This window comes from Alexandromys fortis, unplaced genomic scaffold (genome assembly GCF_014885135.2).
Source record: "Alexandromys fortis isolate MF-2015 unplaced genomic scaffold, M_Fortis_MF-2015_v1.1 scaffold_144, whole genome shotgun sequence".
Lineage (NCBI taxonomy): Eukaryota > Metazoa > Chordata > Mammalia > Rodentia > Cricetidae > Alexandromys > Alexandromys fortis.
Genome location: NW_026068021.1, coordinates 3,975,817 through 4,046,438, shown reverse-complemented (window position 1 = coordinate 4,046,438; position 70,622 = coordinate 3,975,817). Strand labels below are relative to the sequence as shown.

Sequence of the window (70,622 nt, the reverse complement as noted above, 5' to 3'; positions counted from 1 at the left end):
ACACACAGAGACAGAACCCCAAGAGCCTAAAGTGTCAGCCACGATCAGTTTGAAGTGTTCTAAAGCCCAGATCTCAGCCCCCAGTGTGGAAAAGGGGTGTAGGGGCTTGCGGTCTGAGTCCAATCCTGACTCTTCCCTATACTAAAGGGACTAAAGCCAGATCTGGTCTCCAGTCCAAAAATGTTTCCTCCACACACAGTTTCACAACACCAGCCCTACAGAGCCCCAGGTAGCAGTTGGAGCCATAGCAGGCGTGTTTAGACTTAACGGCCCCCATTCTAAGCCTCATGCCAAGGTGGTGCAGATACTTTACGTGTGTTTGTGCACGAGCACATGTCTATGCAGGCTCATGTGCATGCATGTATACATGCATGTGGGGGCCAGAGATCAACACTGGGTGACTCATCACTGAAACTGGAGCTCATGGATTGGTTGTTTGGCCAACAGTCCTGTGTGAGCTTCCTGCCACCTCATCCCCAACACTAGGAATGCAAGCATGGGCTACTGCGCCTCGCTTTTTCACATGGGTTTTGTGGGGATCAAACTCAGGTCCTCACGCCATCTCCCAAGCCCCCCCTTTTTTTGTTTTCCAACTGTAGCCAGCTGGCTTCAGTGTCAAGCAGGCTTTTCTGAATTTCAGAGTATTTTTCCCTAGCAAGCTCAGCCTACTAGCCCCCGAAATAAGACACTGCTCAGTGCCCCTCCCTGAGGCCCCCTGGAATCCAAGGTATGTAGCCCTGGTAGGGGTTCCAAGGGTCCTGATACCCCATAAACAGCCACAAAGCCTTCTGGCAGGGAGGCAAGACCCCACCTGCCTGCTGGAGCAGTGGCCACTTGTGTGAGGAAAGCATAGGGGTCCTCGGAGGGTGGGCAGCCTCTCTGTTCAGCTGGTCTGGAGCCTTTAGGGCAAGGGAGACTTCAGAGTTTGACCAGAGCATCGCTAGCCCCCTGCCTGTCACTTTTACTTAAAGTGAATTGAAGAAAGACAAAAGACAGCTTCCATTCCCCTGATGTCAACCTGGGACCACTAACAAATTCCCTCTCCAGCCCCTCTCCCAGAAAACAAGCCCTCACAGCCTCCTGTGACTCCATTAAGACTGGGGCTGAGACCTACACTCCTCTCTGGCTAGCCAGACCTGCCAGCATCTGAGCTGCTCCATGAGGAAGGAGCCCAAGAAATCCCATCGGGAGAGGCTCCTGCCTCCCCAGTGTCAGGGCTGTCTAGCCAAAGGTCAGGAGTGGCTGAATTTAACAGGCGTAGACCTGAGACACAAGAACTAGGAGAAGCCCCCAGAAGGCCAGAGCAGGACACGTAGGCCATGCTTGGGGGCATGGTGATTTCATCCTTGTCCCTGACCTGGAGGCCTGGATGTATAAGGTAGATGGAGGCAATTCACTCAGGCCACAGAGGTCCCCTGAGCGTCCTGGGTCAGTTAAGCCATTGAACATGGGCCAAGAGGGAGCCAAACGTCAGATGCCCAGTGGACCTCTACTTCTCACACCCTGCTGGGTTTCTCCTTGGCAGAGACCCCACCCCTTTGGGAATCTGCTGTCTTCTTGCCCCCTTCTGATACTCAGATCCTGCTCTGTCTCTACCGTGGTCCCAGAGATTAAAGTGAGGAACCACATGTACAGCTGTAATCTATTCTAACTAATCTAAATTAAAACGGGAAACTCTAAACAGCCAGGAAATCCGTGATCAAGCCTCTTGTGGATTTCTGGAGAGCTAGACCTGGTTTAAAGCTCTATCTGTGAAATCCAGAAAATAGAGCCAACCTAGTCACCCCCAGCCCACTGGTGAGGGGAGGAATGGGTGATGATAGTGCATGCCATGAACTATCGCTCCGTCCTGGAAAGAAGGAGCCTGTGGTGTGCTGGAGAAGAAATGCAGGTTTGAAAACAAAGCAAAGAGTAAAACATTATTTTATGCACAAAGAAAAAGGAAAAATGCCCACAAGGCACTGGGGAATGTGAGCCGGCAGATTGCTCGCCTAATATTCATGAAAGCCCTGAGTTTGAGCCCCAGCACCACAGGAACTGGGTGTGGTGGTTCACGCTCACAATGCCAGCACTCAAAAGGTGGAGGCAGGAGGATCGGGAGTCTAAGGTCAGGGCAGGATTCGGCCAAGGAACTTGCTGTGTAAGTTCCAGGACCCGAGTCTGAATGCCGACACCGTAGAAAAAAGCTGGGCATGGCTGCACACACCTGTTACTCTAGTGCTGTTGGGGGTGGGGCCAGGAAAATTGCAGGGCATGTTGGCTGTCAGCCTAGCTCCAGTTTCAGTGACAGACCGTGTCCCAAGGGAATAAGATGTAGAATGAGAGAGCAAAACATATGACATTCTCCTCCTCTCTCTGAGCGTGTGAGCACTGGCTCTCACACTCACATGCATGCATGCATATATGCACACACACACACACAAATTCTAGGTCATTCCATCTAGACAGTGAAATTTGAGCTCAGTCTAGGCTACATGAGACCCTATCTCCAAAAACAAACAGAAAATAAAATAAACTAATCTAAATTAGACACACATTAGGGACGCCCCCTTGGTGGTTCAGAGTTGTGAACTTGGGAGATGCAGTAAAGTATGGGAGAACAACGGAGGACCACCAGCTTACCCTCCTGCACCTAGCACTGCTGTTTACATGCTCTGAAACCTGCCAAAGTGTATGCATTAAGCATGTGCAGAAATCAATGGTTAGGAGCACTGTCTGCTCTTCCAGAGAACTCAGGTTCCCAGCGCCCACATGGTGACTCGCAATGGTGGACTCACAACAGCCTGTAACTACAGTTCCAGGGAATCTGATACCCCGTACACACTTCTGGCTTTGTGGGCACCAGGCACACATGTGGTGTGCATATATCTATATCTATATCTATATCTATATCTATATATCTATATCTATACCTATACCTATACCTATATCTATATCTATCATATCTATATATGTATGTGTATATATATGTACATATATATAAATATTTTTAAAGTATATGCTGATCCCTGTGCATTAGTTTCAAGTCAACAAGTCTGCTTTTAAAAGGGACGTGATCCTGGGATAAGGAGTAGACATAGGAAAAATGACCACAGTCCTCATCGCCACCGCTCAGGAAGGGTAAACAAACAAACAGAGGCCAAAAGGTGTGGATGCTGAGGGTGGGACATTTACACAGCTCTGTGTGGTGATAACACTTCTCTGCACAGGAGCTGGGAACTGTTTTGGTGCCTTGAGCACTCGCCAAGCAGGTGTGAAGAAGTGAGTTCGGGTACACAGCAACCAAGTAAATACCAGGCGGGTGTGGCAGCCTGCCTGTAATCCCAGCATCCCAGAAGAGAAGAACCGCTAGCCTGCCTAGCCAAGTACACAAGCTGTGAGACCAGCTGAGAACCCCCGCCTCAAGAATCAGGTTCCAGCTTACACACACACACATGCACACACACACACACACACACACAGAGTGCAAAGTAACCGACCTTCCATAACTGTGTAGAGCACGCAGTCTATGGCTTCGGCTGAAAGGCACCGAGACCTCCGTCCCTAGGATTGTTTGTCAGGCACTTGTCACCCTGTCCCTGCAGAACTAGAGGACATCCAGGAGCCAGTTCTTTCCTTCCATCTCAAACTCGGCTCATCGGGTTTGGGCTGGAGTTGAGTCATCTCACTGGCCCGCAAGGAAAATGTATTTGAAAAAAAAATAAGTCAGCAATGAAAGCCTCGAAAGCACTGGGCAGGTGTTCTATAATTTCCACATAAAAAGAAAACAAAACCCTTTTGTTGGCCAAAGAAAAGGAAGAGGGGTTAAATAAACGCATAATAAAAAGGAGCAAGCATTTTTAAATTTTATTATAGTCAAAGGGTTAATGAGTCTGATCTATAAATAGCTTCCACAAATAAAGAAGAGGGCAAACATTAAAAGAACAGAATGCGCCAAAGAAATGAAGAAATGACAGAAAGAGGAAATGCCAACGGTCTTTAATCATACAAAACAAGCTCAGAAAATAGCCCGTGGAAAAATTTTAAAACTGAAGCATTTTTGTCTTTGAGAATGTGAATAAAAATGAATATTTTGGTGTTATAATAAAAAAAATCATGCACCAACTTCATGATTTGGTTTTCAATTGTAATTTTTATGATAACTAGATACATGCAAGTATTTCCCAAACTGAAATACTCTGGGCTATGGCTCAGTGGTAGAGCCCCTGCCTAGAATCCCCCAGTGAGGAGCTGGGGTGTGGCTCAGTGGTACATATACCAAAAACTGTATTTTTTCTAAAGAATTGAGTTATCTCATTTTTAATTAACTATATGTGCAAATAGAAAAAAATTATTATATTTAATTTAATAAATATATTACTAAGCTCATCATTGCATGTTTCTCTAGCTTTTTAATGTGACTGTAAACATGTTTAAGTTGGCTATCAATTCGCTCACTTTTAAGGATTTTCTTATGTATTTATTGGTGTGCACACGCCTGTATACTTGTTTGGGTGGGTGTGTATGTGTGCATGCATGTATGGAAAGCAGCCATCAATTTCAAGTGTCTTTCTCAGGCTCTCATCATCTTTTTCTAGAAAGGATCCCTTGGAAAATATGGAGCTCACCGGTAAGCTGGTCAGTAGTCTCCAGCGATCTCTCTTTCTGCCTCCCAAGCCCGGGATTACAAGGATATGCTCCGACACCCAGCCTTTTACGCTGGTGCCTGGGCTCTGAACTCAGGTTTTCAGGCTTGCATAGCTCCTCACCAAGCCATCTCCCCAGACCTCGTGGGTCCACCAGTCCTCTCTTTGCCCCTGTCCTTCTCCCACCTGTCTTGGAAGGGAAACCTAACTTGGGGAGACCTGGCTGCTCTCCAAGAGCAGAGTGACATTTCCGAGCTTCGAGCCCAGCTGCCCATTCGTGCTTCTCAATCATCCTGGAAGGGAAGGATCGGGTCCCCAGGCCTCCTAGCTTCACTGAAGAGGCAGTGGGTCTACCCGCTATGGCCTTTGCCAGTCGAAAGCTTGAGTTGCCTAGGCGTGGACTCTTCCCAGGGGACACACATTGCTCTCCGTGCCTCTTACCCTCTGACGGGTGGCCCCTGGGGCCTCCCAGGAGAGATGACCAGTTTGGCCATTTAACTGGATTCACAGTCACATCCTAAGTAAACAAACAAGTCTCTTGCCTAGAGTTTCTGATTTTCCCAGGGAGCATGTAGACTCGGGGCCCGGTTCCTCTAAGCAAACTTAGTGCCCAGAACCCTGCAGAAGGAGATCCCCAGGTTGGGGATCTCCACTACTAAACTGACAGACCAGGGCCCATCAGACACTGAGGCCACGCCTCTGACCACGCCCAGCAGAGCCCTTGTAATTTGTGATGACATCACCCAGCCATGTCTAGAGAAACGTCCCTACTCACAGGAAGGTGACATTTGTGGTGATCCCAGAATAGTCCCAAGAGCTGTTCTCCACCCCAAACCTCCTGGAAGCCACACCCACGAGGACAGAAATCTCAAAGCCCCAAAGGCTTTTGGTGCTCCAGTGGGACCATGAAGAAATGTCCAGAAAGAGCCAGGAAGTCATGGCATCCAGTATCCTGTGAGAAATATTTGCACAAAAAAAGAATGGATGAAAAATACTAATAGATTTGGGAGAAGGATTCTGCCCGGAAGTCTTAGAGGGACCCAGTCCCAGACGGGATACTTTGGTGAGACTTTCAGCCTCCAATAAGAGAGGCTGAGTTCCCGTCACTTGTGATCTCATTTAAGAAGCCTCAGGAAGCACACACCGTCACCACAGAGCCTGTGTGGGAAGGACCCCACCCACCAGGGTCCACATCCAGCAAAGAAAAGACTGTGGTCACCATTGTTGAGGGACCCTGAGCCAAGAATTCAGGATCTGTCCAAAGTCCTAGCTGCAGGTACCTTATCAAGGGACCTTCACAAGGGGCTCTGTCTTCTGCTCTTAGATGCTGTGTTCGTGGAGTACTCAGGTTCCTGTGCTACACTCTCAGGTGCATGAGGATTGAATGGAGCTGTGGAGGATCACCTGGTACAGACCCTGGTAGGGCTGGAAGCCATCAGGAAGCTGAGGTTGGCCTGTACCACCAGGACCCAGCTGCTCAGCAGTGCCCCTTGAAAATCTCAAGAGTCAACAGCTTTTGTGTGGCCTTAGGACAAGGACTCCTTCCTTGCTCAGTTGACCCTATCCTGGGCCCTGAGGAAGACACAAGCATTGAAGATTCACCTCTCCACATAGGAAAAGGGAGGCACAAGGTGGCTTAGGGTGGCACTATTAGAAGCAGCGTTCTCCCCTGCCAGATCCCACTCTGATGGAGAAACACGGGGAAGAGGTAGGAGACACTGAAGAGAGAACAGGACCTGGGTTCTATAGCGATCCCTCTCCGAGGGCCTTCAATGTCCCTTCTAGCTGAGCTTTTGCTGTGGGCGGACACAGGTTGGGCCCAGACTCATGTACTTGTGATTTCCCAGGACTAGGCTCAGGGTGACAGAGGATGCCTCTTAGAATGTTTGTGTAACAGACCCCAAGAGGAGGAGGCCTCAGTATGTAGGATGCCTCCACCAAAGTCACAGCAGTACATGGTACCCAGTGCCAGGATAGTCTCGGCTCCAGGCAGGCACCACTGGACCAGCTCCTCTCCCACCTACTATGTCCATCCATCCAGGGAGACTCCAGAGCCCTGGAAGGAGGACAGACATAGGGCATACCTGCAAAGGCATACCTGTGAGATACTCCAGGGCCCAGGAAGCACCCACTTTAATTCCGATGCCAGCAGATCTGTAAGTTAGGGATCATGATCATACAACTGTGGAGCTTTCCTTGGGTATGAGACATGTTCTACACATAGCTAGTACTAGGGACTCAATCTAGACTCTTACATGTACTAGTCAAGAGCTCTACCACTGAGTCACAGCCCTTAACCATCCAAGAACGTGTGTGGGGGTTGGCGGAGGAGGTGTTTATGCCTGTACACATTTGTGTGTGTGTGTGTATGTGAATGTTCATACCTGTACATGTTCAAGTATTGTGTATTAAGACACATGTGTGCATGTGTACATATGTATGTATGAAGGCCTGAGGTCAATGTAAGGCCATTTCCTTGCCTACCACTTTATTTTTTTGGGGTATCAAAGTCTCTCACTGAACCTGGAGCTCCCCGATTCAGCAAGACTGGCCAGAGAGCCCCACAAATTCTTCTGTCTCTGCTGTCTAGTACTGGCATTACAGGAATGCACAGCTGGGCCCAGCTTTTTTTGTGGGTTCTGGGGATCTGAACTCATATTCATGTGTTTGTGTGGCATGTATTTTCCTAATGGAGCCACCTCCCCAGACCCTTCAAGCAGTATTTACACACAAATTCATGCCCACCGTGGACGCATGAGAGAGGTACGACAATTACCCCGGGTCCTAGATAAATGGATGCATCAAAAAATGTGGACAAAGTCCCCAAGGCCACACAGGCTGGTGACAAAAGACAGGGTAGCAATGACCTTACATTAGGCTGCTCAGTATTTAAGTTAAACATCTTCATCTTATAGTGTGGAGTTTTAGAGACACAGGCCTGGGCTGGAAGGATTGGTACCTACGGGTCAGCATATGCCCAGTGGGGACAGATGTGTGATCACCATAGGGGCCTCTGAAACAGCTCAGCTCTGCCCCTCAGGCCCCACCCAAGGTACAGACTTCTTCACAAGGAATGTTGAATCTGAGTTGGGTCTACCATGCTTCCTGGATCTACCTGGCACTGTTTTCTAGTCTATGAAACAGGCAAACCGGATGCCCATTCTGAGGCTGTCACAAGAAAACATCTCAAAAATCCTTCACACAGGAGGTGGCTCAGTTGGTAAAGTGCTTGGTGAGCAAACCTAGGATGTGAGTTCGATCCTCAGAACCCATGTTAAGATTCCAGGTAGGGTGGTACACACTTGCAGTCCCATCTCTGTGAAGATAGAGACAGAGGAATCTCTCTCTCTCTCTCTTTCTATCTGGGTCTCACCGACCGACCATACTAGCTTGCTCAGCAAGTCCCAGGCCAATGAGAGACCCTTTTTCAAAGAACAGGGTGCCTCGGGAATGACACCTGAGGGTGTCAAGGCCTCCGCACATGTGAATAAATACCTGCACACATGAAGATGCACACACAGGTATGCAGAAGTTCACATACAAAGCTTCCCTGGGGCCTTCTGCTAGTCTTTGGGGACACAGGTGCAGAAATGCCACTGTAAATACCAAGTGTGATGGCTGCTCATCACCTGATCCTCAGTTTCCCTAACTCTGAGCGGAGGTAACAGCAGCATCTCAGTGTACCTGCTGACATCTTATATATGCTTTCTGTCCTCTCCCCTGGCAGGGACAACTGAGCTCGTTTCCTGATGCAGACACGAGGCCGGGAGTAGCAAGATCAACCATCATTTTGGTTGGCGACAAAAACTCCTGTGGGGGCTCCCGGGAAAGAGCCCACTCCTTACCTCCTCAGCCTCCCACACCCCATGGGCAGCCGCAGGGACACGTCCTGGCCACCCGCCAGCTCCCAGACATGCCTGTGGTGATTCCTGGAGCCCAGCCAGATGCTGTCACACGCCCCAGGGGCCCCTCGGCATTCTTGGCTTTTGTTTCCGATGACGTGGGATGCTCTGAGAAGGGGGAGTTTGCTGGGAGAGGGGTTCTGGGGAGCCGCTTGCAATGGCAGGACCTGGGCCTCCCATCCTGGCATCAGGAAGCCCCTCCCGTGTACAATTTGTGATTTCCAATAGGGAAGTGAATGCTGGAGGCAAAGAGGGAGGGGCGACCACCGGGTGCCACTCTGCACACACGTGATACGACAAGGGCTGGGTGCAGGGAGACGAGATTGGCTCAGTGCCAACCCAGAGGGGCTCAGTAGTGGGCAGGGACAGCGGGACCAAAAGATGGTGTCCACGAGCTCCAGGCCAACTAGACACAGCTGTTGGCATGGTCGCCGGGAGGCTTCCTACTGCTCCAACATGGAGGTGGTTAGCTTCATCCCCAGCTGCTCCAGTTGGTCAAGGGTGAGCCTTGAAAGACTGGCAGGTTCCAGCCAGGCCTCCCTTCAGCACTTTGGTTAAAGACATGAACAGCTATTGCCCTATTTATATCCCTGGCTTCGCCACCCAGCCTGTGTCCCCACAGCCTGTGTAAGAATTCCACTCCTATCTGTTTACACCTAAACTAAATGTTTCCTTAGCTCCGGCCTGCTTGCTGGCAGTGAACTTGGGACTTGGGCACCTGTGAACACAGGTTCAGCGGCTAAAGTGAGCCCTCCCTGTTGGCCATTCAGAGGAGGGCCTGGCCCGTGTGACAATGACCACCAGTCCTGCCGTGGTCCCACAGCTCCTTTTGGGTTTGCTCTGCCTGTCTTTCTCACCTGCAGGTAACCTTGGATCTAGAAAGGGATGCCTGGATGGATCTGCAGTGCGTGGCTGGCTCCTGATCCCCTCTTCTGGGCACTGCTCCTCTCTGGACTCTCTAGATTAGCACCTTGGCCTTCCTGCTCCTTCCAAGAGGCTCTCCCACTCTTCCCAGCCCACAAACCACCCCAGAAATGCCAAATCGGGGGCGGGGGTGAAATGCAGATCTTGACTGCAGATGCTCACAGGACAAAATGAGATCTTCCAGTTCCCATAATCCCTCACTCTCAGCAGGTGGGATTTCAGGCAGAATGGGATGTTCAAAGCCCTTTGGAAGAATAAAAACCCAGCCCCTTCCCCTGGCGGGCGACCAACTCTCAGCTGTCACACTGGACTCAGAGTTTTCCCACGGAAGACTAACACTGACCAAGGGACCAAGAATGGAGGCCTTGGGGTAGGGGTGCGGATGAGCGCTTTCCTAGAGGATCCTATCCAGAGTCGGTTCTGGCCCCGTACTTCTGCAAGGCTGTCCATGAACTCTGGCCCCGGGAAGAAGCCTCAGGATTTAGATAGGCCACCAAGAACCCCTGAGGTGACCAGAGGAGCTAGAAGCAAACCGAAAGCTAGAACATTGATAAGATTTTGGGGGGTTCTGCTCAGTGTCCTAGATAGTGCTCAAATATAAAGATCTCAGAGGAAGCTGTCAGTCCTGATGTCCCCTCTTGGCATTTACCCCAGCCTGGGAGCCCCTAGGAGAACTGAGAAATGACTGGAAGGCCTAGGGCCAGGTACAGGAGAACATGGAGCTAGCCCTTAGCCACAAATACTGGTTACCTCCCTGGGCCGTTGCTATAATCCTGAGTGAGCACCTTGGACCCACTTAATAGACAGACAGACAGAGGCATGGAGACTGCATGCTCATTGCACAACACATTGCTAACAGCAGAGGGAGACCACAGAGCATCAGGGTAACCATTCATGCCCCTCTTAGGAGTCCATAAGGGGTTTGCCACCCAGCAAACAGGACACACAGACGCTCCAGATAGTCAGTGGGTCCTGCTGGCTGGGCCTCTAAAGCTGGCATATGATTGTAAGACCTTTATCCCCAGCATGGGCAGGTCCTGCTCACTGGTATGTCTGTACCTCAGTGCATTAGAGATTACACTGGGCCCACAGGTCCACCTGACACCCCAGCCTAAGGCCTGTGCCCTCTTGTGGGGCCTGAAGAGAGGGTGTGACTGAACCTTCACACACCTTCTTCAGGCTTCTGTCTGCAGTGCACACACCTTATTCAGGGTTCTGGCTGCAGTGCACACGCCTTCTTCAGGGTTCTGTCTGCAGTACACACGCCTTCTTCAGGGTTCTGTCTGCGGTGCACACACCTTCTTCAGGGTTCTGGCTGCAGTGCACATACCTTCTTCAGGGTTCTGTCAGCAGTACACACGCCTTCTTCAGGGTTCTGTCTGCAGTACACTCGCCTTCTTCAGGGTTCTGTCTGCAGTACACTCGCCTTCTTCAGGGTTCTGGCTGCAGTGCTCAGGTACCACTCTGCCATGGGGAAAGGAGAAGGGAAATGAGGGAAGAGGGAGGAAGACAGAGGAAGAGGCAGGGATGACTGAGGAAAACAGAGAACAGGAGAGAAAGGGGAAAGAAACAGGAAGGAGAGAGGGAGGGAAGGAGGAAGAAGAGAGAGGATTGGGGATAAAGGATAGAGGAGGAATGAGGTGGAGCAAAGAAAGGAGAAGCAGAGAAGGAAGGAGAGGTGAGAATTTGTAAAGGGAAAGGGAGAGAGGGAAGGAAGAAGGAGGGAGGGAGGGAGGGAAGGAGGGAGGGAGGGAGGGAGGCTGCTAACTTTGGAGCCCAGTCCTAACAGATACATCTCCAAAACTCTCCCCACCTAAGGCTCAGAGAGCATCGCGAAAGAAGAGGAGGAATGATCGTAAAAGCCAGAGGATTAACAAGTTTGCAGTGCAGTTGTGCTTCCTAGTACCGCCAGGAGCCACACCCATAAAGACTCACCAATGTGACCATCCAGCCGTGAGCTGAACAAAGATGACAACAAGGAATATACCAAACTGGATGGGGAAAGATGTTGAGGCCTCAACCCGACACAAAGAACAACAGGCAACCAAAGAAAGCTGGGAGTGGGAGAGGTGGCATTCCCTAAGGAAAAGCACAGCCATTGATTGTCTGGTGCCAAATAGTCAGCCCTGAAATATGCATACAAGTAACATTATATGGACTCACAGGTTATAGTTAGACAAATATATGTATATATATATATATATATATGTGTGTGTGTGTATTATGATATGTGTGTGTGTGTGTGTGCAATAACAATTAGTGAAAAAGAGCCCATGGATTTGAAGGAGAGTGGTGAGGGGTATATGGGAGGGCTTGAAGGGGGAAAGGGGAAAGGAAAGATGTTACAACTGAATTATAACCTCAACAATAAACAAAGGACTGGCTGCTGACTGGGGTCCCATAGAAGGACAAATGCCTTTGGGGCAGGTCAAGGGAGATGGTTGCCTAGCAACAGCAGAAAGTAAGAGGTCACCTGGCAGAAGGTAGAAATTTGAAGACACAACCTAGGTGAGGGCAAAGAAACCCCAGCCTTCTCTCTCCCTCTGATAGAGCTGCTACAGGCTAGCCTCATCTGAGGCCAGTGCCTCCTGTCGGCCAACCTCAAGAGAACTGGACAGCTTCTGACAAACCTCCAGGGGAAGAACAGGTGGACAGTGGGTCTGGCAGTGCCCACAGCTGCTGGGCCAGTTCCCCTCTACCTGGTAAGGGGTACAGGACTCCAAAGGCCAGCCCACATCCAGACACTTTTTGAAAGGGCAAACAGAACCCTGGAAGGTTACCTGAGCTACTTTATCTTTTCCACTATCCATTGCAGAGACCTAGCCCTGCTGGGCACCCTGAACCCCCCTGGACCTTACAGGCTCTACCCTACACCCCTACTGTAGGTAACAGGAGCCAATAGCTATGCCCACCTCAGGGAAGACTCGACTCTCCAACCCTGTTCCTCTGGGCCAGCTTGTGTCCTCAGGGCTCTGAGGAGAGAGAATGAGCTGAAGAAAAGCACCATGGGGCAAGGCCAGGGGGGTAGCTGTGGACGTGGGCAGAGCTGGGTGCCTCTAACGAGCTTCTGGTCCAGGGAAGGCCTGCTAATCATTCTGCCGTGAGACAAAGGAATCCTCTAGGGGTAAGGAGTGGGGGGGGGGCGGTCCTCAAGCCTAGGGATTTGCAGTCACAGGGCTCTTCCTTCCTCTGTCTTTAAGCCAAGAGCATCTTTAAGGGGGTGGAGATTTATGCCTGTTCTTGTGGTGCTGAGCTTCAGAAGTATGCTCCTGGATCGCCACTGGCGGCTTAGTCCTCAGGCCTCCTACAGCCCCGTGAAGAGGAGGAACCGTTGTGCCCTGTTCAAAGAGGGAAATGGAGGTGCTGAAAAGCGCACGCCAGAGCTGGGATTCGAACCTTGGCTTCCAGACTCCAAGGTTAGGTGGTGAAACAAAGGCAGAAGAATGGTGCCTGGAATAACAGCGGCAGTGGGGCACAGCCCTTCACTGCCCCCCCAGAGCCCAGAGAATCTGCCGTAGCCTCATCGTCATCCTGCAGGCCTCTCTAACTGAACAGGGAGGGGTGGGGACTGAGGTGACAGGAGCTGCTTTTCCGAGTTCAGCAAACATCTGTTAGCAAATCTATACCCCGCTGAGTGCTGGGATATGCTGGGACCTTGAGAAAAATCCACCTGGAACCCTTTTCAGGGACCTAGCAATCTGCTTGGGACAATAGAAGGGTAGACAGATGGCCCCCATATAGAAGGTCTGGACTGTAAAATTGGGGAAAGGATATAGACTATCTGGGGGATGGAATGCTTCAGGAATAGCTTGATCCAGGAGCTACTGTCAGAGCAATATTTTAAAGACTGAGTAGAGGTTCTCCACTGGGTAAGGGGGAAATCACACCTGGAGAGGGCTGCAAACTTGTGGCATCTAAAGAAGCATGGTCACATGGTCATCTCAAGCTTAGGAAGGCTGAGAGCTCAGGAAACCCATGTGCAAAGCAGGGTACCTGAGGGGACCCCATGTGGAAGGTAGGGGCAGGATCCCACTGTCCTGGCTAAGCTCCCAGCTCCCCTGCGGCTCTGTGGCCCTTGCAATCTATTTCTGGGTTTCTCCCTAAAAGCCTATAGCTGGGACCGGAGGTGGCACTGGGCAAGCTCCCACCCAGCAAGGGCAAAGCTCCTCGGCCAAGACACCAGGCACTTCCTGGCTTGGCTCCGCATCTAGGAGTTGGGTGGAGGGGGGGGGGTCCGGGGGCGACATTCCAGCTGCCATTCCAGCTCCTCCTCGACAATTTGTCCATTTCCTGCCTTGGCTGCAAATCTCAACCATTTCCTTCTGGGCCGCCTCCGGCCTCTGCCCGCTGCCTGGCCCTGCGCTGACCCGGAGGGACAGAGGACCGTCTTGTCTTGCCAGCTCTGACTTTGGAAGCAATACCGCCTTCAACCCAGCGTCTGCCAAGAAGCCCTGGGGGGGCTAGGAAGAAGTGTGAGTCACTCGAGGGGAGACCCGACCTCCAGGCCCCCGGGTCATCCCCCTGCCGCTCACCTAGCCTTGGCAAGCATATCGTATTGATAAAATCTACTGTCCACATCCAAGAATCTAGGCTGGTGGGGATCAGCACCTGGAAGCCACAGCTCTCAGGGGGTTGTTATGCGTAGTGCCCACACGACCTGGGAATCCCATGCTCAGCTTGGAAGATTCAGTACCCAGTCAGAGTCTACGAATGCTGGGAAGAACTTTTCAGACACATACAACACTGGCGGGTCCTCAGAGCCCAGGGGAAGAGTGAAAACACCCATTCCTCTAAGGAGGACACGAGCCTGGAAGTGTCCTGCAAGGGACTTCTTTAGCGCCGCAGAGCTGGTCCAGAGCCCCAAACCCCCTTGATAGCAGATACATCCCCACCCCACCCCACCCCAGAGCTCCTGGAGGCTGACAGAGGATATGATCAGACTGGGGACACACACACACCCTGTATGTAACCCTAACATAACAGGATCCTGGCTGCTCCCAGGGAAGGGTTGTCTTCATGCTAGAGTGTGCACAGAGAACCTGAAATGGCCACGAGAAAAAGTCTGGCCTTTAAAAAGCATGCCAGTGCCCTGTGTGGGTAACCATGACACCCGCCAGTGCCGCTGTCTGTGGGTAGCAAGGAGGCGAGTCATCCTGATTCAGGGATGTCGGCATTCCTCTTTGAGGGATGCAAGGGTTCTCTGAGATGGAGGAATACTCCTGACCACCTGAGTTCTCTAGGGAACACGAGGTCACCCTGAGAGTCAGCCCCAAGGCATTGCTCAGGCCCTGTTCCTCCTGATCCACATGGCTGCACTTCCGATCGTGCCCTTGAGGTTGGCAGAGTGAGGCTCCAGGAAAGCAGAGAACATGCCACCATAGAGGAGCCAGAACACAGGGCAAAACTTAGATGACTTTCACACAGAAAGGATGTGTTCGTGGTAGCCACTCTGGCTGGGCTGGGAGGCCTTCAGTAAGAACTAGAAAGACTTCCCATGCTGGGCCCCGTAGCCGGTTAATGAAAAGTCTTGAAGCCGAGCCAACTGCTGTGAACTTTGGTGTAAGACAGTGGTTCTCAACCTTCCTTGGGCCACAAACCTTTAATACAGTTCCTCATGTTGTGGTGACCCCAACCATAACATTGTTTCATTTCTACTTCCTGACTGTAATTTTGCTACTGTTATGAATCATAGCATCAGTATCTGCTAGCCAATTAGATGGGTCATGACCCACAGGTTGAGAACCACTGTGTATACGCGTTCAGAAGTGATTTAAAGGCTGGAGCACCTATGCCATGTTTATTTGAAAACCGCCTCCATAGGGGAAAGGGTTAATGTGTCATTGGAGGTTCCTCCCAGCCTCACCCCTCCCAGCCCCATCCCCCAAAGCAGAGTCCTGAGAAAATCTCATTTCATAGTTTCCCAGAAAACCAGGTGCATGGCAGCTGGGCAGCTGTGGCATGCGTGGCGGGAGCAATTCAGAGGCAGAGGAGAGTGAAATGGAGATGGCCCCAAGCCGGCTGCTGCCTCCAGGGTGAATTCTCAAGTCCCCTAGAGCCAAAGAGAACTTCGTGGCTCCGCCCTGCAACCTCTGCCCAGCGCTGTGCAAGAGCATCACCCACCCAGGACCAAAGGCCAGATACAAACCCGAGAGTGCAGATCCAGCCTGTTGAGCAGCATCTGCAGAGCACAGACACTCTGAGAAAACTGGGTTTTACTCTGTAGTACTGGGAATGGAGCCCAGAACCTCCCACATGCTAAGCAAGTGCTCTATCCCTGAAGCAGGCCTCCAGCCCCTCACTGGGGGATTCTAGGCAGGTGCTCCACCACTGAGCCACACCCCACCCCTCACTGGGGGATTCGAGGCAGGTGCTCCACCACTGAGCCACACCCCAGCTCCTCACTGGGGGATTCTAGGCAGGTGCTCTACTTCTGAGCTCCATCTCTAGTCCTCCTTTTACTTTTTAAGACAAGGTCTCTGTAAGTTACCCCACCAGCCTTGAACACACTGGGTAGCCCAGATGAGTCTTGAACTTATGATCCACTTTCCCCAGCCTGCCTCCCGAGTGCCTGAGATTTCAGACCTGCACCACCAAGCCTGGCTGAGGACATTCTCCTTGAGATGGCTCAGTAAGTCAATGATCATCACTTGCCTCAGAACCCACAGCAGAGAGAACCAACGCCTGAAAGTTGTCCTCTGACTTCCAATGTGTGCTGTAACACATACACGCCAACACACAGAGACCACCACCATCATCAACAATGACAATGATAAACAATAATGCTAATACATAAAATCTGCCTCTTGGTTAAATATCCAAGTAATATCCCCGGACTGAGTCTTGATCCCTGTGAGGCAGCCAGCCTTTAGCATCGTCTCCCATTCACTTAACCCAGTGCACCCATCAACCCAGCTTCACCCCAACTTGCTGTGGGAAATGGGCCAGATTAGATTGGGAAGGGGTGTCTCCGGATAGTATATCCCCTGCAGAGCCTCACCATGAGGGATTACAGACTTCCTAAAGTTCTGAGGTTTTCCCCTAGCCAGGAGCCTGTTGCACACCCGACTCTACAAGATAACAGTGATCCCTCCTCATGTCAGTGAGCACAGAGGCCCACCCAAGGATGTTTTTTTTTTTCAGGGTCCCCAACCAAAAGTGTGAAGACAGAGCTAGGAACCCAGCAATAGCCGAGCTGGAGGAGCCACTGGACCACATCCTTGCTCATGCACATCACAGAGCAGATGTGTCCCAGGGTGCAGAGGAGGTGGACCATGGTGGGCCTGCCTCTGTCCATATCCAACAAAGCTCCCTTGCATCCCCCTGCAAGAGTCTAGAGCAGGCTGGAGCACGTGCGGCACTCGGCCCGAGTTGACTAGTGGTCCACAGCCCCACCCATCTGCACACCCAGAAAGAATAAGCTGGCTGAGTCCACGACCATGGCCGACATCTGTCGGCCTCCCCGGGGCCTCCAGAGCTGCCGGTTGGTAGCAAACACTGCTCCCCTCTAATAAAACAAATCATCCGAGCCTGTGGAAGCCGCAAGAGGAAACAGCTGTGCACTGCTGGCTGTGAACACGTGCTTCAGGCCCATCTCCTCTCGCCTGCTTCACTCCTGTGGAATTTGGGACGCCTGGCCCTTCTCAGAGGACTCTGGAGCTTGCCCGTGATGTCACAGATGTGCACTGAAGTCAGTGCAGCGGGCCACCACCGAGAACCGCCTGCGTCCAAGACACTGTCACCAATTCATAACCACCACGTCCTCATGATCGTTACCCCACCACTTCCTGACGACCCCTCATCACAGCCGTCACCCCTCCCAACAACCGCTTCCTCACAGCCATTCCTCACAACGGCCACATCCTCAGAACCATCCTTTCCTCACCCACCCGTCCCCCAGCCGCCACCTCTCCACGAGTGTCACCCCCTTTATGACTGCCATCTCCTCTGGACTGTTGCCTTGCAGTTGCCATCATCACCCCCTCATCACCCCCGTTACCACTACCATCTCTCACTGTGCCACGCCCCCTGTCACAGCACCGCTATGCTCAGAAACCTCTCCCCATTCTAGTAAGGGGGAGGGAGTTGTACAGGGCAGCCCTGACTCCAAGTCACCTTCAGACTCCGCTTCTCAGCCCTCCCCTCTCCTGGCTCCCATTGCCCATGGCCTAGCAGAAGGCTTGGTCCTCAGATGCTCACACTGGGACACTAAAAGCACAGCAAGCCCCGTGTATGTAGCGGCTTCTCCCTTCTGACGACCCCAGGGTGCCAACTGCATGGTGACTGCTTAACTACACACCCCCTTGGCTTCCCAGAACTAATTCAGGTTTTCCCTACTTGTTGGGAGTTCCCGACTGGTGTTTATGTGGCCTCAAAGGAGGCCTGGCATGACTACAGCCTGTAGGAAATGGTTACCATCATAAGACTTGTTATAGGTGGTGCAGTCTGTGTAACAAGCATTCCTGTCGGTCCTGGGAAGTGGGTACTCATGAGGTCTGGCACAGGTTACCCTAAAAGTCCATTTTCTGCAGCACCTTGTGGTATGATAGGCAGAGGAACGGTTGGGGCATTGAGGGAATCGGGTCATTCACTACAGCTCAGCTCAAAGCTTTTATTTAGATACAAGAAGCTAAGGACATAGATAGGATCAAAGAGGCCACTGTGGGCACACGAGTGTGCCCCAAGGATTTGCCACAAAGCACTGCTTCTCCCCTCTGTGGCTTTTCGGAAGCTTCCTGGTATCCCTGTGGCAGGTGTGTCTGAGAACAGAGACCACCATCCTGGGACTCAGCAGTTGCTGGTGCCTGTCTAATATGACAGCCACCAGCCATATGTGGGAACGCAAGTTGACATTGTATGAGACATTGTGCCAGCTGCATCACAAGTGCCCAGCAGACACGGTAGCCGGTGGCTGTCACACCGGGCAGCATGGGCAAAGAACACACCTCGAAGAGTCCATCCGCCAGCCCTAGTTCACAGGCAGGAGCCCTGCCAAGCTGCTGCCTGCAGCGTGCAGAGCTACAAGGTGCCACCGCGGAAGTATCACAGAAGACATGGCCTGGAATCACACTCACTCCTCACAGCTCTGGACGCCAGGGGTGTCAGCAGGAGCAGTTGAGCCTCCAGGGGAATCCGCTCTGGGTTTCACTTCAGCTACAGCCGGTGACCCTGGGTTTGTGCATGCCTCTCTCCATCTGTGGACCTTCGCGTTCAGACCACGTCCACGCCTGTGTGTGTGAGTGTGTGTGCATGTGTGTGTGTGCGTACATATGTGTCTGCAGCTGTGCCTCTTGCCTCTTGATAGGACAGCACTTATCCAAGAAGAACTTATCTCAAACTCAACGCACCTAATTTACATCTGCAAAGTCGGAGCTTTCAAGTAAGTTCTTTCCGGCAGAGTGGTTTTCAACCTTCTTAACACCGCGACCCTTAAACACGGTCAGTCTCTCATGTGGTGGTGATCCCCAACCAGAAAATTATGGCGTTGCTGCTTCATAACTGTAATTTTGCTACTATGATACATCGTAATGTAAACATATGATCTGCAGGGTAGCTGATAAACAATCTCCGTGAAAGACTCTTTCGAGCCCCAGGGGGTCGCAACCCACAGGTTGAGAACCACTGCTTTTGAGGGTGCTACTCCACAGCACAGCCCTTCCCACAGCTCTCTTGTGATCATCTGGCCCAGCTGGCTCTATCTCAAGAACCCGAGTTCCCAGGATAGACATAGATCTTGATCGCCAGTGGTCAATAAGGCCTGGTCCTTGATGCACATTCGGCCAAACTTGATAGTAGCTAGAGAGCCCGTGGCTCAGTGGATTAGTAGGTGGCTAAGTAAGTGGGTAAGAGGATAAGCGGATAAGATGCATGAACTGATAAGTCAGCACAGTGACCATGTTGGCTCTGACTTCCAGATCTCTGAGGATCCCCTGCAATGAACTTCAGAGTCTAGGACAATGACATAGGAGCATCCTGGCAAGAACATGGCCCCACATCTGCGACCCCTTTCAGTGACCCACAGTGCAGGCTTACCTTGCTACATCCTCCAGCTTTCTCAGGTGACCTGGGTAGGGCTGGGTAAGTTGCTGACCCGAGCTATAGAGGCATCTCCTGAGTCGTCACAGTGTCCTTGGATAAGGAGAGTATCAGAGAAGCCCTGGGCATCCCTTGTGTCAGGACCAAGGCTGTAGGGCTACTGAGATGAACAGTCCTAGGGATGTCACTGTGGAGGCCAGGCAAACTTAGTAAGGGTTCTGCCCACTTCTGAGAATCCCTTGGGAACTCCATGGAATCAGGCTCCTGGGGGGCAGCTAATGCCCGGGAAGCTTCCAGAAGGCAATCATCCCGGAACAACAGAACTTCCTCACATGGCCTTGTCCAAGCCAGACCCTGTATCTCCCTCTTGGAAAGAAGGGAAGGCCAGAGGGCTGGCAATTCCCTGGAGGCTCCTGAGCAGGCTGGAGGTTCTGGGGAGCATAAAGTACATCTTACAAATTAAGACAGTGGCTAAAATGAGAGAAAATGCCAGAAATAGCTCTGCTGACTCAGACCCCGCTCATAGTTCTGTGGGAAAGCGCCACGGGCCAGAGGGCTGATACCCTCCCAGCCCCCCACAGTTCCCCACCCCCACCCACCAGATTTCACACTAACTCTGCCACAGCTCAGGAAAGAAGTAGGCGGGATCTTGGAGGACACTTTGGGTTGTGAGCGTAGAAGCACCACCAACCAAGGACAGATTTAAACGGGAGCCATGGATTACATCATGTGACAGGGAACTTGGGATTCTCTGCTCCACTGTCCTCACTTGGCCTCAGACATCAGCCGTGAGCAAGCCCTCGTGGTTGCAAAATGTTTGCCAGGGTTCCAGGTATCACATTCTCATCCATCAACCTCAGAAGGGCCTCGTGCCGCTTTGTAGGATCTGGGAGGCTGTTTCCAAGAGCCCTCGGCGATCTCCTCTTTAGTTCTGCCGGTGGATGGAATTGTCGTGTGCTTCTCGAGGGACCTGGAAAAATGCCTACTCTTGGGTATAACTACTAGGTCGAGGCTGCCTGATCCACACGTCTGGGTTCAAGAGGAGCTGGGTGGGCAGAGAAGCCTAGCTGCGGAGTGGGAGCTGGGCCTGTGGGTCTACCATGACACTTCATCTAGAACGGCTGCGCAGAGGAAGGCCAGGGCTTCTCTAGGGTGATGTGGTGTCCGGCAGCTCAGTGACTTGGAGGCAGGAGGGGGTGACACCTCCCTACAGCTGGATAGTGACACCACCTTAAAGAGACACCCAGACAGGTTGTCACTATGTCTGTCCACCATGAGTCTTCTCACAGTTGACTAGGGATGTATCACCAAGCCCCGTGGAAGGTACGAAGCTTAAGCAGCCAGGAGGCCTGGACTTGAGAAGACTAGAAGGGTATGTGCCCGTGCAGCAGTTTATAGACTGAAGGACAATGGGAAGTATGTTTTTCTTCAAGCCACCTTGTGTAAAGTAAGAGCAAGGCAGGGGAGTGTTTTGTTTTGTTCTGTGTTTTTCTTCCTTGCCTTTTCAGACAGGGTCTCACATAACCCAGGCTGACCTCACACTCACTGTGCAGCTAAGGAGAGCCCTGCCTCACCTACCAAGTGCAGGGATGACAGGCATGTGCCACCACGCCCAGCTTGACCTCTGCACCCTTGAGAGGACCGCTACTTCCCATTCTTGCAGGCTGCTGAGAGCCCATTTCCACATCTGTAAATGATGCTGACCGCAGCATTTCTAGAAGCAGCTAAGCAGGATGAAGAATGCTGGTGGATCAGCTCCACAGCGCTTGGCTACAATAGAGACGGACTGGTCTTTTGACTTTGGTTGGCTGATTATTATTATTATTATTATTATTATTATTATTATTATTTAGACAGGGCCTCGTGTATCCCAGGATGGCCTCGATTTCATCATGTAGCCAATAACGGCCTTGCACTTCTGATCATGCTGCTTCTACCTCCCAAGTGCTGGGGTTGCATGCATGTGCCACCACACCCCACTAAATATGAAGTTTTCTTTTGTGGGTATATGAGGAGGGTATGTGCATAAGAGGCCAAAAGAGGGTGCTGGGTGCCTTGCTCTACTGTGTTCCCCCTTGTCTCCCTGAGTTCTGAAGGAAAGCACAGAAGGCCATAGGGCCTCTGGAGATTGGCTTGTACCCAGCAAGCCCCAGTGATCACTCTGTCGCTGTCCCCTACAGGCTTGGGTCACAGATGACTGTATGGTTGTACCTGCACTTTCCAGTGGATGCTGGGATTTGAACTCAGGTCCTCATGCTTGTACAGTAAGCTTTCTTATTCACTGAGACATTTCTTAAGCTACTAAATGTAAACAGAAGTTTCTGTCCTGCCCAGTGCCACAGCCATTCAGTCCCATAAAAACACACAGAGGTTTATATTGACTATAACTGCTTGATCTACTTCTCAGGCTTATTACAAACTAGCTTTTACTACTTAAATTCACCCGTAATTCTTGTCTATGTTTAGCCATGTGGCCGGGTACCTTCAGTGAGGCATTCTCATCTTGCTTCCTCTGAGTCTGACTAGTGACTGACTCTCTGCCTTTCCTCTTCCCAGAATTCTCCTTATCTGTTTGCCCCACCTATACTTCCTGCCTGGCTACTGGCCACTCGGTGTTTCATTGAACCAATATGGGTGACAAATCTTTACAGTGTACAAGAGCATTATATATTATTAATATAATTATGTATATTATTATATTAAGAATGAGATCCAGAATCTAAAAATGCCATGAATTCCTTTTGCAGTGGAGGTGGGGTGGGGTCTACAGAATGGCGTAGACTGGATGGTGGCCCTCCACTCCACGCTCCAGAACCCAGACAAGATGGGCATTCTCTCTCCCACCCCACCCCTCTGCTAATGAACCATGTAATTGTTTCTGAAAGCAAGAATTGTATTCTTTGTCACCCGTGAAATGGACTCTCTTCCAGCTCCAATCCCCGGTTCTGTTTGTTAGAAAAATAATGTTAGACAAGAGATGCTTCAACAGGTAAACATGCCTGCTGCCAAAGCCTGCAGCCCTGAGTTCCATTCCCAGAAGCCACATGGTGAAAGGAGAAAATGAATCCCCACAGGTTGGTCTCTGACTCTTCTATGTGTGCCATGCCACGCTCACAGCATAACCCTATATAAATAAATAATCAACTGATCTGTTTATTGAGAGAGTTATGATGATCGAACGCCAAATCTCAGAGAGAAGCTTCTTTCTCACATCGAGAAAAGGGAGGGGCAGATAGAGCAGGACACACCTGCAATCTCAGCACTTGAGAGGCAGAGGCAGGAGGATTGCCAAGTTCAAAGTTAGCTTGGGCAATAGAGTGAATTTAAGTCCAGCCTGGGTAATTTGGTGTGACTCTTATAATTCAAAAAACTAAATCTAAACTAAACAAAACTAACACAGGGGACACAAATATCTAATGCAGCATCCTCCCTAAGATAGAAGAAAACATTCTAGAAGGTTCTTGGAGATTTGACTGTCTCACACACACACACTTCATATTTATTCATATTGATTATGTTCATCAAAAATTCATATGTTAAAGTATCAAATCACCAGGACCTCAAAAAATGACACCTTGTTGGAGATGAGGGATTGTTTGAAAGACTATAGAGTCAATTAAGGGTGTGTCCAGGAAGAGGAGTGGAGAAATTGGAACACAGGACAGTCACAGACCAAGGAAAGAAGGTGTGAATGGCCAGGAGACAAAGGGGGCATCAGTAGTTGCTCTGCTGTCCAAGAACCCTGTCCTGCCCCCACCGTAGCTTTGCAAGGCTGTGCTGGTTTTGTTGTTGCTTGCTTGCTTGTTTAGTTCACATTTTTTGTGAGTGTGTCTTTGTGTGTGTGTGTGTGTGTGTGTGTGTGTGTGTGTGCAAGGATATCCTCAGGTGTCGATCTTTGTCTTCCACCTTGAAAAAGCTCTCTTGGTTGCTCGCTGGGCTAGCCAACCCACAAGCTTCCAGAATTTGCCTGCCTCTGCTTCTTAACTCACCTTAGGAGCCCTGCGATTAAAGCTATGTGCTGCCACACCTGGCTTTACATGGGTTCTGCAGATCCAAACTCAGGTAGTTACGCTTGCACGGCAAACGTCTTACCCCCTGAGCGATTTCTTCAGGCATGTCTGCTGTTTAACCTGCTGACCGAGGTCCTCGGCAGGAACATCCCAGCAGACAGATACAATTTCATCCTCTTCTACGTCCTCACCTCAGCCCAGTAGAGGCCTCTGTAGCCCTTCGAACAACCACAGTGGAGTCCCCGGAGTTTGGAAGGTCATTCGTTAGCCATAGATTGGGAGTTCAGATCTTGGGGTCCCAGTGTTCAGAAGGTAACAGAGACATCTCCAGGGATCTTCAGAACAAGAGCAGCGGCCATCCTAAGCTTGTAGACATCAGGACCTGGAGATGCTCTCTCCCTAGAGCCTGGTTCAGCTAGTCCCTCAGAGAGGGTCAGAGCCCACCACCCTCTTTTTTAGGCTACTCATCTCAGAGGAGCACCCTTGGTCCCCCCGACACTGACTGCAGATAGGTGACACCCAGCCACACTCCCTGCCAGGTTACCCGTCACAAGGTGCTGATGTCATCAATTGATTCAGCCACCAAAAAGTTCAGAGTGATGGGCAGCTAAGAGACCTGGTTGGAGAGAGGTGAATGTTGTGTCTTTGCTTCCTGGTCCCTAAGGAGATAAGCAGCTCTTCTCCCCGTTCCCTCCACACTGGGCATCTAAGATGGTGGGGTGCTCACGGAATGGAAGCACAGCTGTGTACCTAATATGTTTGTCCCACTAAAACACAAAATGAATTCAGCCTTTTTTCCTGACCCCAAAAACATCTGAGGAAGAGAACGAGAGGCAAGATGAAATATTCATAGCTTTGGAGTCTATTCTCCCAAATGCGTGCAAATATAAATTGGATTTTCCTGAAATGTATCTGCATTGCCTGAGGGCCAAGAGACTGGGGACAAAGACTGTGTGGGCACACACTGCAAGCCCCCCTTGAGCCTACTCAGCCACATGCACTGATCTGGGGACAGATGCTGGAGGCTGCTGGAGATGAAGCCACAGTGCCTCTCACCCTGGGGAGGGAGGCCGAGGCCAAGCAGACTTGGCACAGTAGAGAATGGAGTCTGAATCCCATAGGTCCTCACGGCCAGCCACCATGTGGTCTACGCAAGTCCTCATCCGGTCTTTTGTGTAAAATGACTGACAGACAAAGGCATGGCATCAAGTCGGGATAAGGATCAAAAGGTTCTGGTGAGGAGCTGGGCATGTAGCTAAGTCGGTAGAGAGGTTACCTACCCAGAGGGAACCTAGAGAGAAGCCCTGACTTCCGTCTCCAAAACCACATATAAAAGGCTTGGTGGTCCAGGCCAGAAATCCTTGCATGAGGAGGCTGAAGCAGGAGAAGTTCAGCTACACAGTGAACCTGAGGTCAACCTGAGCAATATATGACCCTGTCAAAAAAATAAATAAATAAATGAAAGTTGCAGGAAGAAAGGGGAAGGAAGGTTCTGGTGGCTTTCTTTCCATTCATTGGATCCAGTAAGTCACATTAGTAGAAGTCTCTGCTACCCATGCTGGTGATGCCAGCATTGTCATTGGTAGAAGAATGAGGCTCTCCAGGTTCTTTTATACAGAAGGACTCGGTGGTGTTAGTATCATTTATCTTAGCCATTTTAGCAGCGGTTGTGTATCATGGTTGCTTATGGCTAATGTATAGAATGTCCCTGCAGGCTCGTGTACTGAAGGCTTGACCCTAGATGGGGGTGCTATAGAGAGGTGATTGCATCACAAAGGCACTGACTTCATCAGTGTATTCATCCATTCATGATTCCAGAGCTGAACTGGCTCTTAGGAGACTAGTCATGGTTAGAGACATGGTTAGATCATGACAGTGTCCCTTGGAAAATATATCTCAGGTTAGTGGGATGGCTCAGTCACTGCCTTGGCTGTCCTATATGTAGAGAAGTCAAGGTAGTCACACACAACACCTATCCCACAGAGGGGTTGTGAGAATTCAGAGAGCATTAGCAGATGGCCCAAGAAAGACAAGCTGTGTGTGGAAGCCTTTTGCCTTGGTCTGTACTAAAGTGTACATGTAAGTGCGCCCGTTTTCTGCTTGGTGGTTAGCATCAGAAAGCAAGGACCCCAATAGTACCTAGCATAGAGACCAACCCCTGGGAAGTGTTCAGTGATTTATGGTAGGTGGATGAATAGATGGGTACATAGGTGGGTAAGTAGATGAATGATGGATGGGTGAATGGATTGGAAGGGAAGGTGGATGGATGGATGGATGGATGGATGGATGGATGGATGGATGGATGGGTGGATGGATGGATGGATGGATGGGTGGATGGATGGATGGACAAGTAGATAAATTAGTAGATTGTGAGTGGGAAAGGAGGATAGGTGAATAATAGACAGACAGATGAGTGGATGCATGGAAGGATGAATGAAGGATGGGCAAGTAGGTGGATGGATGAGTGGGTGGGTGGAAAGGCAAATGAGTAGGTGGATAAGTTAGTGGATCTGTAGATAGGTAGGCAGGTAGATGGGTATGTGGATAGGCAAGTGTGTGGATGGATGGATGGATGGATGGATGGATGGATGGATGGACAGATGGAAGGGGTGTTTGGATGCTTGGAGGGTAGGTGGAAGTGGGTGAGTGGATAGGTGGACGGACGGATGGACGGACGGATGCAGTGTTTGGATGCTTGGTAGGTAGGTGGAAGTGGGTGGGTGGGTCTATTGAATGGAGAGTTGGATGTGAGGCTCATGGGACCAGAGGCATTTCTCCACTCTGATGCCCAGCTGAGATGCAGGATACCCTTCCCAGCCTGGCAATAGGAGTGTCTCTTGGCTGGAGCTGGGCAGACTTCCTCCTGCAATGCTGTTGGGAGCTGCTCAATGAAGTTTGCTGCGTAAGTTTCCCACGGGATGTCAAGAGAGCACATGCTCCCCTCCATGTCTCATACCCATTTCCCAGACACGCAAGGAAAGCACCGATATGACTTTGGCAGAGAGCAGGAGGAGGGCAGCTGTACAGGGCGGCTGAGGCTGGTGAGCCACCTGGGCCTTCTGGAAGGGGGCCTCTGTAGCAGCTATGCCGATCAGGATGAAGGACTAAGTGTTGGCCGACTTTGTCTTTTTCCTTTGCCCCCACCCCTCGTGCTCGGGGCCTCCTCCCATACTGCAGAGAGAGGCAGAATTTGCTCTCGACTCTTGGGGGGTTGTGTGTGTGTGGTGGGGGGAGAATCCTGATTGTCTTTCCTGCTCGGGAAGTTATGATCTGAGGCTGCAGCTTCCTAAGGTGTTGCCATGGAGACGGATTTTCTGTCATAAATAAAAGTGTTCTGGGGTCAGGAGCTCTCAAGCATAACTAGGCCAGATTTTTGAGGGGGGAAATGCCAGAATTCCAAGGCGCCCCAGAGGATGAGCAGGGCAGACTCTTCCCTGAGGGTGTCCTTTAGGCTGTGTACAAGTGGTAGAGAAAAGTCCCTCTGTGCTCCCAGAGTTACCTGCCCGCTCCTTCCCCTCCTCCACCTAAACCTAGGTTGTGTTGTCAGGTGAGATCTAAGGGGTCCCCAAAAGGAGTTAGCTCCTGGGGCGTCCGACTGTCCTCTGGAATCTCCTGCAGTTGTGCTGGGTGTCTTCAGACAAGTCCCTGCCTATCTCTGGCCCTGGACCCTGTCTGGACAGGAGCCCTCCCTGTAGGATTCTGAGTGCATTCCTCTGGCAGCTCTCCAGTGGCAAAGATAGCTCAGGAATGAGCTTGGCACAGGGCAAGGGACCCTCGAACTGGCATGCTGGTCACTTCTGAGGCCTGAGGTCCCCTATCCCCATCCCCCCACCCCCAACCTCCACCAGGCTAGTTTCCCACCAGGCCTTGGAAGCTGGCTTTAGGGATTTCCTTCTCTTTGGGGGTCACCGCCAGGCAGTGTTTAAAAAGGTGGGAGGGGGGCTGCATCCTGGGAGGAAGGTATGCGTGTCTGAGGGGCCCCTGGACGCCACCCAGGCTGCTGTAAGGTGGCTAACAGCCCAGGGCTGTTTGCCAACCTCCCTGCCCCCACCCCCACTCCCACCCTCCACCCCGTATTAGGTAAACAGCCTCCTCACTGGCTGCAGGCAGGGCTCCGTGCCATCCCTTCACAAAGAGGCCCTGGGGTCCTGAGCAGTTGCCAGGTACCCCCGTTTCCCTAAGTGGCTCCTGGTCCCCCACCCCTTTTTTACTCCAAAGCAGTGGATGTGGGAATCAGGGAGACTAAAGAAGAAAGAGAATGAAACTTGGAGCTCAGGGTAGAGGTCCCTTGGGACTATAGACCTACTAAAGATCTTAATCTGTTTACTTCTTCTGCACCAGAAGCCCCGCCCCTGCAGCCAGGAGGTTCCCAAAGGCATGAAATGGGGAGACCCCTTCACCTTTAAAGATGACCACACAGGCCTGGTCACCCCAGGACCTGGAGTCAGCCAAGGCCTTTGACAAGAGTTCCAGCTACCTATTAGTGTGACACTGTGTGCCCGTGTGCGTGCTAATGGACGCATGCTCATGTATGTGTACATGTGGATGCCAGAGTTGACATCAGAAATCTTCCTCTATCATTCACTACCTTAATGTTTTTCTGAGGAAGGATCTCTCATTTAACTTGGAGCCCATCAATTTGGCTAGGCTGGCTGCCAACCAGACCCCTGGGAACTTCCTGTCTGCATTTCCCCAGTTCTGAGGTTGCAGGTGCATGTCCCGTACCTTTTTTTTTTTTTTTATGTGGATGCTAGGGATTCATTCAAACTCAGGTCCTAATACAGCAAACACTTCACTAACTGAGCCATCTCTTCTGTCCCAGTGGCATTTCACTGCTCAAACCCCTTGGTATGGAGGAGATACAACCCAAGGCAGGCAAGACACCGTCTCCACACTCCCCCAAGGCTGCCTGTGTACAGAGTTTCCGAGCTCACGGCACAGCTGTGGAAGGAAGCACGAACTGTTCCCAGCCTATGGGACTAAGATGGCAGGCTCAGGCATGTCAGAACCCATTTTGCCACAATGAAAAGGGACTGGAACCATGTACCACACAGTCCAACCAGCCTGGGGCAACCGGTCTGGGGATTGCCATGAGGGGGGTAGCAGAGCCCTTAGCCCAGGAACCTGGCTTTGAGGAATATTTAAAAAAAAAAAGCCTAGAAGCTTCTTTCTCATGAGTGCAGATAAAGTGTAGATGCACACAGCTGTGCCCACGGCACTCAACTGCAGGACGACAGGACATAGGATCACAAGTAGGTGTCTGTCTGTGATTCTGAGATTCCTGATCAGGTCTGTAGCAGAAGCATTCTTCTGTGTCCATGTCCGTGCATGCGTGTGTGCATGCGTATATCTGTGTGTTCCAGTAGAACCTCAACAAAAGAATATACATCTTTTCTCAAGAGCTCGTGGAATTTTTCTCCACCATGGCCAATATGCTAAGCCATAAAACAAGTCTCAGTATGTTTAAAAGAATCAAACTCATGCAATTATGTTCTTCGGCCATAATGGAATGGCATTAAAAAGCACTAAGGTAAGATGGTGGGTGGGTGCATGGATAAGTACAAATGGGTGGTGAGTGGGTGGCTGGTAGAGCGGAGGGTGTGTGGGTGAATGGTTGGGAGGTTGGAGGGTAGATGATGCGTTGATTGGATGGAGAGGTTGGTAAACGGGTGAACAGCAAGAGAGGCGGATGAGTAGGCAGTTAGATGAGTGGTAGGTGAGCAGAGAGCAGATTGGTAAAGGACGGTTGGGTAAATGATGGATAGACGAGCAGACGGGTGGTGGACTGAAGGGTGGGTGGATGGATAATAGATGAGAAGGTGGGTAGTAGATGGATGGACAGAAGAAAGATGGGCGAGTGAGTAGACTTATGGCTAGCTGATGGAGGTCAGGTATAGAAAACGAATAAGTAGGTAGGTAGATGGATGGGTAGATGGTATAAGGACGGACAGGTGGAAGGACGGGTGGGTGAATGGTTGGGGAGTAAGCAGATCGCTGAGAAGATGTGAATGGCAGATGAACCTCTTGAGACTCAGCACCATGAGCCTAAGCTCTTTGCCGAGTCCAGTGTATGGCTTCTCCATCCTTTAGTCCTGGGCATTGTGAGGCAGTACTACTGTCTGAATGGTTTCTGCTACCGCTGGAAGGAGTAGTAGCCTCTGAGCAGCCCCCGGACTGGGCTGTGGAGGTCCAGAAAACCTGGGAGCTCTTCTGGGCCTGACTTAACAAAAGGTGAAAGTGGCTCCTGGGTCATATGGCGGTCACAATGTGTCTAAGTAATAGTGCTTTCTTCCCCAGATGGCCCTGCCTGAGCTCAAATCCCAGCAAGTCTGCAGAGGCTGTGTTTTTCTGGAGAAAGTTCCAGGCTCTGGGAACCAAGCACGACTTCAAACCCCTGGCTGGATGTAGCCAGCTGTGTGTGGGCGGCTTGCCCATCTCCAGGCACCCACAGTGTCAGGGGACCTGAAGGGCTAGGCTAAAACAATAAGCCTCAGAACCAGAGGCTACAGAGGAAACTTCAAACAAGCCAGCGTGCCAGCTGACCGTTGCCAGCAAAAAGTTGTCACAGCCCACTCCAAACTGGCACGGCACAAGGGGCTTGAAGGAATGGCAGAGTGGCTGCCCTGCCTGGGACTGCCCCGGAGGAGGTTGGCATTAAGTGAAGAAGGTTTGTGCCTGTGCCCTCTTTATACACCCTAATACAGCCTTCTGGGTAGCGCAGTCCTAAAACAGGGACTTTGAGCACCTGCCCTGGCTCAGGAGCCAGAGGGGGCGTGGGGACATTCCTGTTACCCCGTTAGAGGCAGGGGCCTTGAGCCACCAACACTGCGGAGACGGATGCCCGATGCGTGGCAGGGCAGCTCTCTGGTCATCCCTCCAAGGAGCGTTGCAGGCTAGGGGCCAAATCATGAATACTCCACATTTTTTGGCGACTCAAAGGCCTGACTGGAAACAGTGGCTGTTTTATTCTGTAGAACTCTTATGATTTTCTTCGTCTGAGTGCCTGCGGGGAGAGGGCAGACTCAGGCAACCGGGGGTGGGGGGCAGGTGGCAGGCTTCTTGCATATTATGGCCACCTCCCAGGCCAAGCTGGCCCTGGCTCCCATCCAGGGCCAATCAGAGTTGTAAAGAATGCTAAAGGCCACGCCCAGGGAATAAGAACCTGGCTCTGGGTACACTTGGCTCTTAGGGCCAGAATCTATTTAGAGATGCTGGGGGAATCCCAGCCCTTCCCCCCAAAAGCCCCAGTGCTAGTACACAACAGGGGGGCGGGGAGACTCTAAGGGATCCTGTGTGAAGGAACTTCCAGAAGCCTCTATCTGAAGGTTGACTATCCCAAGTCTGTCCTAGGAGAAATGTAAGGTGCACAGGAGTCGGAGCAAGGTGCTCTCCAGCCTCCCTATGATCCCTCATGGTGGGGACCCATCAACCTGCCCAGCGTCCTTTCTGGACCAAATCCAATATTAACCCCAGCAGACCAACCAACCCAGGACACAGCATGGTCACCCAAGGGTGAAGGTGAGTTCTTACAAGCTCCCAGTGATGTCACTCCAGGTCACAGAGAGGTGGCCAGGATCAAACAAAAAAAAAAAAAAAGGAACTACCCAAAGTTACATCACCAACGGTCACAATGAAACCATCCAAAGTTACAACGTCACCTAAGGTCACAGTTGGGTTACTGAAAGTCACAATAGGGTGTCCTCAGGTCAAAAAAGAGAGTTTATTCGTGGTCGGGTGGCAGTGATATCACCTGAGGTCACAGTAAGCTAGGTCAAGGTGACACAGAGCTCTCCTGCCCAGTCCTCAGTGGTACACTGATCATGCTAGAGGCTCCCAAGTGCCTGTTTCCCTGAATCAAGTTCAGATCTTCAAACTGGAGGTAACTGGTCCCTGTTCCAGCCCCAAAGGCACGGGGACAGGCCATGTTCCAGTCATTCCGTGATGTGGACAGGCCTTGGAAAGGTTCTGGCTGGAATCAGGACCCTGTCTGCCTGGCCTGAGCCAGTTATCAGCTCCCATTCCTGCTTTCTGATTTGACTCTAATCCCGCCCCTGAGAATCCGCATGGTAGGGTTGATGAGAGCTGAGGCAAACATGGAACTGGCGGGGCTCCTGGCCCGGCTGTGCCAAGAACCATCAATGTCCTCAGTGGGGCTGAGGTGGGCGGGGATGTGGAGAGGGTGGGTGTGGCCATTAGGGCATGGCCTGAGATCTGGTTGCTCTGCAGAGGATGGACAGGCGGGCTAGAGTCCTCAAGAAAGGGGCAGCCAGGTGAGCAGTGTGACGTGAAGGCTCGTGCAGGGCCTAGCATAGTGTACAAACACTCGAGGAGATGTTAGTCATCTTCTGGATAGCTCCTGGGCCCCAGGGTACTTTCCCTACTCAGCCCTACCACAGCCAGGAGGTCACAGAGATACCCACTGGGCTTCCCCAGCTTCCTGCCTCTGCAGCCTCAGCTGGGACTGGCAACTTGGGGACACCACAGGGTTGAATTCACCAAAGCCTGCATGCTAAATGATACATAAATGCAACCTTTGCCCTTGAGTGGACAGTTCGGAGGCTTCTCAGAAGCTGACTCAGTTTCCCCAGGCTGACCCTCTTTCCCCTTGCTGGGATCTTCCCCCAGGGAGAGCTGCTTACCCATCCTTCCTCCTCTGCTTTGGGGGTTCCCAGGCCAATGCACCCCAGGAGCCCAGTAAGGAGCCTCCTGTCTCTGAACAGGGGCCCTTGGGATTCTTCCCCATGACCTTTCCCAACACCCTTAGAGCAGCCCTAAGTGGCAGCTGGGGTGTTCACAGAGGGCCCCGGGACTCAGTAGGTGAGGAGCAGATACCAGCACTGGGGTGATATGTCCAGCTGCCTCTCTGGGCTAGCAGAAACTATCTAGAGACTTCTAGATAGATAGGTAGGAAGCAGGGGCCTGCAGGTGACCTACTTCCTCTTTGCCTTTTGTGGAAACTGGGAAAGATTAGGGAAACAGGCAGGTACCTAGGTGTGCACTCCTATCTAGAGACACAGTCACCCCCAGCCCCACCCCCAGAGGCTAACTGTCTTTAGGTGTAACCCATCTTCAAAGCATCATGGGTGTCCACAGAGAAAGGCGTGAAAGCAGGTAGCCTGGAGCCAGGTGGGTTGGGAATGCATGGGGATGTCTGATTGAGGGGTCCAGGGCCGCGGGGTACCAAGAGGCCAAAGGGAGGCTGGGGGTGGGGAACACAGAGGCAGCCCTAGCCCAGGACAGCAGAGGACAATGTAGTAGCTCTTTCTTACTCTACCTGATAGCATCTCCCCCTTCCCCGGTCAACTCCCAGCATGGCTACATTTCCTCCAGGACTCTACAGCCCACAAAGCTACCCTGAACCCAGAGTGGCCATGGTGCCAGGCACAGGAGCCTAGAATGGGTCCATGTGGGTCTTGAACAGCCAGGGGAGGAGGGTATAACGGTACACCTGGTGTGGCCATCACCTGTATTTCCTCTCAAGGATCTTCCCACAGGCTCACGAGGGCTTGGCAGCCATCTTGAAGACACCATCATTTCTGATTTCAGTCTTGGGGGATGCTCCTGATGGGGACTTAACTCTTGGTGCACCCGGGTCCCATGTGGGCTCCTTTCAGCTCCACAGCTCCACACTGGTATTTGAAGGGACCACCTTCTGCTCACTTCCTAGGATGCTGGCCTGTTGTAGGAAAAGCCCTGACTCTAGCCCCAGGTCATGGTCAGCCATGCACACGGCAGGCCCGAGAGGCTGGCCACGCCTACAACCTCCTGAAGCTTGCCTACATCCTACACTACCTGGATTTTGATCCAAGTCCACATTCTTTTTAAAAGAATGAAACTATTTTAAACTTCACTATTGAAGCCAAAAAGAAAATATCACAACATGGGCTGCTAGTTAGACACACAGCTTGGACGCTGAAACCTACTATGGAGACCCACTTCATAGAGCTCTCTGGGAGGCGGGGGAGGGGAGCATCCTGTGGAAGGGAAGATTCTGGCTGCCTTATAATGGAGCACCCAGCACCAGGCACTGCACCTGGGACTCTGCTTCTAGGTTTACGCCAAGTCCTAAGTGCCACTATAGACCATCTTGCCTTGTGTTGGCGAATTTTTGGCTAGTCGTTTTAGAAGAGGAAACCTGTTTAGAAAATGCCCCCACCAGATAGACCTGTGGTACATCATCTTGATTGATAACTGTTGTGAGGAAGCCCATCCCATGGAGTTGATGCTATCCCTGGGCCTGTAAGCAGCATTTCTCCACGGCCTCTGCATCAGATCCTGCCCTGACTTGTCCGGCTGTCGGGCCACAAGTGTAAACCGAAAGCAATCCTTCCCTCCCCAGGTCACTTCTGGCCACGGTGGTTGTGTCACAGCAATAGAAACCTAATGGGAGGCACACCCGCAACTCAGACCGCACACCGCTAAAGCTGGCTGCAGCCCAGAGTCCCCAGAACTTGGGGCGCCATGCACCCAAAGCAACCATGCTCAAATCCCATCTCCAGCATCCTGAGCCCCTCAACCCTCGCTGTCCCACCTCACAGGGGTGAATATCCTTCCACCATCTGACCTGGCCTCACTGGACCCTGGTGTCCTAAGGGACAGCAACCTTCCTGGGTGAAGAAAGTAACCTTTGGGGCAACTCCAGGGACACTGCACGACAGCCCCTCAATTGTGCAGGATTCTAAGGAGCAGCCCTAAATGTCTCCCACTGGATTCTGTTGGCCTCCAGGCTAGAGTTAAAGCCAAGCTTCCGCTCTTCTTTTGTTGTACAGTGTGCTCTTCTGGGGGCTGTGGCTCCTCGAAGGATTCAGCGATGAGTCTCTTTGGACCATGTAGCTTCAGTAAAGAGCCCAGGAGCCTAGGTCCAGACAGAGTCACAACTTGGCATGGGGTGCGTCACAGCTTCGTTTGGTTCCTGACAAGCCAGCCTCAACCCAGTTCCCTCTGCTGCCCCTAAAATTGTGTCCCCGTGACGTCCATGTGCGTCTCTCCTAAAGGGTTCAGCATATGTTAAGGGAGTAACCCCCATCCTTAAATCAGAGAGAATCTCAACCAGGGCCAGAATTCCCAGGGAAACCTGAAGTTAAGGTCAAGGGTGGCCGGGCATCCTTGGCACCCATACCAGGTCTTGACTATGGGACCCCTCTAGAGAGCTCATCAAGTGGTCCAGCTGCCCCTGTTTCTCTAAGAGCTGGATCTGGTCAGCTGAAGGCAGCTTTCTGTGTCAGCACAGGCCAGCCAACCCACAGACCAGGGGACCAGGGAAGAGGCCAAGACAGAGAACTCCAGCAAGGGAAGAACAGCTAGCACAAACCCAGCTTCGGGAACAAGGAAAGTGGCGCCTCCAGGCAAGTGTAGAAGCCTGTCTCCATGGAAGAGCTCTGAGCTAGAGGATGGGGACAGATGCGACACAGCCCCAAAGACACCGAGGACACCAGAACCCATCCGAAGCATCAGGTCCATCCACAGCTCTGCTTTAAGATACACAGTAGGGGCAGAGAGAGGTCACAGGGCTCGTGGGAGGAAACCCAAAAGGTCATGACCCAAAATTCAAGGCCAGAAGCTCGTAGAAAACAGCAAGGTAGAAATCAAGGTCACAACTCAGTAAGAAATTAGACCACACAGCACAGGGGGAAAGGTCACAGGAGAAAATGCCAAGGTCACAGGCGGAGGAAGGAACGTTCAAGGTCACTGAGCTGGAAGAAACCTCAAGGCTGCAAGAGGAAGCTTGAAGGCTGGGATCAGGAGGAAGGCTCGAGGTGCAAAAGAATTCTCAAGAAATCCCAGGATCACTACACAAAGCTCAAGGCTACAGTCCTGGAGAACCCCTCAGGGTCATAAGAGACCTCAAGGTCATGTACTCTTAAGGTCACTGGAGAAACACCAAGCTAAGGAGGAAAGCTTAGTCCTGGGTTCGTAGGAAGCAGGCTAAGGTCACAGGAAGAACCATCAAAGTCAGTTATGAAGGTCACAGAACTATCAAGGCTACCAGCTGAAACAAGTTAAGAGCAGGAAAACTGAAAGCCAAGGGACTCCTAGGAGCGCTGGTTGGTTCCCTCTATGGGTGAGGCTCGGGGAAAGGCAAGAGGCGGCAGAACTGCTCCCTCAGCAGCGAAGTCGGTGGAGCACCCAGCAGGCCGTTCACCCACCAAGGCAGCTCACTTACAGGGTGGTGGTAGGGTGGCAGGGGGGAGGGGTTGGATCCCAGTAGGACTGAGTACACCGTGAAACAGGCCCAGAGGGCTCCCAGCCTGGGGAATTTCCCATGAGCACCAGGCCTCTGGCTCCCCTGATTTAAGGGCCATTAACACTGAACCAAGTGGCTTTGCATAGAGCAGCCTGGGGGGCGGAAGGCCTGGCGTGTGGTACAACCCTCTAGCCTGAGCCATGCTGTTCACCTGGACAGTTTCCAACTAAGACACAGCAAGGGTGAACTGCTACACTCCTTCTAGATGTGTCTCGTGAGGACGCACAACAGCCTACGGGGAACAGGGACCTCTGATGGCCACCGAGTTTTAAGTTTCAGACCCACGTTGACCCATCCACCACCTGGTAGCCACTTCAGCACATTGCTGGCTAACACTGGCATCCGGCTCCGTAGAGGGTGTTGTCCTCAAACTCGCAGGCAGGACAGTCCCCTCTGGTCTGTTCCCATTCCGTTCAGGAGCCCAGGGCAGCTAGCCTGTCACTTCTCCGGCCCTGATTCTCTCTAACCCCCAAGCTTTCACACTCCCAAATCAACCATGTGCCCGGCCAGGGTGGGAGATGGAGAGACTCTAGAAAGCAGCAACTAGAAAAACAGGACCACAGAATGCCTCTGGTGTGCATGAAGTTTGTTGATTTTTTTTTTCTCCTTTTAGTTCAAAATAAAAATATATATATAGCAGGCTCTCAGGTATATAAACTGATAATATTAAAAATACAAAGTTCACCTTTACAAAAACAAAACAAAACAAGGAGACCACAAACACACAATTCTGTTTAACAGTGAAGCCCAAACAGCTTATCCAAAATTAATCTCAGTCACATCTTTGCACGGCCATGGAAAGCGTTTAGCAATGGGGGTAGCCACACAGGGGGCTGGGGGAAGGGGCGGCCACTGAATGACTCCCACGTTGTTCTCTCATATGACTTAAGCTAGAAGTTAACGCTAAAAGGGCCGAGGAACACAGGAAGCCAAAGGCGCATCAGAAATGATGTATATAGGTAGGTATACCATGTTTATTTTAATACACCTCATTAGTTTGGCTAGGAAAAAATAACCGTCTCGCTGTCCCAACTTACAGCAGCCTCGTGCGTGTTACCGACGAAAATGTCATCCAAGAGGTTTAAAAAGAAAAAGAAAAGAAAAAGAAAGAAACAAAGAAAGAAAAAGCTAGGCAGAGAATTAAAAAGAAAAAGCTTAATCACTTTATGGTGTAAAAAAAAAAGAGAGAGAGAGAAAGAAAGCAAAGGAAAGGAAAAAGAAATTCCACGTAAGGCCGTCTGGAAAGTCCTAGGCAGACTCAAGCGAGGTGGCGGCTTCCAGGCCCGTGGGCATCTCCCAGCTGTTCAGCTTCCTTGCCTAGTGGAACCAGCGGGCAGCATCCCAGGCAGGCTCCGGGCGTCCTCAGCGAAAAGCACCTGTGCCCACGGGCAGAATTCAGGGCAGTGGCCAACATCGGCTACCCCTCAAGGGTCAATCCTGCAGGACGGCCCTTCTGTTGCCCACCTCAGTCTTTTTGTTTCTTGTGGTGGGTTTGTTGTTGTTGTTGGGTTGGTTTTTTTTTTTTTTTGGTGGTTTTTTTTTAATTTTTTTTTTTTATTTTTTTTTGTGGTTTTGTTTTCGCTCTCTGTGACAAGGAAGCTTTCTCGCTGCCTCTCCGAGTGCTACAGTACTTGCTTTGATGTCACACTGAACAAACGGACACTGTCTCTTTGTCCTCAGACACAGTTTTTCACGGAGGAGAACAAAGACCGCACGCACATTGGCAATGAAGCACCGTACATAGTATGTTCAGGAATGTCACACGCCACGTACATCCGTGTCCCGGGAGAGGGCGGCCGGCTCATCTCACCTCACATCTGCGGGAAGAGAGAAAGAGTGGAGGCTATGACCAAAGACAGAAAACACCAGGGCCACTTGGCTCCACACAACTTACTTCGTAAGGCATAAACTTGATATGTAATTTTTAAAAAAAAAAAAATCGAATTTTCCACAGTCAAGAATTAGGACTAGACTGGCTGCATTTCACAGCAGAACCCATGCTCCCATTGCACAGATGGAGAAACTGAGGCATTGAAAGTTTATTTTTGCCCTTTCCCCTCTTTCTTTCTTCCAGCCTAAGGCTCATGCTCGCTGAAGGTCTAGCAGACATTTTGGGCCATGAAGTAACTGAGAAAACAGATACCACCAGCCACACTGTGTGTGGGTCTCTGTGATGAGGCAGACCTATGGTGTGTGTGTGTGTGTGCATGCGTGCACACACGGCTGTTTTATGGTCCTGGTGAACAAACACTAGCTATTACGAGGGTAGACTCTCCAGATCCAAAAGGAGCCACCAGAGCCTCCACTCACAACCTGGAGACGGGTTGCCAGCAGGACACAGGCAGTTATGGGCACACCTGCTCTCACTCGGAGAGGGTCTCTGTCAGCAGTAGGCCCATCAGAGCCACAGGGAACAAGCCCAAGGACTTGCTCGAGGAGACACATGCCCAAAGCAGGCATCCCCAGCCACACTCCTGTGGGAGCCAGGGCTCTCAGACACCCTATCTCTGAGGACTCTCTTGCCCAGAATAACTGTTTGTCTTGGATGCCCCTAAGTCCCATGTGCCAGGAGGAAGGGCTCAGCCAGACAGGCTCCAGTACTCTGGGCCAGACAAGCTGACACTCAGGACAGGCCTGGGAAACGACATGCCTCACCTACATTCCCTACACTTCCGGGGAAAAACTGCCGTCACAGGGTGGGTTTGGAACAAGCATTCCTAAGAGGCTCTACAGCCCTTGTTACCTAACCTGACTCTTCCAGCTTGGAATACGAGAGTGTTGGCAACCACCATAGGTCCTGACAGTCTTTTTGAAGACAGAATCTACAGGACCAAACAGAAAGGCCCACCAGTGACACCTGTTCTGAATTCCCCTCCTGGTCTCATGCAGATGGACGTCTACCGCCTTTTCCCATGCTGCTACCGGTCACAAGGCCAACTACCAGGTCCACTTTAAGTGCTTCAGAGCCACACAGCCTCTAACAAGCCTCACCTGTCGCCTGGAAAAGCCTCTCTCCTTTCATCTTTCAGTGCAGTGAGCAGCTTCTCCCCAGGTAGCTCAGCAGAACCAGAGCCCCCCACCCTTTCCGCCACAGGGCACTCGGGTGCCTGATCGATGACCAAGAGAAGGGCAAAGCTGTAGCTGAGAAGAGACCCGGCCCAGCAGCCCCAGAAGCACACAGAGCCTTGAGCCAATCAGGGCCCATGGAAGCTGATTCACTCCTGTGATTGTGTCCCAGCCCTGCAAGGGAGTCCCCCAGCGCACCCGGCGGGCAGGGCCTACCTGGTCGGCCGCCTTAGGTGGGTTTTAACCTTTTTCTTTTCCGCTTTTTACCTGATTCCCTACGCCTTCCTGTCAAGGAAAGGGCAGGGAAGGTGAGTGGCCTCCTGAGGGCCTGGGGTGGGAAGCCACAGCAATAAATACTAGAGGGTGTTTATCTTGCAGAAAGAAAGCCCAATCCACCCTGGTGCAGAGACACTTCCGGGTCTTTCTCTGCACCTGGACTGGCTGAACGCTGGAAAGGGACAGGTATGCTGGGCAGGATATGAAGGTCAAGACCCTGGGCAGCAGGGCACAGTCTGAAACCAGTGTCTATGATCCCACCTGGATGTGGTGCCCTGCAAGCCAGTCCGGACAGCTGGGAAGTCCAGGCCTGCCGCCTCACTCAGTGGAAGCAATTTTCCCATCACTCTGTGATTGACCCACCCGCAGCAAATTAACAGCGGCGGCCACTCACCTGTCTCCTCCTCCCGATGGTCTGGGTTCAGGTTGGAGGTCGCGCACGCACACTCCAGGTGTTCCTCTAACCTCACCTGGACCTCTTTCAATTTTGGCTTCTTCCTGACATACTCCACTTTGGCCACCTGCCAAGGGAACAAAGCCAGTGTCAACACCATGTGCCCGAGAGGGACCTGCCTGGCTCACCCCAAACTGGGACTCAGATTTCGAACCTCCCCAGGGCATCTTCCCTTTACTCAGGCCTGTTTCCATTCAAAATAAACCCCGATGATGCCAGGCAGGCCTACAGCTGCCATCCCAGCACTCTGGAGCTCAGAAGCTCAGGGCCAGCCTGGGCTATGCAGCAAGGGATGCGGTTCAGTTAGCAGGTGCTTGCCTGGCATCCACAAAACACCGATCTCCACCCCCAGCACCATATAAACCGAATGAACGTGGTGGCACAAGCCTGTAATCCCAGGACTCAGGATGGATCAGGAGGATCAGGAGGATCAGGAACTTAAGGTCATCTTTGACAACATAGACGGCTGATACCAGACTGGACTACATGAGACTCCTAAGTACCCAAAAGATCTGAAGGGCATCAGCAAAGAAAGGGTGAACTGGACACAGGATGGCCGAGAACAATACTTCTCTGGCATCTGTGTTAGTGAAGAAAACGGAACCTCAGCTAGGGACAACAGCGTGGCTACAAAGCTTGCTGAGGGAGGGGCCTCACTCAGAGAGCCATTTCCCTCTCAACTCAGGGTCACGGGACACACAGCAACACAGCAGGTACCAGAAGTTCATACTGGACTCTAGAATCCCCAGCAAATCCTGCCCTGGTCCCGGCCAGAGGCTAACCATGACAACTTGCCATTCTCAGGACAATACTCTGTCATGTGTGTGTCCTGCCACCCCCCACAAACACACACAGATGTGCAAGGTGCAACAGCTCCCAACACAGGAATGCAGGGCACACTCCCATACCACGCTCATACGGCAGTCACTCGGCGCACCCCGGCCCGTCAGGTACTGCATCAGGAGGCAGCCTGGGCCACATACCCTGTTCTAGTCCAGCATGAGGTCGCACTAGGGAATGCTCCGGGTCACCTCCCTCGGAGCTCAGACACTGGCTCTCATTTAACCCTCCTGGCCAGCCAGTGAGGAGGCAGGATTGTCACCTCCATGGATAGAAAAGAAAACTCAGGGACAGTAAGCCCTCTCCTGAGGTGACCCGGAGAGCGTGATTGGCGGCTTGTCCCGACCTCAGTACCGCCTCAAACACATGCCATCCTCTCAGCTTTGCATACAACCAGCGCCAAATCTGCGTCCTCACATCCTACCATACCCTGGGGAAACTGAGGCTGTAATAGTGATGAACCCACCCCGGCTGGCCTACAACACCTATAGAGGTGGCAGCTTCTTGGGCAGTCAATGGTGGGGAAAATGCCTGGCCCATGCAGAGTGACTGAGAGAGTGTGGGTAGGGGAACATTCTTCACTGCTCTCCTGAGGGCCCTGACACTCAGGAGCCAAGAGAACCAGGCATCCAGGGCAAACAGCTGCTTCAGGGCACTGGGGACCAGACTCTGCTGTGGCTACCACCTTGGCTACATTAATGGTTAACGTGGGTGCAAAGGGTGCCAGGTACCCGGCGGGCGTGTGAAGTAGTGTGGGTGCCTCAGGTGTGAATGCAGTCTGCCAAGTATGAGCTCAGCATGTAGGGCGTGGGGCCAGGGGTCAGGGGCCAAGGGCCAGCCCAGGAGGTTTCGCTGCGTCAAGGTGGGAGGGACAGCAACTAGGGACAGTGAGGGCAGGGGCATCTGAGGTGTAATCGAGCTATGCTGTCCGGATACCTACAATCTGACCTGTGAAATGGGGCAGTGCTCACACCCACCCAGGTAGCTCTCGAAAGAAGAGCAAGGTCACCTCAGCAGAGGTACTCAGAAGTCAAGCATACAGTACAGTGCAGCAGGCCTGGACCCCAGTGCTCAATAGGCTGAGGCAAGAGGATTGCTTCTAGTTCAAGTCCAGTCTGAGCTATACACTGAGATCCAGGCCAGCCCGGCTACAGAGCAAGACAATGCATTAAACAAACAAACAAAAGATACAACATTAAAGAATCACTTAGAGATGGGGGACAGGGCCACCCTACAGGAGCTAGCTTCAACAGAAGTCGGTATTCATACAAGGCTTCTTACTAAAATGAGCCTCCAAGTCCCGTTCAGGAAGTCGGCAAGTCCCCAGAGGCACCGCAAACCCCAGTCCCTAAGCTCGGAAATGTGGTCTTATACTCCACCCCAGGGAACAGAAGGGCAACCCCTGTCCCTCCCTTGAAGGGCCCTGGGGTGGGGTTGGGGAAGAGGGAGTTCTCCCAAAGGAGAAAACATCAGCCAGTCCCTAGAGGAACTGTAGGCGGCGGTGCTGAACCCCTGCCACAGTCTCCAACCTCCAAAGATGTTCACAGTCCTTGGAAATCCAGCAAACCTCAAGACCGCCCAGCTAAGCCTAGGCCTCACCTACACCCTGGCTGCAGGGCAGGTCCAACCGTCCCCTCTGAACCTATGGGTCCCCTGCATGAGGGGCAACTGATGAGCTGCCCCAGCTGGGGAGCCCCCTTTCTCCCAGACAGTCCCATGTTTACCAGACAAAAACAAACAGAGGTTTATAGGAGCACCTGCCTTGGGAATGCGAGGATTCCAGCCTCTCTGCCACCTCTGTCTGGCCAGGAAACGGCTACATTTTTCCCCCCTCAAGAACATGCTACGAATACTAAATTTTCAAAACTGCCTCCATGAAAGTATAAAAGGAGACGGTAAGGTCCCAGGAGTGCCACTTGCTCCACAAGCAATCCCCAGCTCCCTCAAGTTCAACCCAGATGGTCACCTGGCCAGACCTCTGTCTGCTCAATGCCCCTCCCCCCCTCCCGGGAGGGCTTGTCCTGACTGCTCCCAAGCCTCAGGACAGTGCTGTCTTTGAGCTGACACACAGAGCACAGGCCCTCCAGCAGGCGAGCTGCACGGACCCTATTACGGCCTGTTTTAACAGATGAGAAACCTGAGTGCAGACCAGTGGACCAGTCCAGGTTCCTCAGCTCTCACCTCTGCTTTCTAATAGCCTGGACTTAAAAGGCATGAGGTCCTGAGGCCACACAATCCCAGAGACCAGGGATCTTCCCAGGCCAACCCTCTAACTTGACCAAGAGGGTGTTGTGCTCTGGTTCCCAAAGTGTCCCATGGACATCCACTGAAGTGGGAAGCTGGTGCCAGGCCTCAAAGACAGGGGTACCCCTGTCCCATCTGGCCAAGGACCCACACATAGCAGTTGAAAGGAAGAGACCCCAGATACACACACACACACACACACACACACACACACACACACACCTGGGATGTCTTCTGCCATGCCGGTCCAGCCTCCTCAGACCCTCAGCCTCTTCAGAACGAAAGCCAGTCTGACCACCTTCTCTGAAATCTTTGCACGAGCTGCCTGATGGAGCCCAGCTGGGACTTTCTCTAGAACACAGTTCCAGACTCTAGCCAAGTTGGGGGCACAACGAAGCCTGAAGTCTGACCCAGCAGGGCCCTGAGCACAAGACTGAGTAACGAACCTCCCTATACAGCTCACAAGCCAGGCCAAACAATGGCTCTGAGGTGACGACCTGACCCCTTGGCAGTCCCATGCAATGTAGACAGGAGAGGCCTCACCTCTGTTCAGGCCAAACACCGCAGATAGCCGCTCCACAAGCCCGGCCTGTGCTCCACTGTGCAGGCCCACAGAGCCTTCACAGCAAGGTCTGCAGAACACTGCTAGCTCCTGGGCTCGGGCAGCACACGATGAGAACAACAGACAGGGCACAGGAGGCCAAAAGGGTGAAGTCCCAGGCTGTTCAGATGTCATCCCAGTTAGCACTTGGGAGGTTGAAGTAGGAGTTCAAAGCCTGCCTAGGCTACAGAGCGAGTTTAAAGCCAGCCTGAGTACCTTAACTTAGACCCTCTTTCACAATAAAAACTACAAAGACCTGGGGGCATGGCTCAGTGGTAAAGCACCTGCCTAGGATCCCCCAGGGAGGGGCTGGGGTGTGGCTCAGTGGTAGAGCACCTGCCTAGAATCCCCCAGTGAGGGGCTGGGGTGTGGCTCAGTGGTAGAGCACCTGCCTAGAATCCCCCAGTGAGGGGCTGGGGTGTGGCTCAGTGGTAAATGTTTGCCTATACTGAGAAGTCCTGGGTTTAATACACAATACCACAAGAAAGGACACACACACACACACACACACACACACACACCAGAACCAGGGTTGATGGCACATATCATACAGGGTAGATATGGTTGCTATGAGCCTCATCATCAGCCCCACCCTGCTGACTCTGAGTCTGGGACTTTTGGGCCCATCTCCCTCCATCCAGGTCATCACCAGCCTCCACCCTAAATGCTGCAGAGCTGGCATCCACAATGGGGCTCCTGTTCCACTGACCTTCTGTCCCCTCTGCCAGAGCCTGCAGGAGCTGGGGCCGGATGTCCCCTCCCAGCTCTGGGTGGGTGGTAGTGGTGGTGTATGTGGGTAAGAGCTTAGGAGAAAGTATGGGAGAGCCTAGCACAACCAGGGCTAGACTGGCCCCTTTCAACTGACCAAGACCCCACCAGGCAAAAACGAGCCCCATGGGGTAACGGGTAAAGGCACAGTCCCATAAAGCACAGAGAAGGGGCGATCAATCCCAGTGGGCAGCAGTGCCAGTGGGAATGGACAGTCCTTGTCCCAGGGGCCGGAGAATGAAAACCTCCAAGTCAAAACCCACACCTGGTCACACTAGTCAACCTCCGCGCATGTCTCCAGCATGGAAAAGCTACTTCAGAACTCACACTGCCACACTCTTGTGATTCCAGGCAGGACACTGAGGGAGGGTTAACACCAGCCTGGGCTACACAGTGCTAAGCCAGTCTAGACTACACAAGGTAATCACGGTAGGCAGGCAAGGAATGAAGCCAGACAGATCAATAAACAGACAGACCTATCCTCGATCAAACCCATCACCTGAACCGAAAGAACAAGATGGCAGCTTTCCGGACTCCTCAATATAGCATCAGTGGGGATCCTGAGGCCCAAGGAAAGGCTGAGGCAGGTCCAGGTCACATGAGCTACTAGGGTGCTTAAGCCAGCACCCTGACAGTAGCCAACATCCCTGTCCAACCTTTAGGGTGGATAGCAAACCCAGAGAGCACCCCAGACAAGTCCATGGGAACCTGAGAAAAGCCCAGGGCTTTTGATGGGGTGTCCAGTCCTGAGGATGCCTGCAATGACATCAGTCAAGCCCTGGAACTCCCAGGAGACCAAACAGCAGCCATCAAAGGCAGTCTCAACTGCAGGTGCCCGGGTTTGGGGTCACAAATAAGGTACCGAATACAAGTCCTTACCAAGAAACATGTTCTCCTGGCACCTCCCTTCCACCAGGGCCAAGGGTCAGTGCATGGTTGGGAGTTGAGATGGATTCACTAGGGTATAAGAATGGGGGGCCCTGAAATCCTCATGCATAATTCTGGGGAGCCTTCACACAAAAAAAAGTAGCCTGGCTACAGAAGCCTGGCTGTGTCAGAAGCAGATGTTATCCTCAGAGGCATGCTAGCCCCTCAGCTGTCTAGAGTCCCTTGTGCCCGCTCAGCCACCCAAGTGGTCCGCTCAGCCACCCAAGTGGTCCACGTTTAGCAAAAGGGTCTCAACTAGGTGGAGTCAGTTTTCAGACCTCAGAGCAGCCTAGGGCGATGATGCTCAGCCTATGGGTTGTGACTCCTTCGGAGTCCCACAGCCATATGATTCCTAACAGTAGCAAAATACAGTTAGGAAATAACAACAGAATAATTTTATGGTTGGGGGGGGCACCACAACATGAGAGAAACTGTATTGGAAGGTCGCAGCTCTAGGAAGGTTGAGAGCCGCTGTCCGAGAGTGACTGGTGGAGCACAGAGGGCTCCAGCTTGGCAACACAGACAACCGGCCTTCAACCATGTTCTTAGACCCATGCCCAAAGCGGAACCAAACCCCTAGGAGCTAGAAACCCTCCATCATCCTGCAAGAAGGCCAACAACGGAGCCCCCAGGAGCACAGAGGGACACACAGGTCCACACAGGAACAGACTCAAGTTCCACAGTCATTCATACAGATAATGACCACGTATGCCAACTGGGGGCCTCAGATACCTCTCATGGTGATAAGTGGCTGTTCCCTCTGAGTTACACTCCTTCCTAGAGGGGGCTAGTAAGACCCTGGGAGGCTAATGAAACAAGCACACACGCACAGAAGCAGTAACAATCGCGGGGGAGAGGAGGAGACCGACTCTCTGGGAGGAAGCTCTAGGGACATGGACTTCTCCAGGTATCACCAAGGTCAGGGCGGGCTTTCCTGTGCTACAGCTGCCTATTATTGAGTCAAAATAACCTCCTCAGCTCCTCAGCAAGCTAGACTTGAGTGAACCACCTTCTTTGGTTGGCCATCAGAGCCCATTCCAGATACTATGCTATCTAGAATAAAGAGACATTTGTCAACAACTCCTCAATGACAGAAGCACGCTGTGACCACTGAATGTCCCGCAGTCACTCCTGAAGGCCGCTGAAAGCCAGCCCCCTGGCTTTGTACGGAACGGTGTGCTAACAACCTTAAGTCATATGGCCCCCTTCAAACCACGCATTCCCCCCCCTCCCACGCTCACCAGCCAAGAGCACCCTGCGAGGCTGACGACCAGACAGGGCAGGGCTCTCACCTTGACACTGCGGTGGTGGACCCTTGAGGGCTGGCACTTGACGCTACTGGTATTGCAGCATCCGGTGCAGCGCTTCACTTCCACACACGGGGGCCAGATCAGGAAGTTGGCCGATGTGGGGTCCACCTGGCTCCGAGGTATCTCGTAAATGACTGTCCTGGTCTTGCAAACTGCAGGAATGGCTTCTTCTGCAAAGGCAAGAGTACTGTCAATCAGGAGACCTAGGAATCTACCAGTAGCACACGAACATGACCCTCCAATCTCCCAACCCAAACTGGAGATGCCCACCTAGGCTAGACCTGGGCAAAGCTCATCCCTGTGACGGCTCTCAGATGGAAAAAAAAAAAAAAAACCAAAAAACAAAAAAAAACCAACATGCTGGTTGCCAATAGGCCCCTGAATATACAGGGCGGAAACTCACATCGAAGCAACAGACATAGCTCAAGGTCAACCTGGGCAACTTAGGGAGGTCTTGTCTCAAAAGTGAAGAGGGCTAGGAAAATGACTCAGCAATATAACATTTGCCTAGACCCTCTCCCCCCACACCCACAACCGTGAAGTGCTAGGAGTGTGGCTCAGTGGCATGATGTTTGCCTAGAATTCCTTCAAGTGAAGAGCTGGGGGTGTGGCTCAGTGGCAGAGCACCTGCCTAGAATCCCCCAGTGAGGGGCTGGGTGTTGCCCAATGGTAGAGCACCTGCCTAGAATCCCCCAGTGAGGGGCTGGGTGTTGCCCAGTGGCAGAGCACCTGCCTAGAATCCCCCAGTGAGGGGCTGGGTGTTGCCCAGTGGCAGAGCACCTGCCTAGAATCCCCCAGTGAGGGGCTGGGTGTTGCCCAGTGGTAGAGCCCTTACCTAGCATACACTAGGCATTGATTGGTTCCATCCCTAGTACCCCTCTCCTTGCTTTTGCAGGCCAAGAAATGGGACAGCAGAGGAGCAGCTCAACCCCAGTCTCCACACAGCCCAGAGCTGGGGACCTGGTCATGAAAGCCAGCAAAACTACACTTATTTGTCCCCCAGGGAGGAGGCAGCTATTTCCTTCCCTGCACTAATCACACAGATGAACACAACCAGTCTGGGGCCATCTGCTTGCCACGTGTGCACAGCAGACAAGAAATCCCCTCAGGACCATGGGGGACACACCTTTCTCTTCCTCAAACAATCCACATTAACCCCATGGAACCCTAGACCCCCATTGGTTACGATATAATGGCTGCCTGGTAGTGTCCAAGCTTTGGGAGTAGCCAATCTGGTGAGAGGAGGCTGAGGTTACCAGGAAGTCTTTGGGGGCTATCTACTGACTATTCCTGCTGCCCTATCAACACTGAAGGGTTCCTCAACCCTAGACTCAGAGCTGGAAGGAGTAAGGGGGCTAGGATCCTCAGGGTAGAAGAGACTCAGGCCAGCTAACCAGCAGGAGTGAACCATACCTAGGAGACACAAGGGACAAGCGCCAACACACCCCAGAGGAGCTACGCAGGTGTTTACAGACTCCCTGGTGGTGAGGAAGGAATGCATGAATGAACAGAGATGGGGCCCAGATTCCTCCCTGTCCTCCAGAGGTCTGCACTGTCCTTCTGGATTATGAGTCCCTCTAACACAGAGCCCCCTCCCCTCAAACACTGGGCCAGGCACACTGCATGACTGGGCTCGGCCCCTCTATATCTCCCACCACCGATCTTATACAGAGTCTTCCAAGTGAGTTCCATACAGAGGCCTTAGCTGTCTGAGTAGTTTGCACTCAGTGTGCCCACCCCCTACGACACACACAGCTCCACAGGGAAAAGGGGTTCTAGAGTCCTAGCTGGATGACTGAGGCCTGGCTGGAAACTCCCATCTATTCTCATCTCACCAAAGTTCTCCGCTAGCCAACGAGGCATCAATAAAACCCACCATCTTACTGATAACTCCATCTCCCAGAGAGGGAACCCACTAGCTCAGGATCACCCAGCAGCCAGCTGGCAAACAGGACACAAGCAGGTCATAGCTGCAACCCCACCCCAGGAAGAGAGCACACAGGTCCTGAGAGAATCTAATTTTTTTTCCCCCAAATCGAGGGCCAGGGGGAAGCCTAGCGACAAAGGTGAATGAGGAAGGGGCACGGGAGGAGGTGTCCAGCGGACTCCGGGCTGCATACACCCCAGCTCTGCAGCTGAAGCCCAGGAGCACGCTGGAGCTCCCATCAGGAACTGGAAATTAAGCTTGGCCACGTTTTCCAACGAAGCCTCCTTGCAGACAGGCCCTGACAAGACCGGGCACTTAAGGAATTTATAATGTTCCCCTCCTGGAAACTCTTGGCCCAGGCACAAGACTGCAGAAGGGCAGGCAGGAGACACTCTACAGAGGAGAAAGAGGGCGGCTTCCACGGGGAGGGCAGAAGGCCAGCGAAGCCTTTGTCTGGTGGAGGAAGGCTAGGTGGCTGTGCCTGTCCCCGAGTACGCAGGGAGCACTCACTCACAGCTCTAGTGGGGACCTGCCCCCTGACAGCTACTGCACACCCTCCCGTGCTCACCAATACTTCTCTTCCTGCGAATAGGCACAGGCCGCTTCTCGGGCACATGCTTAATGGTGTGGGACCCATGGGCTCTCAGGCTCGTCTCCAAGGCATCCTCAGTCCCTACAGTTGGAGAGAAAAAGATGGTAACCAGTGCCCACAACTATGTGTCACACCCTTGAGACCTCAACAGTGAGACTTCTATAGCAGCCTTCAGAGCAGGGGACAATAACTCAGTCCCCAACCCCAGACCCTCTGCTCCCAGATGGGGTTTCCAGCGGGGCACCTCCAACCAACCCCCTACTATCTTGTCAGTAGGCATGTCTCTGCAGCTCTCCTGTGAAAACCTGAGGTCCTTTCAAGAAGGCATTCAGGTACTCTCCCTTGATGTGACCTCTGACGGGGACCAGCAGGTCCCAAGGCCACCCAGCTGGGCCCGGATCTCGAGCAGTACCACTATCTGCCCCGAAGCCAAGAGGGGAAGGGCGGTGGCCTCTCTCCTGCTGTTGTGTGTACAGGGCCTCCCCTCTTGTAAAGCAGGCTTTGATGAAGTGTCCTAACCTCTGAGGGGCATCGGAAGCAAACGCCAGACTGGGCTGCAAGCCAACCTCCACTGTTCCTGAAATAAGCCTGCTCTGAGGGCCAGAGGCCATGAGAAACAGCAAAGGGGTGCAGCTGCTTGGAGAGTGAAAAACGAGGTGCAGAGTCAAGCCTGAGGCTGGAGTCCCGGGGGCCCGGGGAGTAAGGTCCCCCTACAGAAGAGGTGGGAGAAAAGCCAGTGGCTTGAAGGACTGTTCACACATTGAGGGCCACCAGGTGTGCAGCAAAGATGGGATTACCCTTACCCACAGAATGGAGAATACAGTTAAGATCAGCCTGGGGAACTTGCCCGTGGGACATAATACCCCCCAAATTCTTAAATTCCTGGGGACAGGAGGACACAGAGCTTCACTACAGGCTGTATAGACAGATCAATCCCCAATGTAACCTATACCTGGCTTTCCCAAACTGTACCATGCAGACTCCAAGCGAAGTTCCCCTTCCCTGCCACTTCTTCCCCAGGGACACCCAACATTCTGCCCAAACGGGGGGACCTCCTAGTATCTGCAAACCAACAGGAGACACGCCAGCCTCCTCTACCCTGAGATGTCTGCTACCCACACGTGTAAAATGAAAAGCAAAGACTCATCTAAGGTGTGAGTGTCAACGATGAATCCGAGCCCAAAAACTATTTAAAACGACTCAATGTTCCAATGGCACGGATTTTTTTTTAAAGACCCAAAATAAGATTGGAACTGCTCATGCAGTAAAAATTTCCCGTCAACCAACTGTTACAGAGAAGCATCTCTTCACAAAACAGTGACATGATGAGTCACGACCTAGTGATGACCATCCTGCCATGGCCAAACCAACAAGAGATGAATGGGCCATCCACTCACAGGACCTGGGAGGGTGGGCAGTGGTACCAGCTGTAGTCCTCTGATGCCTTGCTTGCCTCAACATGCACAGAGCAGGTGTCACTGACTTTGCAGAAGCCAGGGCACTAGAATCCAGAGATACTGAACAAGAACAAATCAGACAGGCACGTGGTGAACCCCCTTTCCCCAGGAAGTGGATGCAGACGGATCAAGAGTTCAAAGTCATCCCCAGACACAAAGTAAATCCAAAGCCAGCCTGGGATACACAAGATCTAGTCTCAAGAAAAATAATGAAGTCTAAATTTAAAACCCCATAAATCAAGACCAAAAGAAAGCTGGGACCCTCCAGGTCCAGTGCCCAGTAGGCTCAATTCCCTAACCCAAGGTTTCCTGATTTAACTTAATGCAGACAGAAACTCATCCATAGAGACTGGTTACAGCTCCTTCTCACAGAAGCCAAGATCAAGACAGGTAACGGGCCAGATGTGGTGGCAAAGCAGGCCACCCTTCCCAGAAAACAACAAAAAGCGACTGGGAACGTAGCTCAGCAGGAAGAGGGTCCGGAACACATGAGGCCCTGGGTTCCATCCCCAGAACTACATTAAATAAACGTGGTAATGCTGCCTGTAAACCTATCTCCATGGAAGCGGAGACAGGAGAAGATCCTTGGCAACGTAAGAGTTCAAGGGCAACCTGGGCTATATTAGACCATTTCTTTAAAAAAAAAATTGAAGTGGTCACAGGCTAACGGTTGATCTACTACCATGGCATCTTCGATGTGAGGCAGAGTTCTTCTTTGGGAGACTGAGGATGTTTCCCTGTGTGACACGGCAGAGCCTATCATGAATTAGTGGCTAAGCCCCTCTCTCAGGTCAACCAAGTCATCTCCCTTTGTCCTATGCAGATGTCTCACTGACAATCCCTGACTGCTAGAGGAAGGACAGACAGAATCCCATAGCCCTGTCCTGGCTATTATAGTATTATAGGATGGGATGTTTATGTATCAGTTACTCAATGACCCATGGGCGCCTGGCCAGAGGCTCTAGAGAACAAAGCTCCCGTTATACACACATACACACACACACACACACACACACACACACACACACACACGTTCAACCTGAACTCCTGAGCTGCAGTTCACAGCAAGGCTGCATGCCAATCTCTGGACCCAAAAGCCACACTGAAAGGCCACTAAGAGCTCCTTGACTTCAGCATGGAATGCTCTGGGCTCAGGGACATTCTTAGCAATGTATTGGAATCCTGCCACCTCTGGAGCTGAGCCACACAGCTAAGGAGCTGCAAGGTTGGGAGGAGATGCCTTCAGGGTTTCCCCATCTGGAAAATGGGGATGCCGCCAGCCCACTAGAGGAACCATGTGCCAATCACAAAGCTCCACCCACTTAGATGAGGCGTTGGCTGGGGAGCCTGGGACACCCAAGCCTTTCTCTGCTTGCCTGCAACCTAGATAGAGGGACATCAAGAATTCATCTGGAGAGGCCACCCCTGGGAACACCCCAGTGAGGACCCCTTCCAGCTGACTCTAAAACTGACTGATCACCACAAATGTCTGCAGCCTGAGCCACAGAGCTCACTTCCAGAAGGAACCAAATGAGAAGGAGGAGAGCCAACCAGCCACTCTTCCCCAGGCCAAAGATTAGACTCCAGTTAGTTTCCACACCAGAGTAGGGGGAAAGACCTGCAGAGAGACCCCATTTGGGGTTGGTGACACAAAGGGTCCTCCTCCAGTCTTCAAGTCAAAGCCCAAAACCATACTTGGTTCTCAGAAGTTTCCCATGGAGACCTCCAGAGACCCCCTAGTGTCTGACAGGTGGACTGAAGAGGGTGGATGTCCTAAATCCCCTGGGACAGGGACAGGGACACACACACACACACACACACACACACACACACACACACACACATTCTTACAGAAGCAATTTGAAACCTCCAGGGGCAGGACTGCTTTTTCTCTTTGGACCCTCCTGAGGAGGCCCCAACCCAGAAGTCTCCAGCCCCCCATTGGGTACCCCGGCTTAACCTAACAGAGCCACGGTGCTAAAAGCATTAATGGTGGGGGGTTGGGGAGGCGTGGCTGTAAAGAACAGCATAAGAACGTCCCAGCAGAAAATGAATGGCCCATTTCCCCCAGCAACCCGCCAGCAGGAGGCCCAACCCTGGTTAGAGCAAGGCAGGAAAGCAGTACACTCCGTCTCCAAAGCCATTGGGGACCAGCAAAAAACTACGGGTGTTTTTTTTCCCCAGTGACTCAGGCCTGCACACCAAGGGATCAGATCAAAACTCCCTGTCCCACCCCCGATCTCCAAGGGAAACCCTAGGCCTGCCACTCCTGATAAGGATCAGGCCAAGGATTTCCTGGGTCAAGAAACTACAGAAACGGGGCCGCCTTGTTAAAAAATGATTCTGGCATGCAACAAAAACAGTTCAGGCCTCTCCACCACCATAATTAGGTACAAATTTCCAAATGGTTGGGCCATGTGATTTTACTTAATTCTCTCACCACTCCCCCTTTTCTGAAGTTTGCAGGGGTGGGGTCGGGGGAGATCGTCACTCAGAATTCTTCACTTTAGCGTCCTTTAGTTCCTCCTGACAAACTCATCGGGTCATTTTTTTTTAAGCTGGTATATTTTATCCCAGCGTGTCAAAAAGAATACCCAGGCCAAGTGTTCACTTTGAAAAGGTTGTCACAAAAGACAGAGAAGGAGACCTTGTCCTCCAGCACACAGTGTGCCTCTCCCACCCCCACCCATGACCCTCTATTTTAGCACTTGTCGACCCGAGTCTAATCCAATTCTACATTTACAAATTGTTTTCTGCGGGGGACTTGGCTCTAGCCCGAGGCTGGGAGCCCCCAAAATAGCCCCAAGCGCAATGTGTCCCAGGCGCGCCTTTTAAACAGGATAAAGTTGAGAAAAACATTGGCCTCCTGTGGCTACCACAGGGACCCAGCCCCGGGCAATCAAGGCACCGGGGAGAGTAGTTTGCAAAAGGCCCGGACCGACTAGCTTCTCAACGCTCTAGGGGGACCTTGCCAGGCGGAAGACCTGCTAGAGCCCCGCGCCCTCCGGGCGGGCTCCCGTGCTACAGGGCCAGTGGCGGCCGTTGACCCGCACACCTGGCAGGGTCTTTCGGCACACTCTAAAGCTGAACTTTCAGTGACACACCCGCTGCGTTTCCCTTAAATGCAAAAACAACCCCCGGGCGAGCGAAGCAACCCTCGGCAGCCGCTGGGAGAGAAAGTGGCGGCTGCAGGAGAAACGCCTGACTCATACGCCTGGGCGTTTATGGCCGGCGAGTGGAGTCTGACCTTTCGGTGCGCTCCTGCGCAGCACCCGGCCCGGCCGAGCGCTGGGTACGGTTCCTCTCGCGAACTGCCCGCCCCGCCGCCCGCGCCCTTCCCGCAGCCAGGGGCAGGGGCGCGATTTACCTACGGAGTCTATCTCCAAGAGTCGCTGGAGGTCCCGGATGCTGTGGATCTGACTTCGAGCCAGCCGCTCGATCAGCTCTCGGGGTATCTCGGCTTCCTGCAAGCAGACCACACCGTCAGGACGCGCCCAGGGGTTCCAGCCAGGCCCCAGAGGCCACGCAGCCCCGCCCGAACCCCGCCAAGCTCTAGAACCAGAGGCTCGGGTGGGGCTAGATGGGACCCCCCAAGTCCTCCACCCCATTCCTGTCTGTCTGACCTTGGTAAGAAAAAAAACCACCCCAACACCGCCTTGACATGTTCAGACAAAAAAGCACCCGCAATCTGGCCCTCCCCAGGGTGTCCGGGGGCAGTTAGGGGCCCGAAGAGTTTCTGGTTTAATCGCCAAATCCACATGTAGAAAGAGAGGGTTGAAATGCGTCACGGATCCTTGCCTGGAGTCTCAGCAGCCCCAACACTTTAATCTAGCCTGAGGGTTCAATTTCACTCCCGGGAATCCTGGGACGAGCCCGTAGGGGAGAGGGTCTTCGCGCACCCCCGCACGCACGAGCGCGCTGTCGCCCCACCCGGCTCCGGCCCAGTCACGGCCCTAGCGCCGACTAGGACGCCCAAATCCAGTGGGGCTTAAAGAGGCTGCAGGGAACGCAAGGGGTTAAATATCCACCTCGCGCCTCTCCGGTCCCTGCCCAGACCACCCCCACCGCTCAGCCTCCCCCACTCTCCCTCCCAGATTTTTTTAAAGGGAGTCAGGGTCGCTGGGGGACTCAACCACGAAGTTCCCACGACAGGGGCTGTGGAAAGTCATTCATCACGGCAAAGCTCCCGGGGACTGGGGGTGGTGGTAGCGGTGGGAGGGCGCGGGCGCCTGGCCCGGCCCCATCTGCCTCGCTCAGCCACCTGTAAGCAGGCCCTGGGCGGGCGGAGACTGCTCCAGCCCCGCGTCCGACTGGGCTTGGGGACCGGGAACTAGGGACTGCGGCTGGGCGCTGCCCACCCTGCCCAGTCCCAGGCTTCAGCCGCACCCTCCTTTACCTGCTTACTGCCCGCCCTAGTCCCCTCCCAGGGCATGGTCAGTTCACACACACCCCCTTTCCCGCTGCCCGCACCCCGTTACTGCATTGTCCGCTGCGTTCGGGCTGCCCCTCCTGGAAAGGCACCGACAGACCCCCGAAGTTTCTGCCCACTGGTTCACCTCGCGGCTCCCCCCGTCCCTCCCCAAGGCGGAGCGACGCAACGCGCTGGAAACTCACCAGACACACTTGGGCATGGCAGAAAATAGAACCCAGTTGGGAATTTTTTTTTTTAAATTACACCACCCTGGCAAAAATCGAAATGCTCTTCGCAGAGCTTGAAACAGGTAGCCGAGGGGGGCGTGCGCAGAGGGAGCCAAGAAGGGACGGAGGCGCGGGGGTGGCACCCACCTCGGCCAGGGCATGGGCGAGGTATCCGCAGCCGAGGAGCAGCAGGCAAGCCCAGGTCCTCATCGCGTCCCGAGGCGCTGGAAGCTCGGCAGGGAGGCGAGGCCGCGGGGCGGGCTCTCCAGCCGGGCTCCTGTGGCGGCGAAATTCAGTACCATCCCTCAGGGAGCGCGGCCCGGAGGAGGGTGGCGCGGAGAGCAGGGAGCCTGCGGAGCGCGCCCGGCGCGAGCAGCGAGTGCAGAGCCAGCGAGGAGGAGGAGGAACAGAGTCGCGCCGGGAGCCTCCTGGGCCGCCGGGTAGGGGGTGGGGACGGAAGGGGCGGAGGGCGGGGGCTGGGCTTCTTCCTTGGTGCGTTCCCCGTGCTGGCCGCCGCCGCGCTCGCTCCCCGTCGCTGGCTTTAGGAGCGACCCGGCCGGTAAATCCGCATATTTGCTGCCATCAGCCCCGGGAGGGGACCACGGAGCGTGATTGCAGCTCCCGCCGATCACCTGTCTGGACTCTTGGTCCGGTACCGGCTGCCACCTCGCTTCTCCCTGAAGGCTACGGGCAGCCCCGAGAGCCTGTCCCCGGGCCTTCCTCTCGCCGCTGCCGCCCCGGGCCGGGCACGGCGCGGCGGCCCAGCACAGCGCGGCCCGGCGGCCTGCGTGCGCCCCTCCGCGGCGCGCCCTCCGCTACGGCGCGGCGCTCCGCCCTCCGCCCGCCGGGGCCGGGCAGTTCCCGCGGCCGCGCCGCCTGGCAGCAACCAACCCGCCCGGGGCCTCGCTGTGCCTCTCGCACGGGCCGGAGGGCGGGCAGAGGGCCGAGCTGGCGCCGCTGGCGCCGCCGCAGCAGCCGCGGGAAGACCAGAGGAGGAGGTGGAGAAGGGGAAGACGCAGGCAGGCCGGGCTCCTGGAGTTGAGCGGGCTCCGCAGGACGCGCGTGTGGAGCCGGCCGGCGACAGGGAGGGGGTTATAGCGCCGCCACCGCGCCCCTCCCCCGCCCCCGCCCTCCCCCCGCCTCCCCCGGATTCCGGCCCGGGACCCGCACCTCGGAAGCGCGCAGGGGTATCGCGGGCCAAATCGGGCCCAGCCGCCACCGCCACTGCAGTGGCCACACACGCGCTCACGCAGGCAGCTAAATGCATCCAAGCTCGGCGCCCGCGGCTCAGAGCCCACAGGCGCCGGGGCTCCCAGAGCGCCCCTCCCTCGAGCTTGCCCACCCTTCAGTGCCAGCTGCAATCCTGCGGCACCGGGCGGGGAGGGGAGGAGGCCGCTGCAGAAGCACGGCCGTCTCCGGCTCGCCTCTCTCTCGGGCCCCAGCGGCAGTAAAGGGCAGCGCCCAGAGCTGCTGCGCCAAAAAGGGCATGAGAGCCGGCCCGGCCCCCGCCCGGCGCTCGGGCCGCTTCCCACCGTGCGGATCCAGGGCTCCAGCCTTCCCCTCTCCATAAAAGGAGGGGGAGTGAGTCTCTGTGGAGAGGCGGGGCGGGTTTAGGGGCGCGTCTAGGGCACTCACCTGACGGCTGCCACGCGCCCGCGCCCCAGAGCCAAAGCTTGGGACACCTGATTGAGGAACTTGCACTCTTGTGTGGAGGTGGAAACGAAGCCCGGGTCGGGGAGGAGGCTGCCGCCTGCCTCATGGCCACCTTGACACCCTGCACCCTCCAGATCCCTAGCCCCTGGCCGAAGGCCCAGCAGCACCCTGAACCCGGGGAGCTGAGGGGGTAGAAGGAAAGACAGAAAAGAAGCTACGGGTGAGGAACTCCTGGGTTCTGCCTTGGGGTCCAAAAGAACGCAGAGCGCCACCTCCGGCCAAGTCATAGCACAGACCGGGTGGCGGGGAAGCGACACGGGGGGTGGGGTGGGGGGCAGAAGTCTGATCAGGGTTGGACGGTTCTCCCACTACAAGACGGATTTCAGGTGGGAAGTGACCCGACGGCAAGGCCAATACTACTATATCAGTGCCCCGCCACGCACCGGAGTTAGGGGATTTGTGGATCTTTCGAATCCCAAAGCTAGACAAGCCTAGGGCTCCGAAGACCAAAACGTTCCACGGATAGGAGTGTAATAGAGAACACTGCCCGTCCAGTTCACTCCTTATCATATAGATTAACCCGTGCACCCTGCCCCGGTCGACACCCCCCTCCCCAATCTCCTTTGTCCCCAGACAAAGGCGCAACGGGGCAGGAGCCTTTTATCCCCAGCTCCTCGGGTTCTTGCATGTCAAAGGCCAAGTTGGAGGGCCCTTCTAGGGCGGCTCACCTAGCCCCAAATACCTGGGGGGAGAGGGGGTGTCGAGCCTCCCTTGATAATCGTTGCAACCAGCATCTACTGTTGTTACACAGACTTCTTTAGGCTTGCAGCCTCCCCCCCATCGCCAAGCCCCTGCCTTAACACCTGAGGTGCTCGGGACATGACACCCCCTCTCGGCCTAACAAGGGATTCTGGAAAACGTTGGGAAGCACCCCACCTCGAGGTCCTCAAAAGCCAAGGCCTTATCCGTGTTGGTGGAACTTTGTGCCTCTTTGGCGATGGAGGCTCACCGGGTGGCTTCTGGCGGTGACTAACAGGACCCAGCTGGACCTGGGTAGAGTTCCTCACCTTCTTATGCCGAGAGTACTGCGCGTCCTGTCCTGCCAAGCCCTCGGGCTCCTCACAGGCAGAGAGGACCAGAGGACACCTCTTTGCAGTTCGACGACCCGGTGTGACGGTGGATGTGGGAATCCAGGAAGAAGATCGGGTTGCATTGCGGAGGGGATGCCGCGCCCGTCCGGCCACCACCTCCGCGTGGAGGCCCGCGGGTTCCTGGGGACCCCGCCTATCGGTGCTTTTCTCTCCCCCTTACTCTCTTGGCGCTGCAGGGGAGCCCAGCTGGAAATCAGAGCAGGGCGGGAGGATTTCTGAAGGCGCAAGGGGACATCTGGGGCCAGACTGAAGCTCGGCCTGGATGCAGTGCCGGAGACGCGGGAGCTGCGGGGAGCTGGGTGCAGGCACTGCTCTAATCGCCGACCGCTATTAAAAATAAAACCGCGACCCGTCGTCATAGCGACCGCAACAACAGCGGCCGCGCGAGGGTGGTAAGAGCTTGTGCAGCCCGGCGCCAGCCGCCTGAGGGGACTGGGGCACGTGCCCTTAAGCTTACAGGGTTCTCTGATGTGAGACAGCGACCCCTACCCACTCACCCTCCCATAGGTCCTCGGAAGACGCCTAATACATGGACACCTGGTCTCTGAAAACTGCGACTGGCTAAAACATGTGGTCAAGGGCCTAAAGGAGAACCAGCCAACTCAGACCAGCCCCGTGCCTCGGCTCCCCTTGGGACCCGCTGCTCACTCTCCAGTTCTCATTTTGACCTCTGGAGAAGGGGCTGTGTGAGGGGGTGAGGTTCAGGTGTCAGGCTTCCAGAGAACACCAAGAAACCAAGCCAAGCTGGCGGCGTTGCATGCGCTCGAGGCCACCGCACCTGTCCCGCCCGCGCCTCGGTGAGCCCTTCTGGTGGGAGAGATCACGTGCTTCCCTCTGGCTGGGATTCGAGTTTCACTTCCAGCCGCTATTAGGCAGTTCACTCGGTTCACTGCAAACATTTGGTAATGAGGCTAAATATACTTTAGAGTCGGAGGAGGTGTGGGCGGCTGCTGCCCTAGCCTGTAGGTGCGTCGCTCCAGGCTCCACGGGGCATCCCCGCCCCAGCGACTGAGAACAACCCCCAAGCCCGGTACCAGAGAAAGACCCGCACCCATCCCCAAATAATCCTGCCCCAACCAGGGCAAACATCTTAGAGGCTGTGGCCACCTGATGTCAGGTGGAGGGTCCCTGGAGGAAGAAGGCACCAGCAGCTCCAAGCTAGGCGAGGAGGTGGGGACCGGCACCAGAAGGTGCACCTGGCGGTGACCAGGGATGTCCGGTCGCCCCCAGAGCGGATGCTTCCGGCCTGTCTCCAGCGCCCCCGGCGCAGCGCGACGTGTCCGCCCGCCCATAATTAAAGTGTCAAGTGCTTCAAATAGCCCAAGAGAGGGGTTGAGCAGCTGAGGTAACCAACTAACAACTAACCCTTGATGGTGCTCTCTCCATCCAAGACCGGGAGCACACAGGGGAGTGTAGACAACGACTATGAGAGAGGGAGACCATCGGGCTGGACTGAGAAATCGCCTCATAGCCCCGCATCTTAAACGTGAAGCACTCCTTTTCCCCCACACTCATCCACCTTGCCAGTGCCCTGCAACTACTTGGAACTCAATTATCCGTGCTCAATTATTGCAATCGCTGTTATTGCGATCATTAGCTGCAAGGACCGATACTGAGCCCTGATACTGATGTCAGTCTTTCTCCCTGCGAAATAATTTCACACAGCCACCCCGAGGCAGAGGGACTTAGACCTTCTTCCAGTCTACAGAGAGCAGGTGGTACTGAGTCCCAGGGTTCCATCCCTTGGGAGATCCAAGAAGACAGGAAACTAGAACGGCCCAGGTTGCATTTGCACTAGGCAAGAATGCAAAGGCTATATGGATGGGTAGCTCCAAGTCTAGACATCCCAGCCCAGCCCCTAAAAGAGGCACATCGAAGCCTCCTTTGCTCTGTGCTGCGGACTTATTATTGGTGTTATTGGTGTGATCTGTCCCTAGCTCGCCTTGAATTTGGCTCCTTTATCTGGGAAAAAAAAAATTTGGAAGTCAGTGTTTCACCCTGCAGGTGGTCTCTGCACCCAGCAGTCCCCAGGAACCCACAGGACCCTCTCTATGCGGGTGGGGCCAGCTGGGCCCCAGGCATCCAGGCTCTGCCAGAGCCATCCCAGAACAATTTGTAATGTTGAAACACCAGTTTCCCTTTATCTCTGGGCAAGGCTTTCTTGGTTCTGGGCAATTAACCCAAATGGAGTCTCAGCCATGTGGGCTCTGGTCCTTGAAGATCAAAAGTGCCCGGCCACAAGCCTTAATTATGTCATTATCTTGCCCCCCCCCCTTCCCCCAGGCTAAGGATCGGGCCTTTCCAGTTCAGGCTCCCCAGAAAACAAGATAAGTCTGTGCTGGGGTGGGAGAGCACCTCCAGGCTGATTTCCACTCCCTAGTCAGTGTTTTTATTTTCACTTTTAAATACACAAACAGAAATTACGTTTAAAATAGCCTATAAACCCACAATAGACTTGTGGATGTTTTGTGAATGAAGACCTATGTAAAGGAATGTGCTGTGGCTTTTGAAAGAAGAACCTAGAGGTGAGGGAAGGTAGCGATAGTCTGCTTGCCTAGCAGAGACAAAGCCCTGGGTTCTGTTCCCAGCACCAAATAAAAACGACTCTGGTGAAGCAGGCTTGTAATTCCAGCACTCTGGAGGCTGGAGATTGGGAATTCAGGGTCATCCTTAAGACACACTGTGGGGCTCAAGGCCAGACAGAGACACATTAGACTCTGCCTTAGTGGAAACCCAAGGAGTATAATAAATTCTGTCCTGGTCAGAAGTTGAAGCTGCAGGTGGCCACCAGGCCTTTAGGTGTGTCTGGTCAGAACTGCTACCTGCAAAGCATGGAGGCTCAGAAGACTTGGGACTCTGGATCCTAGGCAGGGTAGAGAAAAACACAATTTAAAAAAAAAATTTAGGTGGATGAGTGTCCTTCACGTATGTCTGTGCACCACAAGCATGCCTGATGCCTGTAGAGGCCAGAAGAAAGCATCAGATCCTCTGAAAGCAGAGTTACAGTTGTGAGCTGCCACGTGGGTGCTGAGAATCAAACCCAGGTCCTCTAGAAGAACAGCCAGTGCTCTTAACTGCTGAGCCATCCCTTCATCCCCCAGAATAAAACTTCGGTTAGTAACTTTTGTAATAATTATGGATTACAGTGGTAACATTTTTGCAAGTATGAAGTTAAATAAGTAACATGGCTATTATTCATTTCACATACACACACCATACCCCCTGGTAAATGTGGTTCAAATACACTAAAAATAACCTGTGGAAATCAGTCTGGTAGAGGCATCAGGAGGCTGAGGCGATAAGACCAAAAGTTCCAGGCCAACCTGACTGGACAAGACCCTGTCTCAAAAATAAGCAAACAATTAAAATTTTAAAGAAGAAAATAGAAAAGGTATCTGGAACCCTTTATGATGGCTTATGCCTATAATTCCAACACTTGAGGCTGAGGCAGGGGAACTGGGAGTTCTAGGCCAGCCTGGGCTACATAGTGAGTTTCAGGCTAACCTGGGCTATTATACGAGATGTCTCAAAAAAAAATTTCCCAAATCAAGGAAGAGAACTTGTGTTCATGTATTTCCTCTTTGAGCCAAGTAAAGATTCTAGCTTCTGAACTCAACCTGCGTAGGGGTTCAACTCCCCCACACTGCCCTGCCACCCCCCACTTCTGTGTTACTCTGGGTATACTGGCCTCTCAGAAGCTCAGATTTGTCTGAGCAACAAGCGGCTCTGCAGGTAGCCTTCAGAAATGTGTGCCTGGCATCTGGATAAACACTGAGAGGCAGAAGTATACCAGGCCTTCTTGGAACCCGCAGTATCTAGCAAGCAATAAACTAAGCAGCCAGTGGCTGTCACTTCAGGTGGCTGGGAAGGCTGCATTTATAAAAAGATCCAGACCAAGAATTCCAAGGCAAGATAACAGCAGCAAGTGCTAAGGCCCTGAGGCAGGAACCGGCTTAGCAGGTCGCAAGTCCTGCAAAGAGGAAAGGATGATGGGACAAAACAGGTCAGAGGCAGTGGGTGGTGTGACTGTGGGCCTTTAAGTCCAAAGGAAGGAAGCTGAGTTCGTTGGGGTTTCCCCCACTCACACACCACACACACTTTGGTTTATCATATTGAGTCAAGGTATGACCTCAAACTCAAATCTTCCTGCTTCTCCTTTCTGAGCACTGAGATGACAAGCAACGGCTCAACTGAGTTGATGTTTCTTTGTCTGTCTGTTTTTGTTTTTGTTTTCCTGCAGAGAATGAAGCCATTGAAAGGAATACAAAGTATGATGTCATAATGGGTACCAGCCATTGTCCCTAAAGATTTCTCCTCAGTGAATCTGGAAGTGTCATGGAGGGAGTAGACCTCTTTATGACTCTGAATGTGTGTTTAGAGCTGGTGCTCCCTCATCCTGGGCCCTTTTCCCCTCCGGCAGACCAGTGTGGGCTTCCTCAAGTCACAACTACCTCAGCATCATCAGCTCCTTCCATGGTCCCGGAGCCCAACTCCACCACGACCTAAGTCACGCACCAGTGTCCAAGTCAAGAGCTGCAGCCTTGCCAGAGTTAGCCTCCCTGTCCTTGGATGCCATAGCCATCCATTTTCATGAGTCTCAACTTTGCTCTGAACACAGACAACCAGACACTGGGACAGAAGTGGTGGCTTTGTTTGAGGGTCTCTTGTGCATGCTGGAAAACAGACTCTAGGGAGAAAAGGCTGCTGTTGCAGGAAGAGGACAGGGAAGATAGTGACCAACCAGGCTCCATGTCCACAGGTCCCAGTTGGGACGTAGGCACAGGACACAAAATAAAGAAACAGATGAAAGGTATAGCCCCATGCTCTTAACTCTGGTCACTTGCTGTGATATGACAGTTCCTGCGAGAGGAATGTCAGGAGGCCAAGAAGTGGCACTGAGCGGACATGGTGCTGGACAGGGCCACTTAAATCCGAGGTCTGGTCCTTAAGGCAGCAAGCTGATAACAAGGAGGTGAATCACATCAGCTCTGTTTGCCCTGGACTCCAACCACCCCTTCAAGCCAGCAGCAACACAGAACCACCAGAGGTGCTGGACTGAGCCAGTGACAAGTATCAACAGGAAGTCCCCAGAGTGTGCCCATGGTGTTATCACCACGCACCCTCAGAACCTCACAGAACCCAGTGGAGGGTCCTGATATCTGCAGCGCACTTTCTATTGGCTGGGAAAGCTGAGGGGTGGGGAAGTGACATAGGAAGGAAAAGAGAAGAAAAGAGGTAGGGTAAAGGAAGATTGATTGACAGATACTTAGAAAGGTGGATACATAGCTACACAGATTATAGACACTGATAAAAGATAATATATAGATACAGACCTTATAGATACAGTAGATAAATGGCACATACACATACATATATATATAAGAAGCAAAATAGATACATGATAGATAGATCATAAATGATTTGCTGATTGATGGACAACAGATAATAGATGATTGGTGGATAGATAATATATAATAATAAATAGATAGATAAAAGATTGTTAGATAAGCCAGGAACTGGTGGTGGTGCATCCATTTAATCCTAGCACTCAAGAGGCAGAGGCAAGTAGATCTCTGTGAGTTTGAGGTGTGCCTGTCTGCTCTACAGAGAAAATTCCAGGAGACTTACACAGACTTACACAGAGAAACCCTGTCTTGACAAGAAAGAAAGAAAGAAAGAAAGAAAGAAAGAAAGAAAGAAAGAGAGAGAGAGAGAAAGAAAGACAGGAAGGAAGGAAGGAAGGAAGGAAGGAAGGAAGAAAGAAAGAAAGAAAGAAAGAAAGAAAGAAAGGTAGAAGAAAAGGAAAAAGAGGATAAATAATAGATATATGATAGCTGATTGGTTGATAGACAAATGGATTCTGTATAGAGAGAGAGGGGAGGGAAGAGAGAGATTGACAGCCAGACTGATATAATGATGAACAGATAGACACACAGATGATATGATGGAGACAACTGGTGAACTGAGATGAAAGATGAACTGTTTCCCATTACTTTTCTCTATCCTGTTTTGCTTTCTTTTTGAGACAGAATCTCGTGTTGCCTAGTATGGCCTTGAACTCACTAAGTAGCCAATGTCCTGATCCTCCTGCCTTCACCTCCTGATGGGATTCTGGGTGTATGCCCCCACTTGGTCTATGCTCTGCTAGAAATGGATTCCGGGACTTGCGCACTCTAGACAGGCACGCTCAGGCCTGAACCACACTCCCAGCCCTCATTGTCCTGTTCTAACTTCTGCAAGATGGAAAATTTGCAAAATAAAAAGAGATGATCCCTGCTTTGCTCATCAGCCTCCTAGTAGGCCACCAGCTTCTGGATGCAGACAGCTTAGAGAAAGTCACCAGCTACAGGCCAGCAGGAGGGTACTGACTCCCAGTTCAAAGCGAAAAGAACACCAGGATGAGTGTGGTAGCACGGGCCAGCAGTGTCAGCCCTCGGAAGAATTACAGAGACTTGCTGGCAACCGGGGCTACACAGTAAGACCCTACCTCCAGAAGATAAGGACTGAGAGAGGGGAAGGAGAAGGAGAAAGAAGAGGAGAGGAAGAGAAGGAGGCAGAAGACGATGACAACCTAGACTCAGTAAGACAAAGATGTAGGAAATCTAAGACAAATATAAAAGCCTGAACAACAGAATAAGTCCTTCAGCCATGAATTGCAATAACGTGATTTTCATTGTGTGTTTTGTTTGCGTGTATGTCATATTAACCAGACTGCCAGTTCTTGGCTTCTTACATGCTAGGCCAACCTTCTACCACTGAACCATTGACCCCAGCCCCTCACTGGGGGATTCTAGGCAGGTGCTCTACCACTGAGCCACACCCTAGCCCCTCACTGGGGGATCCTAGTCTACTACTGAACTATATTCCCAGCCTTCTTTTTTCTTTTCCATTTGGAGACATGGTCTTGCTAAATTGCCCAGGCTGGCTGTAACCTCATTTTGTAACTAAGTTAGCCTTGAACTTGCCATCCTCCAGTCTTAGCCTCCCAAGTGTCTGGAATGAGAGGCTCTGTTTTTTGTTTGTTTGTTTGGTTGGTTGGTTTGGTTTTTTAGGACAGGGCTTTTCTGTGTAACAGTCCTGGCTGTCTTGGAACTTGCTCTGTAGACTAGGCTGGCCTTGAACTCATAGAGATCCACCTGCTTCTGCCTCCAAAGTACTGGGATTAAAGGTGTGTGCCACCACCGCCTGGCCATGAAAGTCCCTATTAATGGTAGCAAGATTTGGGGACATTTATTTGGTGTGTGTGTGTGTGTGTGTGTGTGTGTGTGTGTGTGTGAGAGAGAGAGAGAGAGAGAGAGAGAGAGAGAGAGAGAGAGAGAGAGAGGAGAGAGAGACCCATTAGCTAGATTTTAAAGTGCACTTGTGTCCTGACTCAAGATTGCTTCCGGGGACAAGCACGTGCAAACCCAAGAGCAGGTGGGAGCATGGGAACCCAGCTGGTTTCCAGGCTTGGCCACACATTCCTAGCTGGCCGCCCGGGAGTGCTGGCATCCAGAGCAGCTGCGGTCCTGTGACCCAACACCTGGGCACCAGCCTGGCAAAGGAGCCCAAATATGAAAAAGGGCCCCTTTCTCAGAAGGCCTGACACGGCACGATTTAAACTAGCAAAGTTGGGTGTGACCTGTGCATCTGTAATTCCAGCACTCAGGAGGCTGAGGCAGGAGAGTTTGAGATCTTGGCCAGTCTGGGTTACGGAGTGAGATCCTCTCTCCACAAAGCAATATAGAACTCATTCAATGACAGGACACGGACCAGAGATAGCCATATTTCCAGCTTTGGAAAATCCTCATCTTGTTTTCCTGGCGATTGTTCCGCTGCCAGAGACCATGGCTCCTATCCATCTCTGGATGGTTTGGGAGCCCAGGGTGCAATGCAGGCCCATGCTTTCTCTCCTACTTTACACTCCCTGGAATGAGGATGTCTCTACCGGGCCTGCCCATCTGCTGCTGCCACCTCCATGTAGATAATCTGATCTGCATTCACACCATTTTCCTAAGAATGTCTGTGCGCGTGCGCGCACGTGTGTGTGGTGTGCATGTACCATGGTGAATATGTAAAAACCAAAGGACTACTTGAAGAAGTATCCAATCTTCTCTAGCAGTGGGTTATGGGAATCAAACTCATCATCAGGTTTGTGTGCCAATGTTTTACCCACTGAGCCACCTAGCTGGCCTTCCACTTGATGTTTTTGAGTCACAGTTTCTTTCTGAATCCAGCCTTCACAGCTAGGCTAGACTAGCTGGCTATTGAGCTCAGGAGACCCTTCTGTCTCTCCCCGCCCCAGAGCTAGGGCCACAGGCTTGAGTCATCAAGCCTGTTGTTTTTTTTTAGGTGGGGATTTGAACTGATTTTATTGACTGAGCCATCTCCCTAGCCTCCAGGAATACCTGTTTACACAGCCGCGTTCCCAAGTTCCAGTCCCACTGCCTCCGAACTATTACCCAGTGAATTGTCTGTCTTGCAACCCCACGGGCATTTCCAGCCTGCTAATGAGGCTTCATAGCTGGTCTCTGCTAGTGCTGGGACCTCAGAAGCCTTGACTGGAAGAAAGGGAAAAGCAGAGATGATACCAAACAGCAACATCCTGCTTCTCAGCGGCACCTTCTTCCCTTATCTGTATCCTGCTTCTAGGAAAGCTGTACTTTTTATATCAAGGCCATTTCCCTGCCCCTGGGGTGTCCCTTGCCTCTGAGCCGCACCCCTAGACTATGCTACTTAGCCCAGTCAGACAGGCCCACACACAGAGTGCCTGAGTGGCTATTGTCTGCGGTTGTGTGCCCTTGACCTGGAGGACTAGCCTGTGAGAGTGATACCAGGCTAGTTACTCTCTGCTGGGGACTGGTGAGGTGAGGGCAAAGACTTTCTTGTAAAAAGGCACCCACATATAGCTTCAGTGGGCATGGCATGGCCTTCTACAGGCCAGGACACCTTGCCTTAGGACAGGGAACAAATGAGTCATACAGGAATCTTCAATGAAGCCAAAAGATTGGAATGGGATGAGAATACCAAAGGAAGAAATATGAGAGGAAAAAAATGAGAAGGGGGTCTATTATTCCAGCACTCAAATCAGAAGCTGAGGCAGGAGGATGGCAATTTAAAGACAACCTGAGTGATTTAGTGAGATTCTGTCTCAGAAAGAAAGAAAGAAAGAAAGAAAGAAGGAAGGAAGGAAGGAAGGAAGGAAGAAAGAAAGAAAGAAAGAAAGAAAGAAAGAAAGAAAGAAAGAAAGAAAGAAAGAGGTTGGGACCAAAACTCCTGAGTTCAGTCCCCAACACGCATGTAAAAATCTGGGTGTGATGGCACTGGATCGATGGAGACAGGAGGATCCCTGGGGCTCCCTGGCCAGCCAGCCTAGACTCCTGGGTAAAGTCTACGCCAGTGAGAGACCCTGCTTCCACAAACACACACACAAATAAATAAAATTTTAAAAAAGGAGAGTTTCCTATCATTTCCCCATCTGTGACGGTTTCCATCCCCACCTTGTCTGAAGAGAGACCAGGACTCCACAGCCCAACACAAATCAACCAAGGAAGCCAGATACTGTGCTGGTCCATGTGATTTGCGTTAGGGTACCCCCCAGCTCAATGGTACCTGAACAGCTTCATCTTCTTGCTTTGCCATAAGCATCCCACAGTCTGGACTGCTGTGCTCCTGAGGATACGGTGGCTAGGAGAAGTCAGGACAGTGTGGCTGGCCACGCCTGGACCGGAGATGCCCAGCCTGCTTGTTCACCAAGGAAAACTGCCCTGAGACAGTAAGGACAACTGAGCTGTCTCAGCTGCAGACTCCGCCCTCAGTCTCTCTGCCTTGGCCAGCTATGTGTCCTGTTCTATCTCGGCAGGGTGACTTCTGCTCCTGCACCCTGGAGCTCTCTGGTGAGGGGGATTTGAGACTCATGTCTCTACTGAGTGACCTCGGATATATTCCTCTTCCTTGGAGATTTGCCCCTGCCCTATGGACAGAGCCATGGACCAGCCTTAGATCCTCCCTTTCCTGTCAACTGGGGAAGCTGGGTCACCCAGGCGGCTCCTCTAAAGCAGAAGGCAAAGTCCAGGCAGGTAATCTCATCCTCATCCCATTCTAGGACAGGGAGGCCCCAGCATCTCTGTGGCAGCCACCTCCCTCTGAAGGGAACACACAGCCACATGAGCCATACAAATCACCTTCCTAGAAATGTCAGCAGCCTCATTACTGAGTGTCTGCTTGGTCCAAAGGCCTCAGAGGTGAGAAAGGGCTCTGGCTCAGAGCAGCAGCCACTCTGCCACCTGCTGGCTATGTGTCCTTCCACCTGTTGCTTCACCTCTCTGGGCCTCCGCTGGCCTCTACGATGAAGAGATAATAAAGCAGAAATAGCTGCTAATTAGGTCTGTTGAAGGATCTGTTCAGGCAGAGCCTGGCATGGCGCCTGAATGTAGCCGGCATGGAGACTGCCTGGTGGCAGAGACGGCTGAATGCCACGGGCTATGTATGGCATATAGCAGGCCCCAATGAGCAGAATCAGCTCCACTGTAGGAGGAAGAGGAGCTCTCTCCTCTGAGTGACGGGAGTCCTAGATGACCCTCTCTGCAAGACGGGTAGCCCTGTCCTTCTCTAGGCCAATCTCTGAAGCTGAATGACATCAAGTAACCCTAAAGAATTCTAGGCAGAGCCGGGCGGTGGTGGCGCACGCCTTTAATCCCAGCACTCGGGAGGCAGAGGCAGGCGGATCTCTGTGAGTTCGAGACCAGCCTGGTCTACAAGAGCTAGTTCCAGGACAGGCTCCAAAACCACAGAGAAACCCTGTCTCGAAAAAAACAAATAAAATAAAAAAAAAAAAGAATTCTAGGTAGGTGGTCTACCATGTGGTCACACCTCCAGCCCCTCACTGGGGGATTCTAGGCAGGTGCTCTACCACTGAGCCACACCCCAGCCCCTCACTGGGGGATTCTAGGCAGGTGCTCTACCACTGAGCCACACCCCAGCCCCTCACTGGGGGATTCTAGGCAGGTGCTCTACCATTAAAGTATAACCAAAAGTCTACCAACATCCCCTCCCCCTTTTTAAAGATGGGTCTTTCACATAGTTCTGGCTATCCTGGAACTCACTGTGTAGATCTTGAACTCAAGAGACCCACCTGCCCCTCTGCCTCCCAAAAAGCTGGGATTAAAGGCATTTACCACAACAACCAGCATCAAAGCCCTATTTTTTACCTTTTAGTTTTCATATAGGGTCTTGTTAAGTTGCCCAGCCTGCTCTTGAGCTCATTCTGTGGTCCAGGCAGGTCTTGAACTAGTAATCCTCCTACCTCGGCCTCCTCAGCAGCTAAGAGGACAAGCCTGTGTCACCAGGCTAGCCTAAGCCCTGGCTCTTGTTTTGTGTTGGACTGGCTTTTTAAGACAGGATCTTACTATATAGCCCTGGCCATCCTAAAATTCATTATATAACCAGGCTAGCCTCAAAGTCACAGCAATTAACCTTCATCTGCCTCCAAGTGCCAGGATTAAAGGCAGAAGCCACCATGACTGGTGTGAGTCTTAGATTTAAATAGTGAGTCACCATGTCACCCTATCCCAATAGCTCTAGGGGACAGAGAAGCTCATCAGTCATGACTTCAAGGGGCCTGGGTATGAAACTGACTGCTGGTCCAGTACCCAGTGAACCTACTTAACTGTCCACACGCTGACAAGGCAGCTGTGTACCCAATGTTCTGTGGACAAGTCCTTTTCCAGCCCTCAGTTTCCCAGAAATGGTGGCACTTGCTGTCATAGGTTCATAGGTGTCCATGGCTACATAACAAACTACCCTAAAACTTGGCGGCTCAAATAGAGGGGTGGGATTTATGACTTCATGATTCTTGGAGCTCTGAATTTGGAGTGGGTTAGCTGGGCCCACAGAAGGTGTGAATGAACCCATGCAGAAGGTGAAGAAACGTCATGGCTCCTTCTCCAGGTACCACCTGCGAGCGGATCACCCAGAACAGCCCTACTTGCGAAGGTACCACACAAGGGCACAGAACCCCAAAGGGCCATAGATGGCTGGGGACTGCCTGACTGCGGATTGTGGTGAGATCTGAAACTGGTGGCCATCCAGTGCCAAGCCCCAGCACCCTGCCTGTCCCCTGTAAAACTATCAAGGGCTTGTAAACCTGCAGAATTTCCCTTGAAGGGATATTTATTACATGGGCCATGGAAAAGAAGGCAAGAGCCCTGCAGTAAAGGGAGAGGCCTCCTGAGTAGCAGAAGTTCCAGGGAGGTTGAGCCTTGCTTGTTATTCTAAAGGATGTCCCCAGCAAAGGACACCCATCACCAACTTCCTGGAACCACGGGGGACTACATCCTCTAGAGTTTAGGCCAGAAAAGGGTTCCATTTCTGTGGCCCAGCTGCCCCATCAGGGCCCAGCATAAAATCCCACTCAACCCCCACAACTCCTTGGTCCTGCAGCTGTAACCTGGGTAGCTGGCTCTGTATGCTCGGAGGTCCTGAGACCTAAAACAGGGAAAGGCCCCTGGGGCAGTGCCTGGCACCAGTTAACACAGAACACAGCTGATGGAGAACCCCTAATCTAGCCAGCCCTCATTCTCAGTCCCCTCCCTCCCTTCTGGTACTCCCCTCTTTATGGGTAGACCTACCAGGGCTTCCCCAAGGGTGGTGTGAACTACCTGCCTCACCTGCATAGGCCTCTGGGCCATGGAAGGTATGGCCAGGTGAATTGATGAGGACCAGAGAGAACTGTCCACTCTGCCCTAGACCTAAACCAGGCAGTTTAGGGGGGCTCAGGGTGTCAGGCAGTTTAGGGGTGTCTAAGAAGGCTTCCAAGTAGCTTTTAAGGTTGACTGTACCCTCCTTTCTCAGGGGACTCAGAGCTCAGGGACCTTCCAGAACAGAAGCCCAGCTGGTGCCCTCCCTGCCCTGGGGCCACTGGGCTGTGTCACCAGTCTGGAATGCACTTTCAATTCCCCTGCCCTCTCCTTTCCTCCCCTCTCCTCTCCAGGCCAGCTCATC

General features: G+C 52.6%; 1 protein-coding gene across 3 annotated transcripts; it reads right to left on the bottom strand.

Moving 5' to 3' along the window:
- Positions 1-36,684: 36,684 nt before the first annotated feature.
- On the bottom strand, positions 36,685-58,152 carry Pdgfa (platelet derived growth factor subunit A). Of its 3 annotated transcripts, XM_050163239.1 has the most exons (8): positions 56,008-56,394; positions 54,985-55,114; positions 53,567-53,663; positions 48,719-48,823; positions 46,206-46,393; positions 39,474-39,600; positions 39,020-39,088; positions 36,685-37,554 (listed from the first exon to the last, which is right to left on the bottom strand). In XM_050163239.1, the coding sequence occupies exons 2-7, from the start codon at positions 55,045-55,047 to the stop codon at positions 39,033-39,035; spliced, it is 636 nt and encodes a 211-aa protein (XP_050019196.1). In that variant the 5' UTR covers positions 55,048-55,114; positions 56,008-56,394; the 3' UTR covers positions 36,685-37,554; positions 39,020-39,032. The 3 variants fall into 3 exon arrangements, 2 of the variants coding, with proteins under 2 accessions (XP_050019196.1, XP_050019195.1); XM_050163238.1 differs by lacking the exons at positions 39,020-39,088; positions 56,008-56,394; XR_007595556.1 differs by lacking the exons at positions 36,685-37,554; positions 39,020-39,088; positions 39,474-39,600; positions 56,008-56,394 and adding an exon at positions 57,558-58,152 and having other exon boundaries at positions 46,248-46,393; positions 53,571-53,663.
- Between the last annotated feature and the right edge of the window lie 12,470 nt (positions 58,153-70,622).

What these genes read in the sequence shown, in the direction of transcription:
- Pdgfa (XM_050163239.1), bottom strand. Translation starts at nt 55,047, where the DNA reads ATGAGGACCTGGGCTTGCCTGCTGCTCCTCGGCTGCGGATACCTCGCC. An exon ending in TCGCAGGAAGAGAAGTATTG is followed by an intron (nt 46,394 to 48,718) that starts GTGAGCACGGGA and finishes TTGCCTTTGCAG; the next exon opens with AAGAAGCCATTCCTGCAGTT. An exon ending in TCCACCACCGCAGTGTCAAG is followed by an intron (nt 39,601 to 46,205) that starts GTGAGAGCCCTG and finishes TTCCCTTGGCAG; the next exon opens with GTGGCCAAAGTGGAGTATGT.